General features: G+C 55.2%; 5 protein-coding genes and 2 long non-coding RNA genes across 22 annotated transcripts in view; 4 read left to right on the top strand and 3 right to left on the bottom strand.

The window, feature by feature from the left end:
• The window catches only part of LOC106022091, a 4861-nt gene extending 385 nt beyond the window's left edge, over positions 1 to 4476 (bottom strand). Inside the window, exons 1-5 of one of the 4 annotated variants that reach the window (XR_005873125.1) lie at positions 4084 to 4476; positions 2435 to 3452; positions 1399 to 1563; positions 668 to 1053; positions 1 to 94 (exon numbers count right to left, since the gene is read on the bottom strand). The exon at positions 1 to 94 is cut by the window's left edge and continues 385 nt beyond it. This is a non-coding gene — a long non-coding RNA (uncharacterized LOC106022091). Of the gene's footprint in view, positions 95 to 667; positions 1054 to 1398; positions 1564 to 2434; positions 3823 to 4083 lie in introns of those variants that run through there. The other 3 variants (XR_005873126.1, XR_005873123.1, XR_005873124.1) reach the window with 3 other exon arrangements.
• A 6800-nt stretch (positions 4477 to 11276) lies between these two features.
• On the bottom strand, positions 11277 to 14201 carry LOC106022090. 3 transcript variants are annotated; one of them, XR_005873120.1, is made up of 3 exons: positions 14045 to 14201; positions 13075 to 13834; positions 11277 to 12633 (listed from the first exon to the last, which is right to left on the bottom strand). It is a non-coding gene; the product is annotated as an uncharacterized LOC106022090 (long non-coding RNA). The 3 variants fall into 3 exon arrangements; XR_001197149.3 differs by having other exon boundaries at positions 11277 to 13231; positions 13718 to 13834; XR_005873119.1 differs by having other exon boundaries at positions 11277 to 13834.
• A 1590-nt stretch (positions 14202 to 15791) lies between these two features.
• Positions 15792 to 22760, top strand: Fxyd3 (FXYD domain containing ion transport regulator 3). Its single transcript, XM_013121820.3, has 8 exons — positions 15792 to 15897; positions 18869 to 18922; positions 20513 to 20545; positions 20637 to 20660; positions 21553 to 21627; positions 21712 to 21748; positions 22390 to 22427; positions 22561 to 22760. Exons 2-8 carry the CDS (start codon positions 18883 to 18885, stop codon positions 22578 to 22580), a joined length of 267 nt encoding a protein of 88 aa, XP_012977274.1. The 5' UTR covers positions 15792 to 15897; positions 18869 to 18882; the 3' UTR covers positions 22581 to 22760.
• A 420-nt stretch (positions 22761 to 23180) lies between these two features.
• On the bottom strand, positions 23181 to 39916 carry Lgi4 (leucine rich repeat LGI family member 4). Of its 2 annotated transcripts, XM_005081786.4 has the most exons (9): positions 35087 to 39916; positions 34605 to 34676; positions 34240 to 34311; positions 30022 to 30093; positions 29846 to 29917; positions 29507 to 29676; positions 26057 to 26221; positions 25465 to 25970; positions 23181 to 24422 (listed from the first exon to the last, which is right to left on the bottom strand). In XM_005081786.4, the coding sequence occupies exons 1-9, from the start codon at positions 35254 to 35256 to the stop codon at positions 24108 to 24110; spliced, it is 1614 nt and encodes a 537-aa protein (XP_005081843.1). In that variant the 5' UTR covers positions 35257 to 39916; the 3' UTR covers positions 23181 to 24107. The 2 variants fall into 2 exon arrangements, with proteins under 2 accessions (XP_005081843.1, XP_012977251.1); XM_013121797.3 differs by lacking the exon at positions 30022 to 30093.
• On the top strand, positions 39912 to 43954 carry Fxyd1 (FXYD domain containing ion transport regulator 1). Of its 2 annotated transcripts, none has more exons than XM_005081787.4 (8): positions 39912 to 40024; positions 41224 to 41288; positions 41729 to 41761; positions 42159 to 42233; positions 42605 to 42641; positions 43421 to 43470; positions 43640 to 43694; positions 43822 to 43954. In XM_005081787.4, the coding sequence occupies exons 1-7, from the start codon at positions 40020 to 40022 to the stop codon at positions 43660 to 43662; spliced, it is 288 nt and encodes a 95-aa protein (XP_005081844.1). In that variant the 5' UTR covers positions 39912 to 40019; the 3' UTR covers positions 43663 to 43694; positions 43822 to 43954. The 2 variants fall into 2 exon arrangements, with proteins under 2 accessions (XP_005081844.1, XP_012977270.1); XM_013121816.3 differs by lacking the exon at positions 39912 to 40024 and adding an exon at positions 40745 to 40926.
• A 167-nt stretch (positions 43955 to 44121) lies between these two features.
• Positions 44122 to 53396, top strand: Fxyd7 (FXYD domain containing ion transport regulator 7). 2 transcript variants are annotated; one of them, XM_013121822.2, is made up of 6 exons: positions 44122 to 44288; positions 48637 to 48666; positions 50699 to 50773; positions 50945 to 50978; positions 51083 to 51123; positions 53000 to 53396. In XM_013121822.2, exons 1-6 carry the CDS (start codon positions 44258 to 44260, stop codon positions 53020 to 53022), a joined length of 234 nt encoding a protein of 77 aa, XP_012977276.1. In that variant the 5' UTR covers positions 44122 to 44257; the 3' UTR covers positions 53023 to 53396. The 2 variants fall into 2 exon arrangements, with proteins under 2 accessions (XP_012977276.1, XP_005081848.1); XM_005081791.3 differs by having other exon boundaries at positions 44128 to 44288; positions 50945 to 50987.
• Positions 53397 to 53701: 305 nt separating this feature from the next.
• Fxyd5 (FXYD domain containing ion transport regulator 5) lies at positions 53702 to 63974 on the top strand. 8 transcript variants are annotated; one of them, XM_021233873.2, is made up of 10 exons: positions 53702 to 53790; positions 54412 to 54472; positions 55879 to 55947; positions 56800 to 56862; positions 57964 to 58071; positions 59781 to 59858; positions 60793 to 60822; positions 60938 to 61012; positions 61422 to 61498; positions 63691 to 63974. In XM_021233873.2, the coding sequence occupies exons 2-9, from the start codon at positions 54412 to 54414 to the stop codon at positions 61481 to 61483; spliced, it is 546 nt and encodes a 181-aa protein (XP_021089532.1). In that variant the 5' UTR covers positions 53702 to 53790; the 3' UTR covers positions 61484 to 61498; positions 63691 to 63974. The 8 variants fall into 8 exon arrangements, with proteins under 8 accessions (XP_021089532.1, XP_040591458.1, XP_021089534.1 ...); XM_021233875.2 differs by having other exon boundaries at positions 53731 to 53838; XM_040735523.1 differs by lacking the exon at positions 53702 to 53790 and adding an exon at positions 53814 to 53907.
• The last annotated feature ends 2869 nt before the right edge of the window (positions 63975 to 66843 follow it).

Raw genomic sequence — 66843 nt, 5'->3', positions numbered from 1 at the left:
TGTCTTTCTTTCTGAGTCTCGCTGCGTAGCACAGGCTGGTCTGGCGTGTGCCACTGCAGGCTTGGGCTTGTGATGCTAAGATGGGATCCAAGACCTTGCAAATAACGAGGCAAGCAAGTGCTTAGCCCATGAGCTTCGTTCCCAACCCCTCCCCCCATTTTCATGCTCCTCCTGCCTGACAGAATCAAGTAAAGCCAGTGCGGGGCATGGCATCCATCTAAAGAGGCAGGGTCACACCCCAAAGGTCCTAGGGGAGTGTAGTGGTTTGCATGAAATGCCCCCTCCTCCCCGATACTTGGGTGACTGAATGTTTGGTCCCCAGCTGATAGCAGTGTTTGGGTAGGTTTACGAGGCGTGGCATCGCTGAGGAAGCGTGTCGCTGGGGCAGGCTTTGAGGTCTCAGAAACCACACCCTGCTTCTGATCTGTGGCCTCTGCTTCCTCTTCACAGTGTGAGATCTCAGCTGCTGCTCAAGCCACAGTTCTGCCCCGCCCCTTGTCATGTTGTCCCCACCATTACACGGACCCTCACCCTTCAGAGCCCTGAGCCGCAAATGAACCCTTCTATAAATCGCCTTGGTCATGGCGTTTTATTTCAGCATGGAAAAGAAACTAGGACAGGGCGTCTCAGGTCCCGTCCTGGGAGTCTGGTAAGCACACAGACTCACCCCTACATGTGATTGGTGGCTTTATGATGTCCACCGCAGTGCCTTAAGGAGGCTGACGCTGGCTTCCTCGTCTCCTGGGACTAGTGTCACTTTGCATATCCGTCATGCTGCATGAGACCTATGCCTGTGTCCAAATGTGGGAGCAGAGGAACCCAGGAGGTGCCCTCTGCTCCCACACCGGCTGTCTCCACCACACAGCTGCAATACCCGTTTCCCCAGCCAGTTGCTCTCCCAGCCTAGTCCGCTGAGCCTTCATTGCCTGCCTTCCGCGGGGTGGGGCTACTCAGGCTTGCAACTGAGCTGGCAGGTGGCCTGGTCCACGTGGAGACCTGTCTCTGTGACCGCTGTGCTCCTCCCCCTTTGGGGGTGCTGTGCTGGCGGAGAGTCTGTACACAGCAGAGAGGAACTAACAAAGTAGGTCCAGGTGCAAGACCTCCGCATGAACCCTAGCAAAAGCCAGGCAGCGGGTGGCAAGGGGCACTCGCCCTGGATTTCACCACGCCCACTGCCCCTCCCACCTGACAGTCCACGCCCACTGCCTCGTCCACCTGACAGTCCACGCCCACTGCCTCCTCCCTACCGTCAGTCCACGCCCACTGCCCCTCCCACCTGACAGTCCACGCCCACTGCCTCCTCCCTACCGTCAGTCCACGCCCACTGCCCCTCCCACCTGACAGTCCACGCCCACTGCCCTTCCCACCTGACAGCCCACGCCCACCGCCTCCTCCCACCTGTCAGTTGGGATGGCTTCCCTCGTGAACGCTGGTGGGATTTCAGCTTTGGCTCCTTCAGGTACTCCAGCCGTGCCATTATCAGTGCCGCCTCGGTGACTCCCACCCTACTGGCTCCTCCCGCAGGCACAATCTTCCAGAACATACTTGGCAGTCCCTCGGGTTCTGCCCGGCAAGAGAAAGAGTCCCCAGGAAACCCAAACATCAGTTCATAGTGCCACGGCAGCTTTGATTGGCTCCTTCTTGAATGTGTCCTGTGGCTTGGGGACAGGGTTCTCCAATTGGTGTCTGCCTGACCCAGGCTTGGCCCCTGGGGAGATGGCCTGGCAGAGGCTGGGATGAGGTTAGTGGTGGCACTAGGTACTAGCCAGTGCCCAAAGGACAAATGTCTACTTCCCGTGTCCTTGCCTGGCTGCCAGGTCATCTTTGTCAAGAGAACTAAGCAATTTCAGCAGTCACAGTCATTGTGACCATGATTTCCAGTTCCAAGGATTAAAGCCAGGGCTTTGTGCATCTAAGACAAGACCTTTATCGGTGAGCCACACCCCAGCCCCTCACTGGGGGATTCTAGGCAGAGGCTCTATCACTGACGCACACCCTCAGCCCCTCACTGGGGGATTCTAGGCAGGGGCTCTATCACTGAGCCACACCCCCAGCCCCTCACTGGGGGATTCTAGGCAGGGGCTCTACCACTGAGCCATACCCCCAGCCCCTCACTGGGGGATTCTAGGTAGGGACTTTCTACTAAGCTGTATCCCTAACCCCTTTTTGTGTTTTCTATTTTGCTAAGCTGTCCCTGCTTGGTGTGAGCTTCCCATGCTCTATCCTCAACTCCGGTGTAGCTGAGGGTGCATGTCCACATTACCAGGACTGGCTCTGCTGCTGCCTTTTTTTTTTTTTTTTTTTTTTGGGCAGGGTCCCAAACTATGCAGCCCAGGCTTGCCTTGATCTTATATCCTCCTGCCTCAGCCTATCCCAAGTCCTGGGATTACAGATCATTCCATTCTCCTTCAAGGTAAGGAATGCCTCCACTCACCTCTGCAGCACTGAGGGAAATCCACATCCCAAAGCCAGGCTGCCTTGGTGAGAACCAGGCTCTGCCACTCTCTGTGTGCCCTTGGGAAAGTTACTTAGCACCTCGGTGCCTGTTTCCCTTAAAAAAAAAAAAACATCAAGGTCAAGAGTGAGGCCCCCACATCCACCTGTGCAGTCGTGAGAGATCCAGCATGTTAAAGGCTCGCTGTCGTGAAGAGCAGACGCCCCAGAGAAACAGGTTAAAAAAAAGCATCGCAAATGCTCCCCCTTCTGTTACCACTAGAAGGGGCACGGGAAACACACGGCGGCCCACAGTTTGATCCTGCCACATTCGATGCAGCTGCCAGCCTCAGTAACTCTGTAAACAGTGGATGAATCCTGGGTGGGGAGGAGGGGGGTGGGGAAGGCCTGTTAGCCTAGTGCTTGGAAGGTTGAAGCAGGAGGATCGTTCAGTCTAGTCTGGGCTATAGAGCAAAACCTTATCTCAAGGAAACAAACAAACACTGAGTGTCATAGCTTCAGGACACCTATGGTTTCTGAGCCCCTGAAGACACGGGGGCTGCCCTGGTTGCAGGGGGCTGGTGGCCACAGGGCAGGGTGACCCACCCTGGAAGAGCTGCCCAGGTGACAGAGCTGAAATTCGAAGCCCAACAAGCAAACTGCAGAACCTGTGATCTGATGGCTGCTCACACTGAGTCAGGACAAAAACCGATTAGGACTTTGGCCTGAGGTTCTTCACTGTTTCCAACAGGGCACCAAGAGCTGCAGAGGCTGGCAGCGAAGGCTGGCCAGGACAAGGCAGGAAAGCAGGCCTGGAGGTGGCCCTGCCGAGAGACCCTGTGATCTCCCTCCCAGCCGCTGGCAGGGACACGGGACGTGTGGAGTCTTCCAGGGACAGGGACAGGCCCCACGCAGCGGCAGCAGCGGCGGCGCCCGGCGGAGTTCCTGTTTGTTTCTTTTCCCTTAGTCGGGATTACAGGTCACATTTACTTTTGCAGCTCTGAGGACAGAATGCAGACCTGCATGAGAGGCAAGGGAGCCACAGCTGAGTCACACGCCAGCCCTGAAGAGCTGACAAATAGCTTCAGGCCCTTTCCAAGGCTCCTGGCACAAGAACCAACCCTGTGGCCATCATCACCGCTACCCCCACCACAACCATCACCACTACTCCAACCTCCGCTCTACCGCCACCGTCATCACCGTCAGCCACCATCACTGGCACCATAATCACCACCACCAGCATCACCTACACCATGGTGAGGATTCAGGCATTTTGCTGGCCCGCCCCTGTCACCTGGCAGAGTGCACTCAGGCGGTACCCTGGTCAGCCCAGGGTTCCATGACAACTAGTCTGCACGCAGGTGCAAAGGACCCTTTAAAAGACAGACCCCGCCCACTTACATACTCTCCCTCTCTTCCCGCTGTCCCCCTGGGGCAGACAGGACTTTTCCTGTCTCCCTCTCCTCTTCTGCCCTCTGTCTCTGTGTCTCTTCTCCTCTTTTCTCTTTCCTTCCCCCCACCCCTTCCCTTCCTAATAAAACTTCTCACCCAAGCTCTGTCTGCTTGGCGTGTGTGTCCCTAGCCTCGGTCACCCTCTCCGACCACGGAATCCGCGAAGGCTCACTGCGCTTTACCCACAACAACTATCACCTCCAATACTTCCTCTGTCAATCATCACCATCACCATGGCCACCGCATCTTCTTAGCGGTCCCTCGGCGGCCCTCCGCCCTTTCAATCACCCTCCGCTCCTGTGGTGGTGGCACTCTTCTGGTAGGGAATGCCTCCAGCCAAGCAACGCTCACGGAGCTGTCATGGAGCCCAGGATGTCTTCCTCTACCCCAGCCTGCTCTCCACACAGCCTCTGTCAGCTCTGAGGCTCGCACCCCAGCTCCTGAGCACACATGGCCTCTTGACACAGCCGCCTGGCACCCTATCAGGAGGGCTGTCTGTGACTTGTGCTTTGGGCTCAGTGGCCTGGTCCAGCATGGCTGTCCCATGTGAACAAATGCATAGGCCCGGAGACACCCCCTGGCAGGGTATGTGAGCCACCCTGCTGCTGTGGGCACTCTACCCCCTTCCCCAGAGGGCATTAAAAGCCCCCCATCCTCACGGTTCCCCTCTTGGTTTTCTCCCCTTCCCCTGGGACCACCCGGAGACACTGCGCTCACGTTAACCCTGGATTTATTAATTCGGCCTGGTCAGCAGAGAGACTTAATATCGGCTTATAGAAAGCTCTCAGGGGCAACCTCTCCCCAGATTCACGGCTGTGAAGAGAGGGACACAGTAAAGCCCAGGACACTACAGTGTCCTCCTCTTCCAAAAACCAGTATTTCTTGTTGCAGTCTTCAAAGAATGTGGAGGCCTTGGTAATCCTCTCTGAGACCTGGGACTTTTGTCCAGGACCCACAGGGCTGGCTATGTTTCCTCCCCCTGAGGGCCCCTGCCCACAAGGGTTCCTTTGTTGATGGTTGAAAGCTCCACAGCTCCACCCCTCCCGCCCCACCCCCTTCCAGGAAGGGAACCGGCTTCCAGGATTAGTCATGCTGTCTGTATCCCACACAACAGTCCTATTGAAGCCAAAAGGGCAGCCCCGCGGAGGACTGGCTATTATTATCCCAGTTGCCTCAAGGGAAACTGAGGACCCGCCTGAGGGCTGTGCGGGCCGTGCGGGCCCGGGGCCATATGAGGAGAAATGTCATCGCTGGGGTTGGATCCCAGGGGCCTGGCTGTGAGTTCCCGCCCTCTCCACCTGCACAGGCTTACTGTGTTCTCTGCAGTGGTGCCTGTCTTCAGAAAGATGGGGGCCTGAATCATGCTGTGGGGTGTGGGACACCAAAACTCACTCGGCTGCTCAGAAAACATTTCTGAGCTTTTGTCAGGTACCTGTGTGTTCCGTTTGGGGCAGGTGGCAGCTCGGGAGACAGCCAAGCCCCTTCCTCAGTCCCTTTCAGAAGGGAAAGAGACACAATTAATACCCAGATATTAAATTGTGTGCCAGGAAGTGATATCAGGCAGAAAGTGGACTTTGAGGGGCTGGGGGAGAGGGCTCAGTGGTTAAGAACGCTGACTATTCTTAATAGCTTTCCAGAGAACCCAGGTTCGATTCCCAGCACCCACATGGTGGCTCACAGCCATCTGCATGTAACTCCAGTTCCAGAGACTCTTATACCCTTTTCTGGTCTTCTTGGCACTGTACACACGTGGTACACAGACATATGTGCAAGCAAAATACACACACAAAGGAAAAAAGTCTCAAAAAATAAAACAGTGACAGCCACAAAACAAAATAAATCTCCAAAAAGAGAAAAAGCTAGACATGGTGCTGCTACGGTCTAGGAATCTCAGTTGGGTTTGTTTTCTCTGACAGTTAAAGAATGAAAAGGCACAAAAAACCTCAAGCGCTACAGACAGCCTCAGAGAAATCGTCAACGGTGCAGACAGCAGCAGACAGACTCGGCAGTTGAAGAAATATGGCCACAGCAGATACACAAAGAAAAGTCACACAGGCATGCACACACACACACACACACACACACACACACACACACACACACACACACAGTTTCTCCTTGAGGCCTGGGATTTCTAAGTCTGAAGGGTCTTCCTCCCCTAATTTAGGGTTAGTGGGTTTGGAGAAAGACAGGCTGGCTGATTGCTCACAGCTGCTCAAACGGTCCTGGTCTAGCCTTGACCTTGGTGAGTCAGTCCCTCTCTTGGGGACCCTACTGGCAGGAGAAAGGGACCCCCACCAGACCTTGGTTTAGCTGCCAGCCTTTGTCTCGGGTAGGAGAAGGGGAGAAGTCGGCCATCTTGGAAGTTCATCATGTAGCATATGAGGGGGGGGGTGGGGGGGTAGTGGTCAAGATCATGATGGGGAAAACCATGGAGACAGCTGACCCGAGCTAGTGGGAGCTCACAGACTCTGGACTCACCGCTGGGGAACCTTTACGGGACTGAACGCGGCCCTGGGCACGTGCGTCACAGTCCTGTGGCTTGATCTGTCGGGTGGGGGAAGGGGGGCTGTCAAAGGGACCAGGACTTATCCTGGGTGCTTGAACTGGCGTTTTGGATCCCATTCCCTATGGTGGGGATGCCTTGCTCAGCCTTGATCCAGGAGGGAGGGGCTTGGTCCTGCCTTCAACTTGGTATGCCAGACTTCGTTGACTCCCCAAGGGTTGTCCCCCTGTCTGTCTGTCTGTCTGTCTCCCAGGGAGCCTGTGTACCTCCTAACTCCCTCAGTGTGACTGCGGTCTGAGCTGGGGGGTGGGGAGACAAGAGGGGGTCCCTGGAGCTCACGGACCAGCCAGTCCAGCAGATCTCTGAGCTCCAAATGCAAAGTTAAGTGACAGAGGAAGACAGCCAGTGTTGACTTGAGACACACACACACACACACACACACACACACACACACACACACACACACAGTGATTTAAATGGGAAGGCAGTGCCGGAGTGGAGCCCAGCGAGGAGAATGAAGATGGGGGAGGGGGCAGAATGAATGCACCCTTAGGAAAGATGCTTGACCGACGCCCAAAGGCCAGGGGACCTGGGTGGCTGGCATACGGGAGGAGCAGCAGATGGGGGACTTACACACAGTGACACTGAGGCCTCAGCTTTTAGCCGGAATGAGATGCCTCTGGGCAGGGCCGTGGGACCCTATTCGGTGGGACAGGCTTCTTCTGCTTGTAGCTGACAGAACACAGGGACTGCGGACAGGGACAGGGGACCGGGCAGAGGCTGCTGTGACTCAGGTTGATGGGTAAGAAGCTGGGTGTGGGTGAGGACAGTGGAGTGAGGGATGGGAGCCTGCTTCTGGAACATTCTCTTGGGAAGAGGCTCTTCTCTGACTCTGTCTGTCCTGGGGGGTGGGGTGGGGTGGGCTCAATGGGACTCTGTTGTCCTTTGTCATCCCACTGAACGCACACAAGACCCGGATCTGACCCCGAGTCACAAGTCACTAAGCCAGTCACAGCCTGCCCGAGAGCCACAGGCACTGGGACAGTCCCTTGCAAACGCCAGGAGAATCAGCCACAGGGGCGGGTGTGCCTGGCTCAGGCATGCTCAGAGATCAGGGCAAGGAGGCTCAGAGTGGCTGAGGGTGCCAGGCTGCCAGCAGGCTGCAGAGATGCCAGCCCAGCACCGAGATCTGCACACTCACTGTCCCCACAGCCTCAGGCCCCGGCCACACATGCAAGGGGTTAAGTCAGGACAGGGCGTTGGTAGCCAGGGGTCACTGGCTGGAAACTGATCCTCGAGCAAAGACTATGAGGCAGTAGAACAAAAAAGCTTTTATCTAGGGCGAGATCAATACGTAAGGTGTTTAATATACAGAAATATACGTAATATATAGATCACGCATAAATATGATTTCTTGCCCTCAACTAAACTCTTTAACATTTTTCCTTTAATTTATTTTGGGGGGATGGTTTCTCTGTGGCTTTGGAGGCTGTCCTGGAACTCGCTCTGTATTCCAGGCTGGTCTCGAACTCACAGAGATCCGCCTGCCTCTGCCTCCCGAGTGCTGAGATTAAAGGCGTGCGCCACCACTGCCCAGCTAATTCTTTAACTTTTAGATGATTCTTCTTTTTTAAAAATGTAATCACATTTCGTGTGTGTGTGTGTGTGTGTGTGTGTGTGTGTGTGTGTCCTGTGGAGGTCAGAGGGCAGAGGGCAACTTTCAGTAGTCACCTCTCTCTTTCCACCATGGGTGGCCAGGGTTCAACGATGGATTCCGGGTTTGGCAGCAACTCCTTTCCCTGGGGGCCACCTCACTGGCCCAGGGTTAGTCCAGCCCAAATATCCTCATTCTCTCGACACAGTGTGTTGGTCTTGTGATTAATACTGTTTTGTGTTAAGGATGGGCATCCTCCCCCCTACTCTCCTCCTCTTCTTCCTCCTCCCCCCTTTCCTCCTCCTCCTCCTCCCCCTCCTCAAAAAGCCCAGTAATAAAGACTCCCCTGATGAGGACTCCGCCCTGTTCAGCAGAAAACAGCTAGGACAGCAGCTGAAGCCCCTTTTCTCCTACCCAACAGAAACGAGGGAAAACAGTTGGCTGGACCACACCAGTTCTGAAAGCCCTCCGCCCCCACGTGACATAAACAATGACAATACCCTCCCCCCAAAACTAAAGCAACTTGTTTTTATAAAGTCTTTTTTTTTTTCTTTTGAAACAGGCTCTCACTGTGTAGCCCTGGCTGTCCTGAAGACCCATCAGCCTTCACCTCCTGAGTGCTGGGATTGAAGGTGTGTATCTCCTTACCTGCCTTCATTTTTCTGAATTCTTGCCCTTCCTGCCCCGTGGGTCCTGGGTAATGGCTGGCCCTGAGGGGTGCTTATCTGTTAGCCCTGGATGTCCTGGACTCTGTAGACCAGGCTGGCCTCTGAAAATCCACCCACCTGTGCGGAGTGCTGGAATTAAAGGCGTGCACCACCATCGCCCAGCTAAATGAAGTTCTTTAATTCTTTTCTCTGCCTACCCCCAGCAGTGGCCAACCTAAGGCCTAAAATTTCTGGTTCTCCCCCCACAAAGCCTTTGCTATAGTCAAGGTACTCCTCCTTTTGTCTGTCTGTCCTCCCCGTTGGCTTTACAGGAAGACTTGATTGGTCCTGTGTTTATATATGTGTGGGGTGTGCCACAATGCACAGGCAGAGGCCAGAGGGCAGCTTGCAGGAATTTCTTCTCATCTTTTACCACGTGGGGCCTAGGACTTGAACTTGGGTCATCAGGCTTGGCTGCAATCACTTCTCCTCACAGAGCCTTCTTGTCTGAGCTGTTTGATTTTATTATTATTATTATTATTATTATTATTATTAAGACAGTGTTTGATATGTAGCACAGGCTGGCCTTGAACTCCCGATCTTCCTGTCTCAGCCTCCCCAGTACTGGGGTAACAGGCTCTACAGGTCATGTCCAGCCCCGAGGAATTTTTGTCAATTAACTTGCCAAAGCCTTTGGGAGTGGGGAGGAAGCCCATAATATTTCCTTCTTTCTCTTCACCGTGGGCAGGTATGCCCTGGTTTTCAATGCTCCAGTGACATCCTGGGGGGGGGGCTTGGCTGCACAGACATCCCCAAAAGATGCCCCTGTCTGGGGTCAGGAGCCAGTCTGGAACCAGAGCGAACCTCAATGAAAACCAAGGACGTGGAACCCGGTTGGGTCACCCTGGGGAGACAAACCTCACTCTTAACTGTTGCTGCCAGGTGATACTTGGTCCAGTTAGGCCAGACCTCCCTGGAGAAGCAGGGAATACAGCGCTCATTGTGTTGAAACAGCCTGGTCTTTATTTTTATTTTTATTATTTTTAAAGATTTATTTATTACTATGTATACAGCTTTCTGCCTGCATGAATCCATGTAAGCCAGAAGAGGGCACCAGATCTCATTACAGATGGTTGTGAGCCACCATGTGGTTGCTGGGAATTGAACTCAGGACCTCTGGAAGAGCAAGCAACCAGTGCTCCTAACCTCTGAGCCATCTCTCCGGCCCCCAGCCTGGTCTTTAAATGTTACCACCGGTCTTGCTCCATTTTCTGCTGTCCTAACAGAATACTTGGAGCGGGGTCTCTTAGAATCAACTGGTCCGTGTTTGGCTCATGGTTCTGGAGGCTGGGAAGCTCAGAGTGTGGTGCTAGCCTCTGGTGAGGGATTTCTGGTCTCATCACCCCAGGGCAGAGGATGGAAGAGCAAGAGAAGGGAGGAAGCAGCGAGAGGCTTTGCTTTTAGAACAGACCACGCCTGTGGATCTAAGGCCCCGCCTCTCAGCATCCTTCCACTGCGAATCAAACTCCCAACAGACCAACGCTGCCCCCGCAGCGGCAATTGTTCACTTTTTTGGTAACACTGTGAAAGTACAGGAAACTTAACAGTGGTTGGATTCAGACCAGGGGCCTCCAGGTTGCCGGAATCAAGGGTGAAGGAACGAGCTGGGCACTTAAAGGGGAAGAGATCCCAAGTGGATGGAATTGCGCCAAGCTCCTCCCCCGGATCATTCTGGAAACAGTAGCGACTCCCCTGGGGGTGATTGACAGCTGGGGTGGGCTGCGGCTCTCCTCAGTTTGACTGGCTGGAGAGCTCACACCGGCAGCCTCAGGACCACATTCAACCACGGGACACATTTGTCTGGTCTGCAGCCTGTATCAGCAGGCGAGGTGGTTGCGCACCTGTAGCCCCAGCAGAGGGCAAGAGGGTCATGAGTTCAAGACCAGTCTGGGTTACACTTTCAGCCCCATCTCAAAAACAAAACACAAATTAAAACACACACAAAAAAAGTTGAAAGTCGGCTTCTTGGAAAATCTGGAGAGGTCATCATAAAAAATACGCTTTTAAGTGGCTGGGGAAGTGACTCAGGAGTTAGGGGCACTGGCTGCTCTTCCAGGGACCCAGGTTCAATCCCCAGCACCCACACGGTGGCTCACAACCGTCTGTAACTCCAGTTCCAGGGGTCCAAGACCTCTTCTGACTTCTGTGGGCACTGCACACACATGACGCATATACATACATTCAGGCAAAACATCTATCCACAAAACACAAGTTAAAAACACACGTTTAGTGGGGCGTAGGTGGCGCACGCCTTTAATCCCAGCACTCGGGAGGCAGAGTCAGGCGGATCTCTGTGAGTTCGAGGCCAGCCTGGTCTCCACAGTGAGCTCCGGGACAGCCTCCAAAGGCACAGAGAAACCCTGTCTCGAAAAAACAAAACAACAACAAACAAACAAACAAAACACTTTTAGGGTGCAGAGATGGCTCCAACGGTAAGCATACTCACACAGCAGGAGGACCTGAGCCCTCCATTCCTGGCGTTCTTCCACTCAAAAATAAAAGAGTTTTAAAACAGACTCAGGTGGAAACGTCATATTAGGGTTTTATTGCTGTGAAGAGACAGCATTTTCTTGGGGCTGGCTTACAGTTCGGAGGTTTGGTCCATCGTCATCATGGCGGCACGCAATTAGTCATGATGCGGGACAGGAGGCTGAGGATTCTACATCGGCATCAGCAGGCAGCAGGAAGTGAACCGGCTTGAGCATCTGAGACCTCAAAGACACACCCCCTCCAGCAAGGCCACACCCCTCCAGCAAGACCACACCCACTCCTACAAGACCACACCTCCTAGTAGTGCCACTCCCTATGAGTCTAAGGGGGTGGGGGGCATTTTTATTTTCAAGTCACCCTAGGAAGTTCGAGGGCAGTTTTAGTAGAGGCTAGGCAACAAACATCAGGTCAGGCAAGCCGTTGATCTCCCGCAGCCGCCGGAGGAAGGGGATGGGGAAGAGGGCCCGAGAGAGCCACCTCTTTGGCAATGGAGGTCTGTGAGCATCTGCATGGGAGAAGAGGCAGGGGCGCTTCAGAGAAAGGGCGGAAGAAGCCCGGAGTGCCAGCATGCTTGGGATTTTCGGCAAGCACGTGAACGGAAAAGATTTTGAGGAAAGGACAAAGCGCGCTTTTGAGGGAGGGCGACTCAGAAAAACTGTTAGGCTGCAGGACTACAAAGACGAAAGCCTTTCGAGCGTCTTATCCTCAGCGAAGGATAAGCACACTACCGCATTAAGGGGATAATTATTCCTCCCCATCTCCTCAGCATGGCTTTAGCGGATCGCCTTTTTGAGGGATGATCCGGCCGGGTGATTGACAGGCCCAGCCGGATTAACCCTTGAGGGAACTGTGCCAGTTAGCCTTAACTGTCAACTCGACTGCAGCCTGGAACCTGAGAATGGAATCCCAGCTGAGGTCGGACTGTGGGCGTGTCTGTGGAGAACTGTCCTGGCTGCTTAATGGTGCCAGGGAGCTCAGTGCGTTTGTGGGTGACCCCGTTCCCTGGGCAGGTGACCCCTGTTTGCACAGGGAGGCAGCTGAGAACGAGACTGAACGAGTCAGGCAAGCAGTGTCCTTCCATGGTTTCTGCTTCAGCTTCCTGCTTTGACTTCCTTCAGTGCTGAACTGAAAGCTGGAATAACCCGTCTCCTCCCCTAAGTCACTTTTGGTCAGAGTGACAGCGGCAAAAGCAACCCAGATAGACAATGGTATGTATGCCAAGTTCTAATCTTTGGAGCAGATCAGAATGTCTTGTCTCCACCCAAGGCCAGAGGTAGATTCCATTCTTTTGACCAGGAGGACACAGCTTTTCAGTCACCGGCTCGGACCCTTTGACCCATCCTCCTTGCTTCGCTAAATCCCATGGCTCCGACTCTGCTCTCATTGCATTCCTGAAAATGTTGGGATACTCAGGGACCACACGGAGGGTTGATTTTTCCGCATTAAGTAAGAACACCCACAGTGCTGAGAAACCACAGCCCATCCCAGGTGGCTCTGGGTCACCCTGGGTCAAACGACCCACAAAAAGCAACATGAGGGCGCTGGACAGGTGATGCAGAGGCTAAGGACTCCTCCTGCTCTGCAGAGGGACCGAGTTCCGCCCCCATCACCGATGGTGAGCGGTTCACAAAGGCCTGAAACTTCAGTTCCAGGGGACCCAATGTCCTCTTCTGACCTCCGAAGGCACTACAGGTGCAAGTGCGTGTGTGTGCACACACACACACACACACATAACCAAAAATAAAATAAAGCAATAGGAAGGAGAGATACTGCCAATAGCCTTATCATCTATATTAATATAAATATATGCTGTTATAAAAGATATTGCATACACAGTCATCCCTCTGCACCTGCTGGCTCCGTGTAGGAGGAGAGTTCATCCACTTCACAGAAGTTAGGGAGGGCGCAATCTCCTGAAGCTGTCTGACCTCTGAAGCTTGCAACGTGACGACGTCTTCTACAAATGTATTGGGCAGGATTCATGGCTCTCTGGGTGGACACAATTGCCAGGATAGCTGTACAGAATAATGACTATTTATCTGACATTTCCACTGTATTGAATATTACTGGTACTCTGAGGGTGATTTTAAATCTACAGCAGACATAGCTAGATTCTGGGCAAATACTACAGCCTTGTAAATAAGGGACTTGAACAGCCAAGCATTTGGCATAAGGGCATCCTGGCAATACGTGTAGACACTGAACAATGTATGTTTTAGTTTATTACTTAATTTTGCTTAATACTTCTAACAACTGTGACAGGATCTTATAACACATTTGGACTAACCTAGGACTTGCGGTGTAGCCTAGGGCTGGTCTCATACTCAAATTCTTCTGACCTAACCCTTCCAGATGTTAGGATTACAGATATGTACCAGACTGCCTTTCCCTTAACAGTTTCAATCAGCCTAAAACATACTTAGTTTACTTTTAACTATGTGTCTTTGTGTGGGTATATGCATGTGTGCTCAGTACCCTCGGAGGCCAGAGGCATCGGATCTCCGTGGGCCATGGGTTCCTCGAACAGAATTCAGGCCATCTTCAAGAGCACTCTTAACCGCTGAGCCATCTCTTCAGCCCCCTCCGTTAACCCTTTAAAAAAGATAGTATATTTTTAGGATGTAAAATTCCAACATATGCAGTGGAAGTCCAATCTCCACCTTCTTCCAGGTCCCCCCCGCACCCACGGGTGTGACTCTCCAGAGATATTACACACACACACACACACACACACACACACACACACACACACACTCACACCTAGCCTTGGTCCCTTTGTAAGACCCCTGGAGGTCCACTTACATCTGACCACAGGGCGCCAGCGATCTTAGTCAAGACGGCCATTCTCTCTGTGCTGGATGATCTCATAGTCTTCTGCCTCACAACTTACTCACGATTTTCCACTTGTTCCCTGTAGCATCTGGCCTTGCACCCAGGAAGGGCAGAGAGACCCAAGCCCCCCCCCTTACTCCGTACCGCTCTCTCCGGTGCTTGTAGTTCCTACAGTGTCCAGCAGAGGGAGGCACCATCCTACACTCGCGACCACCAAGAGTTTTGGAGGTTTCGGTTGTTTTCCCGAGGGGCAGTCAAGTTCCTGGCTTGGGGAAGGATGTTAACGTAGCTAGGTACAAAGATTCCCCTAAGCAGATCTGGGATCCTCTGTCTGCGCTCCATCCCCGGCCAGACCTCAGCCAGGCGTCTCTGTTTCTATCTCTGCGGCTGCCTCCTACCCTCGGGGAGAATTTTGTTCCTATACGGGAGGCAGGAAACCTTGTCCTGGCTAGGACTTGGAGCTCAGGAGTTGCCCCCAGGGAACACAGGCCAACGCAGCTAACTGAGCTACACCAAGGAGGGAGGCCATGGTGGGAAGGGGGGTGTCTGGGGTCCTTTTCCTTGCCCCCCAGACCTTTGACCCTAAGTCCCCTTTAGTCCTCTCCATGCCCACAACAGCGGCTTCTCCCTAGCCTGGTGCCTCTGGGGCTCCGCCCCACCGCCCCCACCGTGGTGTTGGGGGTCGTCTGGAGTCCAGCTGGTAACCGAATAGAAGCGGCCCCTTTCCTGGCCCTGCCCCTCCCGGTGACCCCAATCCTCTGCCAGCCACTCAATGGTGCCTTGTTCTCCATCCAGGCCCCCAGACAACAGTCCTTCTGTGTAAGGAGGTGGAATTTGGGGGGAGGGGGCACCCCCAACAGGGACCATGTGGGGGCTTGTACAGACCCTAGGCGGAAGCTGGGGAGGCAGGAGAGGGAGGAGGGCAGGGCGGGGGCTTGCTGCGTGCAGGGGAGGAAGGCTGTTTTGACAGCCACACCACACCCACTGGGCAGCATCCTCAGCTCCGGGGAAACACGGCTCGGCTCGGGGACTACAGGCTGGGGCCCCAAAGCCCGTTCCATTCTCAGTCTTCAAGGGCCTGGTCTACGAGCCCGCCCCAAGAACCACAACCCCCACATCTGCCCACCGAGCAAGCGTCTCCTTCACATGACAACCTCGGCCACCACGACAGTGTCTTTCAGCCTTGCCGACAAAGGATCCAGGAGGGACAAAGGGCTTTAATGCCTACAAGTGCCAACAACCCCACCCCACCCCAAACAAAACCACAGCTGGCGCTGCACACCTTTAATCCCAGCACTTGGGAGACAGAGACAGGTGGATCCTGGTGACACCAAAGCCAGCCTGGTCTGTAATGTGAGTTCCGGGCCAGCCAGGGCTACATAGTGAGACCCTGTCTCAAACAAACAAAAAGTCACCCCCAAACCTGAATCCGAGAAGGATCACATAGATGTTCTGCTTTAACCGTGTCCCTCCAAAAAGATAAGGATTGTCACTAAGGAGCCCTGGAAGCGACCCAGTGCTGGGTGTCCCCTGGAGCTCAGGACACTGGGCAAGGCATCTCCCCTGCTCCTAAGACGCCAATCCCCAGCCCACCCTGACCCCCTTCCACTTCACCCGAGGCTACTGTGACGAGAGACCAGGGAGAGCTGTCTCTTTAAGGGAGGAATGAGATGGGGGCGTCCCTGGCCCCAGGGAGACCTGACTTGTGCCTGCCTGCCCAGGTTTGCCTAGGGCGTGGCAGCTGTGGATAAAGGCTGCCCAGGCTTGGCAGTCCGCATTCTGCCTTCTCCCGGAACCACCTCTCAGCCTGTGGAGCTACTCAGGTGAGCGGCCCCGGGGTGTGGGGGCGGCCTTCCCCCAAGCGCCTCTGTCCCCCCCTCAACCCCCAGCTCTCCTCTGACCGTCCCTGCTACTAGACACTGGGGTTGAAGACTCCAACACCAACAACCTTCCCGCTTCAAGGTTTCTTTTCTGGGGGCAGGAGACAGCCCTCTCCTGCCTCAGCTGGCTGTTCCTCACAGCTCCCTACTCTGTGGGACGGCCGGGGTAACCCACCCGGTGTCCACAGTGGCAATCAGGGAGGACTGCGTGGGGGAGGGGGGCCTGAGCAGATGAGAAGCCCGGGCTTGCCGGTGGGGGTGTCAGGGTGGACAGGAAGTGATTACACTTACGGTATCACGATTGGGGCTTCTCAGTGGGTGAGGCGTGGAGGGGTGTCTAGGGGTGACTGAGTAGACAAGGAATCGTTGAAATGTGTGGAGGGGTGAAGCAGCTGGGGGGCTGTGTCGGGGTGAACGGGTTTTGGGGCACATGGGTGCGTAGCGTCCCAGGCAAAGGGCTCGCCCTCTGTGCCGTGTTCACTCAGAAGCAGGCAGGCCCTCCTCAGGGAACAGCACTTGCAGGGCGGGACAGCGAGGGTGGACAGCCGCGGTTTCTGGTTCCCCGCAGCCCTGCAAGCACCAGGGTAGAGCCCGCAGCACCGGGGCTGCAGATGGAACACCTGTCTTCCCCACCCTGTCCAGGCTCTCAGGTTTTGTGTGTCTTGTGGGAACGGGAGACTGTGGGTCTGTAGGGAGAGGTGAGACCCGGCAGCCATGATGGCAGCGTACCACGTTAAGGTGAATTCAGAGGCGACAGCTGTGGCTGCCGGGAGCAGTAACGACAGTTGTGAAGAGAATGTGAGGGAGTCAGGGTCACACTGAGAAAAAAGTCTGCATGGGCGCTCAGTAGGAGCCAGCTGCCACAGCTAGCGTTTTTATACACACTGAGCCACGCCCCCAGCCCCTCACTGGGGGATTCTAGGCAGGGGCTCTACCACTGAGCCACACCCCAGCCCCTCACTGGGGGATTCTAGGCAGGGGCTCTACCACTGAGCCACACCCCAGCCCCTCACTGGGGGATTCTAGGCAGGGGCTCTACCACTGAGCCACACCCCAGCCCCTCACTGGGGGATTCTAGGCAGGGGCTCTACCACTGAGCCACACCCCAGCCCCTCACTGGGGGATTCTAGGCAGGGGCTCTACCACTGAGCCACACCCCAGCCCCTCACTGGGGGATTCTAGGCAGGGGCTCTACCCTTGAGCTGCACCTCCCTCCCTTTCTTACTTTTTATTTTGGGACACCTCACTAAATTGTTCAGACTGGCCTTGTACTCTGTATTCTAGCTTGGCTGTGAATTCGCGTATCTTCTGCCTCAGCCTCCCTGGTAGCTTGCACGACAAGCCTGAACCGATTTAGATGAGTTAGAGAAACTGAAGGACTTCCCAGGCCTCTGGGGTGGGGTGAGCCTAGGGAAATGGAGACGTCTGTGTGAGCATATGAGACACCCCTGCACCATCAGGGGCTGGCTCCATTCCTTGCAAGTGTGGGCTTCCGTGTGGGTAGAAAGGGTTAGCTCTCAAGGATGACGCTGGGGCTGCTGCTAGGGGTTAAAAAGGAACCTGCAAGGTCACTGGACAGTGTCCAGTATGCGGGGAATGGGGACAAGTGTTAACACTCACTATCTTAGTGTGTGTGTGTGTGTGTGTGTGTGTGTGTGTGTGTGTGGACACGCACATGAGCTCCTGACAGGTGAGCAGGACAAGAAGGGGAGTTAGCCGGGCGTTGGTGGCGCACGCCTTTAATCCCAGCACTCGGGAGGCAGAGGCAGGCGGATCTCTGTGAGTTCGAGGCCAGCCTGGTCTACAAGAGCAAGTTCCAGGACAGCCTCCAACACAATACAGAGAAACCCTGTCTGGAAAAAAAAAAAAAAAACCTTAAAAAAAAAAAGAGGTGAGGGGTTGCACAGAGAGAAGGAGCTGATTGCAGGTCTCCAGGGTAGCGGAAAGCAGACTGTTAGGTCAGTATGGAAGGGGCCCTGTGCTGAGTGAGTCTCACTGGGGAACCACGCAGTGTTTGCGGCTGAGAGAAGCCCAACAGGGCCGGCGGCTGGGACAAGGAGCCAGCGCAGAGGCCTGGTCAAGGGTGAGGGCCAGGGTAGCAGGCAGAGACCGGACTTGAGCTGGGCCCCGGGAGAACGCTCCGTGGGGTCTGAAGGGACAGGCCTAAGGGTGGGGCAGAAGATGGGGGTTAGACTAAACCCAGGGTCCCCTCTGCACACGCCACCAACTTGGCGTCATTCCTGCCGAACACCCACCCAGGGGCCCAGGGAGCCAGCGCGGGCCCCAGCGAGAAGCCTGCAGCGTGTGGGCAGAGCAGGGCAGGCTCCAGGCTGTCTGTGGGAGCCACTCCCGGAACCCGGGCCTCTTGCCACCTGGCTCCTGACGCTCCGCTCCCCCAAAACACCCGAGGCTCTCCCAGTTCTAGTTCCGAACAGCTATCGGGGAACGAGGCGGGTTTGAAGCCCTGCCTCCTGGACCAGGTGAGCGTGGGCGTCAGCTTTACCCCTCAGAGCCTCAGTTTCCCCCATCACACAGATAGGGACCACACGCCGGATGTGGAGGTGCGCGCCTCCAATCCTAGCACTTGGATCGCTGGGGCAGGAGAATGGCAAATTCAAGCAAAACACCCCTCCACCTCTTCCCTCCGAGAACAGACTCATTACCGTAAAACCTAAGGTTGCTGTCGCGGGAATGACAATGGCTGTTCCTACGTGGAGCCTGAGCGCTCACCCAGCCCCCGGTTGACTTTGGGGCTCCTTATCTCCTGGCCCGGTGAGCTTCAGTCACTACCAGCCTTCCTGTGTGTACCTTGGGCTGTGCTCCTGGCGAGCAACAGGTGCGAGATAGACAAGCTAAGTTGCCAGGCCCTGCGCCCTGGCCGCTCTGCTAAAGCCTGTTCTCTGGACTCCTCTAGACACGCGCTACAACATGCACGAGGTGGCTCTGAGCCTGCTGGCCCTCCTAGCAGGTGAGTGTCAGGCCGCCAAGCTGCCCTTTCCCTTGGACCTCTCAGCTGTGTGTGTGTGTGTGTGTGTGTGTACACGTGTGTGTGTGTGTGCGCGCGCACACGCACGCACGTTCATGCATGTATTTCCCCTGGGGCGATGCCATTTAATTTTCGATGACAGCAAGCCCGGTACGCTTGTGTGTCACGGTCTCCCTTCCTACACCTAGGACCCTGGGTGCAGCGATGTAGTAGGTGGCTGGAATACCTCGTGCCTCAGTTTCCCCCTCCTCTGAAAACACAGAGAACAGCACTTCGTCACAGGGGTTTTTGTGAGGCTTCAACGCGTTAATGTTTGGACGTCAGTATGACAGGCTCTGGGTGGAGTGGGCCCCAGGCGTCCGTGCCTCCAATATAATTAAGCATTGTTTTATTTTGTTTGTTTTTTTCTCCCGTTAGCAGAGCTCAGGCCCGGATGAAGCTAAACAAGCCTCAGGGAGAATTTTCTCCTTTCCTCCCTCTGCCTCTTTTGTGCATGCGTGGCTGTGCGTGCTCGCTATATGTGTGGCAGCCAGGGGACAACTTTGGGCACCTTTTCCGAGGAGTCAGCCACTTTAAACAAAAACTTACTTTAGGCATATGGGTGTTTTGCCGTTTGGGTGCTCGGTGACTACGGAAGCCAGGAGAGGACATCAGATCCCCTGGAACTGGAGTTACAGATGTTTGGGAGTCACGTGGGTGCTGGGAGCTGAACTTGGGTCTTCTGCAAGAGCAATCAGCGTCCCTAACCACTGGACCGTCTATCCACTCCCCTCCAGCCCTTTCTGTTTTTTACTTAACCATTCTTTGGGCATGGGTTGCGTTCTATTTGGGAAAGGGATGTAAGAACGAATTGAAGTTGCCAACTGTGAGTTATTTCAAAGACCTCAGCCCCACCCTGCTGACTGTGGGGTGTAGCTGTGAGGACTGCGGGCACTGCTGGGGTGGAGGAAACTGTCCTGGGAACAGAAACCATCTGCTAACGGGAAGGGCACAGCCTCTCCACAGCAGGAGGCGTGGCCCAGTCGAGCATCTGGAAGCATTCAGACAGTGCCAAAACCTACCCGGAATCGGATCTGTTTCCGGCGGCAAAATGCTGGCATGACTTGCAGGTGGGGGGTGGGCGGGTGAGCCCACATCTCCATGAAGGCGTGTCCAGGTGGGGGTGGGCAGGTGAGCCCACATCTCCATGAAGGCGTGTCCAGGTGGGGGGTGGGCAGGTGAGCCCACATTTTTTTTTTTTTTTTGGTTTTTTGAGACAGGGTTTCTCTGTGGCTTTGGAGGCTATCCTGGAACTCGCTCTGTAGACCAGGCTGGCCTCGAACTCACAGAGATCCGCCTGCCTCTACCTCCCGAGTGCTGGGATTAAAGGTGTGCGCCACCAACGCCCGGCTGAGCCCACATCTCCATGAAGGCGTGTCCATGTGGGACTAACTAGCGGCTAAACCGTGTGCACTTTGGAGGTGGGGCTGTTCCCCGTGGAACGTTTTCCTCAGGCAACAAACCTCCATGGATCCTGCTGAGGGCTCTTCTAAGGCCACCATAGTCATCACTTGTCCTTACCTGTCCCCACAGGCCTGCCTTCTCTGGATGCCAATGACCCCGAAGGTGAGTCAGAGTCCACCCCTCCCTCCCCCTTACCCCACACCCCTGCTATTGTCTCAGATTGATTCGGTGTGTGTCCCGTCTCTCTTTGCAGATAAGGACAGCCCTTTCTACTATGGTAAGAACCGCCCCCCCTTCTTCCCAGTCCTACACATTATTTTATGCCAAGCGTCCCACACAAGGGGGGCTGACAGTTCACAGTGACCCAGGGGCCAGGATAGGAGAGGCTTGTTGAGCATCCAGATAGGTTAAAGGAATCAGCCGTAAGGGGGAATTCAAGCAGACACAGGACTGAATCCAGTCTACAAGAGGTATTCGGTTTAGATCAACCACCAGAATGCTGGCCATGGAAATCTTCCCAGAGAAGGCGGGGGATCCTTTTTTTTTTTTTTTTTTTTTTGGTTTTACGAGACAGGGTTTCTCTGTGTTGTTTTGGAGGCTGTCGGACCAGCCCGGCCTCGAACTCACAGAGATCCGCCTGCCTCTGCCTCCCGAGTGCTGGGATTAAAGGTGTGCGCCACCAATGCCCAGCGGTAGGGGATTCTAACCCCACTCTTCTCCACTTCCAGCTCCAACCAGGACCTGTCGCTTGCCCCCCCCCGCGCCCTCTCGTTCTCCACTGACCCCTCCCCCCTCCAGCTATCATCCTCAGATACAGAAGGCAACTGCCAATCTCATGACCTGTGTGCACCTGCTGGTCCCTCTGCCTGGACCACTGGCTTCCGGGCCACCTGTCTCTCTGCAGATCTGCGTTCCAGTGGGACCTTCTCAGAGAGCCCGAGCTCGACCCCTCTTTCTAAAGACCCACATCTTGACGTCCTGTCCTCCTTCAGATGGCTTCTCTGTCCCTGGACGGACATGGGATATCTTGTTTGCTTGGATCTGAGCTGCAATGTGTGCACTCCTGGGCTGGGGTTTTGCTTTTCCCTTTAACTGCCAGCAAGCGAGTGAGGAGATAGATGGGGGGTGGGGACCTGGGCTAGCTTCGACATTTCCTGTTTCCCTCTCAGATTGGTACAGCCTCCGAGTCGGCGGGCTCATCTGTGCAGGGATTCTCTGTGCTGTGGGCATCATTGTCCTTATGAGTGAGTACCGGAAGGGCCGTGGGGGGGGGTTGAACAGGGAAGGGACTGTGTGTTCCTTTCTCTGACTACACCCGTCTCCAACAGGTGGAAAGTGTAAATGCAAGTTCAGCCAGAAGCCCAGGTGAGACGGGTTCTAGGTGAGGTGGGTTCTGGGTAGGAAGGGTTCTAGGAGAGCACGGGTTCTAGGTGGGATGGATTCTGGGTAGGGTGGGTTCTGGGTAGGGTGGGTTCTAGGTGGGATGGGTTCTGGGTAGGGTGGGTTCTAGGAGAGACAGGTTCTGGGTGGGATGGGTTCTGGGTGGGACAGGTTCTAGGAGAGATGGGTTCTAGGAGAGACAGGTTCTGGGTGGGATGGGTTCTGGGTAGGGTGGGTTCTGGGTAGGACAGGTTCTAGGAGAGACGGGTTCTGGGTGGGATGGGTTCTGGGTAGGACAGGTTCTAACAGAGACGGGTTCTGGGTGGGATGGGTTCTGGGTGGGACAGGTTCTAGGAGAGATGGGTTCTAGGCAAGACGAGGTTCTGGGCATGCCCATAAAGGCTAAGCCTTGTGCAAAGAGGGCAGGCCTTGTGCTCTGTCCTGAGGTCTCCCGGGTTTTGCTTCATGCAAACCATCCTAAGAAGGCTTTGGCCCCTAGCTCTGTACAGCCCACAGTGGGAAACCAGCCAAGACACTGTCTAGCTAGGCAAGCTGAGACTCCCTTAGCCCTGAGGGCGAGGACAAATGGGTGATTCATTTGTATGTTGCCATTTCTATTTCCCTAGTCACCGTCCAGGGGAGGGGCCACCTCTCATCACACCAGGTAAGATACTTAGCATGACTGGAGGTTGGGGATGGGGGCAAGGGTCACAAGTGGGGTCTGGGGCGGGGGTATGCCTGCACTGGGGAGAAGGGACCGGATAGACCCTTGCAAACTGACCCCGACCCTTTACCAGGCTCTGCTCACAATTGCTGAAGATGAACAGAATGCCTTTGAGCCCAGGTCCTGGCTCTGGAAGTGGGCCTGAACTCCAAGATGGCCGTACTGTCGGTTCCTGACTCTGCCTTGCCCAGCGCCTCGTCTTACCTCTCTCATGGTAGCAGGCTCTTTGTTCAGCTTTTAATCTAAAATAATTTTTACATCGTGCTCAGGTGAGCTAGAGACTGTGCGTGCATTCTGGAATGTGGCTGTGGGCATCAAGCAGGTGGGCAGATGTTGGAGTGCGCCCGGGGGTCCTTGATGAGGTGGGCACTTGTGTGCAGAATCCTGTGACCCTGTCTCGATTAGACCCGAGTGTCGTGGCCTGATGGTGGGCATGAGACTTCCCTCTCTGTCTGTGGGCAGCCTCCTTCGTCGCTTAAGATGTTCTAGTGGTAAACTAGGGACACCTCTAGGCGTGGAAAGGAGCCCTAATCGCACGCACTGTGGGTATTCTGGTTGACACTGATAATAACTATATAACAGGGTCATCCTACCGTGTCGGGGCCACACAGTTTAGCCCCACCCCCACTCCCGCAGTGGCCTTCTTGTTCATTCTGAGACCTCACTTTATCATGAGGTCTTTCCACACACCAATTGTCCCTGTGAAGCCTTTAATTCCCCAGGACACCCCTAACAATATACAGTGGTCACACAGAGTGAGACCCTCCGCTAACCCCAGACTCGAGACTGCCAGCACCCTGATATCAGGGCGTCCAGCATGATGCCATGCGACACCCCGGAGAATGCCCAAGACCTTTCAAAGCAAAGTTCTGGCCCAGGGTTCCCATCCAGGGCCATCGTCGCCTGCCACTCAGCAGCATTCACAAGACCTTCCTGCCATGATCCCACAGACCGGGCAGGTCGGGAGCGCAGGGCATTTATTGAACGGATACACTTTCTGTTCTTGCCCCTGTCACATTCTGGGGTGCCCAGGGCTTTCTTCGGCACCTCCAGACTCATCTTTACCGCTTTCGCTTTTTCTGCGCACACATAAAAGCAACAAAACGCCAGCCGATCAACCTTTGGCAGCAGACATGCGCACAAGCAGCGAAGTGCCAGCCAGGCCCGGGAAACTGCCCGGCGACTGTGACGTCACAGAGATGCGTAGTCCTCCATGAAAGCCAATGAATGGCCAGATTGGGTTTGAGTGGGAAAGAAAGCTCTCTCTCGGTACTTTATATGGAGCAGGACCAAGGCGCCGCCGAGGGTGGGATACTCTTGGAGTTCAGAAGATTGCCCTTTTGATTTCTGTAATCCCAGCTCCAGGCTGCGCTCCCGAGTCGTTGCTTATGGGAGGAGCATCCGTCCTCAGCCAAAATGTGGCTTCAGACGTCAGGGCCCCAAACGTTGGGAGCAGAGAGAGACCTCCTCCCATTTGCCCCGTCCTCCAGACGGTCGGATAGCGATCTGTGTCACACAGGGCCGGCTGCGATGGCCAGGAGACCAGGCCCGAGAAGGGTACCCAGATGTCGTAGGGAGCCCTGGCCAGCCCCGAAACCACTTCCAGGGCCCTGCCCAGCCTCAGGCACTGAGGTCCAACTCGTGGTGCTGGTAGATCTGTGTGGGGCCCTTGAAGCACGCTGCGAACAGGAAGCGCCTTCCCGCCACGGTGACTTGGGCAAAGGCTCTAGGGGCCACCAAGGCCGGGGGTCCCAGCTCCTGTAGCGGTTCCAGGATCCCTTTATCTGGCTCAAGGCGGAAGACCTGGCTGAAGGCAAAGTCGCTGCCGAGGATGGCGAGCTGGTCTCTGGCGATCAGCAGCGGCTGGAAGACATGGGCACCTCGAGATGGGAGCTGCTGGAGCAGGCGGAACATGGAGCCATCCCAGCGCATGACCTGCGGGGCGTGGAAGCTAGTTAGACCCTGGGTCAAGGGGCACTGGGCCTGCCTGTCAGCCTCAAGTCCGAACACCAGCCCGTAGGTCCTCAGTGACACCGTAGAAGATTTTTGTTTTGATTTTTGTTTTGTCTTTTTTGAGAGTCTTGGTGCTGTCTGTCTCAAAGTCACGGTCTCTGCACCTCAGCCTCCCTGGTACTGAGATGACAGGCCTGTGACACCAACCCTATGCCCAGCAGCTTTCTTGATGTGTAGATAACATTATCTGCTCAGAGCAGATCGTTGTTCTAGACCTTCCTCTCTCCCTCACATGCCACACGGAGTGCCCAGCAATGGTCTGTTGATCTTACTACTACTGTGTGTTACATTTATCCCATCTGCTCCGGACACACCCCGACCCAGCTCCTGCCTGATCCCTGACACCCATTCTTATCTCCACTGTCCTCCCCCCAAGACCCTCAAATAACCGAGTTTGGGGGCTCTGCCCCTGACTGTGCCTCGTTCTGAAAAGAGAGCCCCAGAGGTGCTGAGTAGGGTCTAACACCAGCTCACTCTCAAAGGTGTAGTATCCTGATGGGAAGGGTGTGGTTGGAGTTAACTACCATCCTGGAATGTTCTAGAGTTACAGAGACAAGCTTAGCAGAGTAAGTTTAGTGGAGCATGTCATGTTGGCACATTCCTATTACGTGGGCACCGGGAGGAATCAGGGATGGAGGCCAGACTGGACTACGTATTAAGACCCTCTGAGTCTCTGCCTCGGGCTATGGTTCAGGAGGCAAGCTCTCACTTAGAATTCACCAGTTGAAGGTTGGGAATATAGCTCAGCTGTAGAGCTTATGCCTGGAATTCTCTTAGGGACTGGGGGTGTGGCTTAGGGGGGTCTCGCTCGCCTGGAATTCATGAGGGATTGGCTGTGGGGTAGACTCAGTGATAGAAACCATGCCTGGAATTCGCCAGTGAGAGGCCGTGCTGAAACAGCCGTCCAGCCCCCTGTCAAGTAAGAGTCAGCCGGTGTGATCATGCTGACCGCCCCCAGCCTCACCATGGAGTCCCCGATGTATCGAGTCAGGCACAGGAACACGTCTCCACCGGCCTGAAAGTGTCTGGTGGCGTAGACGTCCTCGGCCTCTGGGATGTCTGTGCGCCTCACAAAGCGGCCGCCAGTCCAGTGGAAGAGCACCGGCCTCTGGGAAGCGGAAGCGAGCAGCAGATGCGGTCGGCTGTCCAGCTCCAGGGCCTCGGCGTCGGTGTCACGGTGCCAGGCGTGCAGGCTCTGGCGTGGGTAGAAGCCAGGCCCGTCGCGGCACAGCAGCGTGGTGCTGCCAGCCTTGGAGGCGTCAGCCACCACGAAGCAGGGCTGCCCATCCAACCACAGGAGCTCGGCGTCATTGGGTCGCAGCAGTCGTTGAGGGGCCAGGACCTGCACTGGGGCCAGACGCAGATCGGGGCTGACCCGAGACCACAGATGCGAGCCTCCCCACAGGCGGGCAGCCAATATGAAGAGGCGTGGGCCCAGCACCAGCGGTTTGCAGGACACCACGGAGGGCGCTGGAGGGAGAGCGGGAGGGGCACAGTCAGGCTCAGTGGCAGTCTGGGGACAGGCGGGAAGGGGTGAGGACCGGAGGGGAGCTCACCGGACAGCTCTTCCTCAGGCCGGAAGCGCTGCAGGCTGTAGTCCCAGACCAGGATCAGGCAGCGGCCAGCGAAGGGCTGAGCCAGGATCATGTGAGGTTCCCCCTGGTAGGAGAAGGACTCCACGCTCAGTGCCGCCTCCCCAACAGTCTGGAGCCAGGACAGTTCTAGAGGCAGCAAGAGAGTCAGGTGCCTGGGGGTGGGCAGGGGACCTCATTGCTGAGCCTTGGTTGACACATCTTTGAAATGAGAGAGAATTCACAGCGTTCACTGCATCGGGACCTATAGAATGGAACCTTTCTGTCCACACATGGGTTCGCTCTCAGAAACAGGAGCATCTTTCTTTTCAAAGCTGTGTGTCATCAGATAGTCCCTTGGAAACTGTCTCAGACAGATGTTGTGGCACACAGTTGGGATGGCAGCCTTGGGGAAGCTGAGGCAGGAGGATCTCTGGTTGTTGGTCAGCCTGGGCTACAAGTGTTGATCCTGCCCCCAAAACACAAAACAAATCAAACATCGTGTTTAGTGGCTCAGTTAAACTTTACGGCAGCATTCCTGTGAGCTGCACTCTGTTACCAAGAGCACCCGAGGATAAGTGGCCAGCTGGCCAGACACACTCATCCTCCCCATCTGGAGCTGGGGCGCAGAAGACAAGCCTGTCAATCTAGCTACTACGGAGAAGGAGCCGTAAAAGTTCAAGGCCTGCCTGTGGGATACAGGAGTTCGGGAGTGCAACTTAATAGCAGACCCTATCTCAAAAAAAAAAAAAAAAAAGCAATGTAGGTAGCTCAGCGGTAGAGCCCCTGCCTAGAATCCCCCAGTGAGGGGCTGGGGTGTGGCTCAGTGGTGGAATAGCATGTAGAATGCACAGAGTTTAATCCCTAGTCTCTCTCTCTCTCTCTCTCTCTCTCTCTCTCTCTCTCTCTCTCTCTCTCTCTCTCTCTCTCTCACACACACACACACACACACACACACAGCAGGGAGGCAACCATCAGCCCATCCAGGATGTCCCAGCACCCCTACTCACTCACTCCCCAGATACCATGATCAAGCTCACAACAGACAAGAAGAGGGGTGCTCACTCCACCGTGTGAACATGACCTGTCCAAACCTGGCCTCTTTCACCTCCTTTTTGCCCAGCCCAGAAGCACGTGGAGATGTCACAACCTGACTTAACCATAACAAACAAGAGCAGCAGCAAGGGGCTACCCCACCCACGCAGAAGACAGGCCATCTGCTCTCATCTGTGTTTACGTGTGAGGTTGCACGACCCACGTGTGGGGGTCAGAGGGCAAGTGTGAGAGCCAATCTCTCCTTTACTCGGGCTCCGGGAATTGAACCCAGGTCCTTACTCACTGAGTCATCTCACCAGCCCAGGAAGTCCTTTTCTTTTTAATTATTTTTTAAAAATATTTATTTATTTATTATATATACAGTGCTCTGCCTGCATGCATCCCTGCAGGCCAGAAGAGGGCACCAGATCTCATTACAGATGGTTGTGAGCCACCATGTGGTTGCTGGGAATTGAACCCAGGTCCTCTGGAAGAGCAGTCAGTGTTTTTAACCTCCGAGCCATCTCTCCAGTCTCCCCCAGGAAGTTCTTTAATTCACTCTCCAGGTTGTTAGTGAGAGACCCAGGCTATGACTATGTATTATGCCACCCTATATACCAGACTCTGTTCCTGGTGGCAAGGTTGAGACAATAAACTAAAACAGGGGACAGTCCCACAAAGAGAATCTCCTCTTGTTTTTTGAGGTAGGGCTTCACCATTTAGCCTACGATGCCCTCAGGTTCACAGTCCTCCAGACCCAGCCGTTCCAGGGCTGGGATTGCAAGGCAAGTGTGTACTACAATGCCCTGCAGAATCTTAAAAAAAAAAAAAAAGTCCTTTAAATCAGTCCTTCCTGGACTGGAGGGCGAGGGGGGTGGGCGGCAGGGGAGTGGGGATGACTCAGGGGATAAGGGCGGTTGCCACCAAGTCTGATGGAGCTGAATTCAGTCCCAGAACCCAAGGAGAGAATGGATTCCCACTGGTCCTCTGACCTCTGCGTGTGTGTGTGTGTGTGTGTGTGTGTGTGTGTGTGTGTGTGTGAGAGAGAGAGAGAGAGAGAGAGAGAGAGAGAGAGAAAGAGAGAGAGAGAGAAAGAGAGAGAGAGAGACATGTAGCCACCACTACCCCACACCCATATTTTAAAATGTAAATGAAGCTGGGCGTTGGTGGCGCACGCCTTTAATCCCAGCACTCAGGAGACAGAGGCAGGCGGATCTCTGTGAGTTCGAGGCCAGCCTGGTCTAGAGAGTGACTTCCAAGACAGCCAGAGCTACATAGAGAAACCCTGTCTCAAAAGCAAAAACAAACCAACTTAAACGAAAACCAAGTTACTTGCTGTCTGTAGCCTTCCTTGGCTTCCCTGGTGGCTCTGGGCTTCCTCAGATGCTAATGCCTACTCCAGTCCTACCCCAGACTCAACAGTAGCCTTGGGGTGGGGGTGAAACCCAGGTCCAGCCTGCGGGAGTCACTGCTGTCCTCTGTCCTCCTGTATGGCCCAGGAAATGTCACGATATGTTCTCAGTATTTGTGGAGAAGCCGAAAGAAGACAAGCTCCAAGGAGGAGGGAGGGGCCCAAAGCTTCCAACACAAAACGGGTGCGGAGGAGGAGGGCTATCTAAACGTTAACCGTACCAGTGAACGCCGACCAAATCCTCTAGGAAGCCCTGCACAGAGCTACCCGTGGGCATCGGCACTAGGGAGGCTGAGGCCAAGGGACTGCCTCAAGTCTGAGGTCAGCTTGTGCTACACAGTGAGACTTTGTCTCAGGAAACAAAGCAAAAACAAGGTCTGGAGAGACTGCTCAGGGCCGCAAGGGAGCGGGGTTTTTGCTGCTCCGGCAGAGAACTGGAGTTCTGGTTCCCAGCACCCCATGTAGGACGGTTTACAACGGCCTAGAATTCTAATTCCAGAGGATCTAACATCTGCACCTGAATGTACATACCCATACACAGACACGCACACACATGCATGTAACAATAACAATACCCATACACACACACATGCGTGTAACAATAACTATAACAATACCCATACACAGACACACACACACATGCGTGTAACAACAACAATATAAAAGCCTCTCGCCCCACAACTGGTATTGAGAGCTGTGCAGAGACCAAGTTGTGATCCATGCTTGCAACCCCAGCGCACAGAAGGCGGAGGAGGCATGAGGGTCACAAGTTCAACGCCAGCCTCGTCTGTGGATTGAGACCCTGTCAAAAGGAAAAATACTGCCCAGCGTTTAATCCTCACAGAGGTCTGCCATCACCGTTTACATCCCGCTTTACAAATGAGGAAACTGAGGCTCAGGGACAGCATCTCGGAAGCCCTGTGGATGCCGGCCCCCCCCCGTGGTCCCTCCCACCTCCGGGGAGTGGGGGAGGGGGAGGGAGTGCTCACCTGTGGTTCTGCACTTGAACTTCGTAGGGTCAAGGTGATCGAGTTGCATCCGGGCCAGGGCAGAGGGGCCTGCACAGGCTCCCAGGCCCACACTGGCATTCACCGTAGGCATCCACTGAAGCAGCCAGAGGACTCGGCAGTCACACTGGAAGGGGTTCCCGCGGAGGTCCCTAGGTGAGAAACCGGGAAGAAGCTGTGTCCCGGTTTCCACGGCTCAGGGGCAGGATGGCAGCCTCCAGTGATGGAAGTGTAAGCAAAGCAAGGGAGCCCAAGGGGCCCAGCTCTCCCTCCCTGGAAGCATTCCCAAGTCCCCCTCAGCCGCTCCCAGCCTGAGCTCACACATGCGTCAGGGTCTCCAGGCCTCGAAACAGGAATCTGGGGAGAGCCTCGAGGTGGTTGTTGGCCAGGCTCCTGGTGGGGTGGGAGAAGAAAGATGTCAGCCGTGGTGGGAGATGCTATGGCCTTGAGGGATGGGAAGGGTGCCTGTGGTGGAGGCCTGGGCTGGAAATACACACAGGTGGGTGAGGGAGCGGAGTCCTCTCAGGGCGTTCTTGGAGATGGAGCCAATCTTGTTGTCCTCAATGAAGCTGTGGGGAGAGGGCGGAGTGAGGGGCCACAGTGCTGGAGAAATCGGCCCTAGGAAGTCACCGGGAGAGGGAGGGCTTCTCTTTCCTGTCTCTCCTTGAAAGACCACAAGGAATCCATTCTTTACCAGAGCCACTGTCACAGAGGCCAAGGTCTTGGCTCTATGGTCATTGTCAAGCTTATCATAAACACAGCCACCGCCACCACCACCATCACCACCATCACCATCACCACCATCACCATCACCACCACCATCATCACCATCACCATCACCACCACCATCACCACCACCACCACCACCATCACCATCACCACCATCACCACCACCATCACCACCATCACCATCATCACCACCACCATCATCACCATCACCACCATCACCATCACCATCACCACCACCATCATCACCATCATCACCATCACCACCACCATCACCACCATCATCACCATCACCACCATCACCACCACCATCATCACCACCATCACCACCATCACCATCACCACCATCACCACCACCATCATCACCATCACCACCATCACCACCACCATCATCACCATCACCACCATCACCACCACCACTATCATCACCATTACCACCATCACCATCATCACCACCATCACCAACATCACCACCACCATCATCACCATCACTACCATCACCACCACCATCATCACCATCACCACCATCACCATCATCACCACCATCACCATCACTACCATCATCACCATCACCACCATCACCACCATCACCATCACCACCATCACCACCACCATCATCACCACCACCATCATCACCATCACCACCATCATCACCATCATCACCATCACCATCACCACTATCAGCACCATCACCACCACCACTATCACCACCATCACCATCACCACCATCACCACCACCACCATCACCACCATCACCACCACCATCACCATCACCACCATCACCACCACCATCATCACCATCACCACCATCACCACCATCACCACCACCACCATCACCACCATCACCATCACCATCACCACCACCATCATCACCATCACCATCACCACCACCATCACCACCATCACCACCACCATCACCACCATCACCATCATCATCACCACCATCACCACCATCACCATCACCATCACCACCACCATCATCACCATCATCACCATCACCACCACCATCACCACCATCATCACCATCACCACCATCACCACCACCACCATCACCACCATCACCACCATCACCATCACCACCATCACCACCACCATCATCACCATCACCACCATCACCACCATCACCACCACCACCATCACCACCATCACCATCACCACCATCACCATCACCACCACCATCATCACCATCACCATCACCACCACCATCACCACCATCACCACCACCATCACCACCATCACCATCATCATCACCACCATCACCACCATCACCATCACCATCACCACCACCATCATCACCATCATCACCATCACCACCACCATCACCACCATCATCACCATCACCACCATCACCACCACCACCATCACCACCATCACCACCATCACCATCACCACCATCACCACCACCATCATCACCATCACCACCATCACCACCACCATCATCACCATCACCACCATCACCACCACCATCATCACCATCACCACCATCACCACCACCACTATCATCACCATTACCACCATCACCATCATCACCACCATCACCAACATCACCACCACCATCATCACCATCACTACCATCACCACCACCATCATCACCATCACCACCATCACCATCATCACCACCATCACCATCACTACCATCATCACCATCACCACCATCACCACCACCATCATCACCACCACCATCATCACCATCACCACCATCATCACCATCACCATCACCACTATCAGCACCATCACCACCACCACTATCACCACCATCACCATCACCACCATCACCACCACCACCATCACCACCATCACCACCACCATCACCATCACCACCATCACCACCACCATCATCACCATCACCACCATCACCACCATCACCACCACCACCATCACCACCATCACCATCACCACCACCATCATCACCATCACCACCATCACCACCACCACCATCACCACCATCACCACCATCACCATCACCACCATCACCACCATCACCACCATCACCACCACCATCATCACCATCACCACTATCATCACCATTACCACCATCACCATCATCACCACCATCACCACCATCACCATCATCACCACCACCATCATCACCATCACCACCACCATCATCACCATCACCACCATCATCACCATCACCACCATCACCATCATCACCACCACCATCATCACCATCACCACCATCATCACCATCACCACCATCATCACCATTACCACCATCACCATCACCACTATCATCACCATCACCACCATCACCACCATCACCATCACCACCATCATCACCACCATCACCACCATCACCACCATCACCATCACCACCATCCTGGCACCAGTGGCACCAGCATCATCACTGAGCTCAGTACCAAAATCTGCCATTATCCCTAGCACCGTGCTGTCATCTCCACCCACTTCTATCAACAGCCATCGCCAGACCCCACACCAACAACACAGACAGTGTCACCAATATCACACATTCATGACGGGAACCAAGACTGCTGCATGGCACCAACACTGCCATCATCGGTACAACCTCATCTGGTACCTACAGCATCACCGTCACCACCAACAGTATGGTATTTTCATCATCGTTGGTAAACCCAGATCCAACAGCACCCAGCTAATAACAGGGCTGGAGCATGGCTCAGCCGTAAAGGCAGTCACCGTCATGCCTGATAACCCAAGCTTGGTCCCCAGAACCCATGTGGTGGAAGGAGAGGATCTGCTCCCACAAACTGGCCTCTGACTTCTAATGTGGACCATGGCGCATGTGCTGTCCCCCCAAAATAAATGCAGCATTTTAAAACACCATGACGGCTGGACTGAGTGAGGTGTGCCTTAGAGATAGAGCCCCTGCCTAGAATCCCCCAGTGAGGGGTTGTGGGTGTAACCATGGTAGAGCCCCTGCCTAGAATCCCCCAGTGAGGGGTTGTGGGTGTGACCATGGTAGAGACCCTGCCTAGAATCCCCCAGTGAGGAGTTTGCAACTTTCCTGGCATGCCCAAAACCCCACCTAATAGATATCCAAAACACCTAGTAGATATCCCCCAATAACACCGACTACTATTGTGGCAGCCATTTTGGCCAGCGACCCTCAAACTCCGTCAGCAGTAATCCAACCATCACTGAGAGAAAGGGTAAGGCCACGTGGCAGAATGTAGGTTATCAGAAACGGGTTAATTGAAGTTGTAAGAGCCAGTTAGTAATAAGCCAGAGCTACCAGCCACGCACTTCTAATTCATGCTAAGTCTCTGTGTTGGTTACCTAGGAACTGGCGGGCAGGAAATGGACTCCTACCTACACGCCACTATCCACAGCAGTGTCACCACAGCCCTGTCACACAGCAGTGCCCTGCAGCACTCTGCAAACCCCACATTGGCACTGACACCACACATGGCCACTGCGTAGCTCCAGTGGTTTCCAGGTCATTTTAAGTGTCCCTGCCACTGACCTCTTTGTACACCCTTTCCTGGAGTCCCCCTGCATCAGGACGACTGAGTCTGCCTGGCTAGGCCCCTTGCTGATTCTTGGTCTCTAGGGCGGCTGGGACCGAAACCCGGGGTCTCACCCATGCTAAGCGTCTACTCCCGACATGCATCTCTGGTCTTTCCTTTTAACTATTTCTTACTCTGAGACAGAGTCCCACTGAGCCGCTCTGGCTAGCCTTGAACTCACTCTTTAGCCCGGGTAGGCCCTGAATTAGCCAATCCCCTGCTTCAACCTCCCGAATAGCTGGGATTACTACAGGCCTAAGCTACCAGGGCCAGCTTCCTCTGTGACTCGTGAAATACGCAGAGGGGAGGCTCATTTCCGACCAGCTGAAGGCCAGGATGGAGCCCCTGAGCTGTCCACACTGCCGTCTGCCCCTAGGGGCCTGCCGGCAGCCAGATGCCCCCTTCCCCAGGCCATCCCCCTTTGTCTTCTTACACTGGGGGTCACAGAGAAGCTTGCCCTCCCCTCCACATCCACGTCCCCCAGCCTCTGGCTGTACTTACAGGTACTGCAGGTAGGACAGGCCACTGAAGGCATCGTCCTCGATCACGGAGAAGGTATTGGACGTGAAGAGCCTGGCCAGGGGGAGAGGCAGACGTTTTCAGGGTTGCAGACCAGTGTCTCTGGCTGTGCTCCTGGCCCCACCCAACCCAAAGACACGCACGCAAGCGTGGGCGTACGCGAACAGACACGTGGATGCTTCCATGGACACATACAAGGTACATGTATCCGAATACCCCGGTGCATGTGCGTGTGCATGTGTGCACTCGGAGACACACACACACACACACACACACACACACGCACATACACGAACACCCATTCCCTTGAGCAGTGGGGGTCGTGGGCTCAGCCAGGCTGTACTCACAGCAGGCGCAACGATGGCATCTTCGTGAAGCTGCCAGCCTTCAGCTGGGAGACCCCCATCCTCACGAGGGAGCTGGGGACATGGGGGGAGAGAGATCAGTGCACAGAAGACCATTCCAATTTTCCTCTCTTAACTCAGAGCCCGTGGCTGCTCTGGAGGGCCTGGCCTTCCATGTTGAGCCTGGGGTACCTCCAACTGCCCTTTATCCTGCCCTCCGCTAGGGCCCCCTCTCCCCCCCCCACATACAAGGTCCCTGGCAGCACTCAGGCCCCGGATGCTGCACTTCCAGTATCCCAATTGTCCCCCCTGCCCTTTGGGTCCCCCCAAGTGGGCGCCTTTCCAAATCTCAGCAGCCCTCTTTCAGACATCCCAGAGTTCTTTGGTGTCCAAGATTCTGACAGAGACCCCAGCACCCCACCCCAAGCCCTGGAGTCCCAAGGTCTCCTCCCTCCCGTTAGGCCCACACGGGGCCGGGCACTCACAGTGACAGCAGCGTGGTAGAGAAGGTGTCGGGCAGCTCGGTGGGGCCCTCACACAGGGTGCTCTCCTTGGAGCATGAGCAGCGTGGAGGACACTTGCCCTTGGGGGGACTCCAGGCCACCGCTGCCCCAGCCCCGGCCAACAGCAGCAGCAGAATGCCTGCCCCTCCCATGCCCCCTGCCCCTGCCCAGGCTCCCACTGGACCCTACCCGCCAGACCCCGACCACTACATCTTTGTGGGGCGCCCCTGCATCCCGCTGCTGGCCACGCTTGTCCTGTGGCTGGCTCGATTCCTCGTTCTCTCTCTCAGCCTGCCCCCCCTCCTCTGTATCTGGAGTGTGCGTGCGTGTGTGGGGTTCCTGTCAATCTCTCTCCCTATCTTTCTGTTTTCCCGTTCCCCCAACCCTTGCAATCTCTGGCCTATCTCTGCCTTTGTCTATCTGTGTGTCTCTGGTTTGGCTTCTAGATCTCTCTCTCTCTCTCTCTCTCTCTCTCTCTCTCTCTCTCTCTCTCTCTCTCTCTCGTGTGTGTTTGTGTGTGTGTGTCTGTCTGTCTGTCTGTGTCTACGTGTCTGTCCTTGTCCTCCCTGCCTGACGTCTGTAATTCTCACCTCCCTGCCCTGCTCAAGTTTCCAGTACCTTCTTTCTGTGCGTCCTCCTGCTACACTCCTGTCCCACTTGCTGTGGCCTGGGGTGCGCCCAGCAGAAGGGTAGGAAGGAGGGGGTCAGAGGCCATAGGAGGAAAGGGGCTGAATGGCCTTTGAGGGGGCGGGGCTGCCAAGGGCCTGAGCCACCCTAGGCTCTTCCAACCGACCCTGTCATCAATCAGAGTCCCCACTCCACCCCAGCTGGGGGAGAGTGGGAAGGATGTCCCCAGGGTGGGGAGCAGATGGCCTCTTCAGACTGCTGATGGGAGGGGCTGGAGGAGAAGTCAGTGGGGGGTGGGGGTATCCTAACTCTTCTTGCCAGCCCCTTCTCTTAAAGGGTGTGGTCCACCCTGTCTCCAAGGCGCCATCAGGCCAGTACCGGTCCAGCTGCTCCCCCTGGTGGCTACGCTTGGCAGGGCAACCACCCTGCCCCAAAGCCAGAACTCCTTCCAGATCCCTGTAATTAACCCCGTGAAAGCCAAGGTCCGATGCTGAATACTAGAACTAAGGGTGATGACGCTGCCTCTCTCTTCCACACCAGATCTACAGACCTTTGTCCTCATCACTACCAGTGGTCTAATCTTCCCTGACCCTCAGGCCAGTGTCTAATTTGCATGACTAATTTACAGTTGAAGGGAGGCCGGGCCCCAGTAGAGGAAGAGCCAGGATCCAAACCCAGGAAGCCGGCTCCAGGTTCTCTCCATATCATTCTGCATCCTTTCTTTGGAGGATGGAATTTGTGGACATGTGCACAACTTAGGTGCTTCCAACTGGACTAAGCATCTAGAGACTCAGATTGTCTCCATTAAATGAGAAAAGTTCGTAAATCACACATAACCCAACCTAAGGCCCCAGTGGGGTGTCCCTCAAGCTGTGTGATAGTCTTTTATATTTGTTTGCTTGCTTGTTTTGTAGTCCAGGCTGCCCTCAAATGCAAGACTCTTCCGGCTTAGCCTGCCAAGTGCTGGGATGACAGATGGGCGCCGCCACACTGGACCGTATGCCCGGTTCTACATGTGTTAGCTCTCTGACGTCCCAGCAGCCTTGTGAGATGTGGGGCGGGGCACTGCTGCTCCTGCTTTACAACTCCTTCTCCAAAAATGGGGAAACCGAGGCCCGAGACTCTGAAATGATTAGCTTCACGGGGCCAGAAAGCCGAGAAACACACAGCCTCTGGTCACGGAGATGACATTGGAGGACAGGATCCAAATAGGTCCTGGGTCCAGCCCAGTCCCGTGTTGCCTCAGTCAAGGTACTTGACCTCTCTGTTCCTCGGTTTCCTCATTTGTCAGTGGGATCATACATACTGTCCACTCCCAAACTGAGGCTCAGTGAGCTAAGGCATCAGCTCCCCTCTTTGTGGTTCAGTCAGGCTTGGGGGGGCAATCCTTTTTTTTTTTTTGTTTTTGTTTTTGTTTTTCGAGACAGGGTTTCTCTGTATTGTAGGGGCAATCCTTTTATACAGAGGGTCTCACATAACTCAGCCTGGCCTTGAGCTCACTGTACAGCCAAGGATGACCTTGATCTCCCAGCGCTCCGGGAATGAGCATGTGACGTCACTCCAGGTTCTGCGGTGCTGGGGACTGAGCCCAGGGCCCCATGAATGCTGAGTAAGCACTCTGCTGATGGAGCCGCATTCCCAGCCCTCCACGGGAACATGCTGGTGGAGGTTCAGAGCGGTGATGGCACCTGTAATCCCAGCACTCAGAAGGTGGAGGCTAGTCTAGGCTACACGGGGAGTTTGAGGCCAGCCTGGGGTTGTGGAATAAGAGCCCGTCTCAAAACAAACAAACAAAAGAGAGCAATTGGAAAAGGCTTCTGCTAGGGATGCAAAGGGCACAGTGACAGGTCTGAACCCTTCCAGCAGGGTCTCACTCCCGTTTATCACGAGAAAGATGGCTTTTTACAGAGAAGGCTGGGGCAACTTGGCACAAACAAACAAAACATTCACCCTGCACCAGCCAGTTTTCACTGCTTTGCCCAGACGGTTCTAGATAATCACACCACCTCCCTCCATTAGGGGACTATGGCTATTCTTTCCATTTTACAGATGGGACAACTGAGCCCCGGACAGGCTGTCACACGGTGGGAAAGGATCAAGCTGTTCCACCCTGGGGCAGTGAGCACTTCAGAGGCTCTCTGTGAGCAAAGGAGGCTGGACAGGCTGGCTGCCCCCACCCCGTGGTGCTGTGCAAACATCAGGGTTATCTGTAACCAGGGACGCTGGGACAGCGAGGGTAAAGAGGGGTGTGGGGACACAGGGATATCTGAGGCTAGGTTTGTGTCGGTGACAGGGCTAAGCTCCTGTTTGCCGAGCATAGGGTCTGGGCTGCTGTTTGCTTGAGGCTGGGGGACACTTCTACCAGCAGGGAGACTTAAGGAAAAATCAGTTATCCCAGACCTCAGTTTATCAGTCTCTAAAGATGGAGATGGCAACTTTACGTTTGTGAACCTCTGAGCCTGGCCAGGAGTTGCCGATGTAATATCAGTGGTTTCTCCATTTTGTAGCCCAGGAAGGCTGAGGGACAGTGAGGTCTCATTAGCTGCTCAAAGGTCACATAGCAAGGAGTCTTGAACCCATGCCTGCCCCCCTGGTTTCTCTGTCTGGGGGGCTTGTGGAGCTGGCTGGTCTGTGAGAATGTCAAAAGTGTTCTCCCCAGGACGACATGAGCTAAGGGGACAGGAAGTTCAAGACAGTGCCTCTCTGTGGCTTTGGAGCATGTGGCCCTGCGTGCCCATGGCTGTATGGACCATGACGAGCCTGTTGGTCTGCACACGGGGTGCTCACACAGCGGGTGGGTTTGAGGTGGCCGTGTGGAAGCCCCCACCGTGAACTCGCTGGTGTGCCCCCATTCCTGCGGGTTGAGCTGTGTGTGCACCTCCTTGTGGCACGGGAAAGGGAGGGCCGGGTGTGAGTCTGTCTTTGACTGTGTTCCCGTGGGCTGTGTGTGATAGTGTGTAACTGTGTGTGAGAGTAGACAGAGGTACACCAATGTCTTTTTTTTTAATGAGAAGGGTCATGTGTCTTGATCTCTATGGAGCTCACTCTGCGGGCCAGTCTGACCTGGAAACCCCAATCCTCCTGCTTCTGCTTCCTGAGTGACTCATCCAGTGGTTACATCCTGGCTGTATCTCTGCACAGATACCCGAGTGTGCATGGGTGTGCGCGCACGCGCGCCGTGTGTGTGTGTGTGTGTGTGTGTGTGTGTGTACAAATACACCAGTCATGCTTTGTGTCTGAAGTTAGAGAACTAGCTGGGTGTCTGTGATTCCTGTGATTCCTCGTGTGTGTGTGAGTGTGTGTGTGAGTGTGTGTGTGTGTGTGTGTGTACAAATACACCAGTCATGCTTTGTGTCTGAAGTTAGAGAACTAGCTGGGTGTCTGTGATTCCTCGTGTGTGTGTGTGTGTGTGTGAGTGTGTGTGTGAGTGTGTGTGTGTGTGTGTGTACAAATACACCAGTCATGCTTTGTGTCTGAAGTTAGAGAACTAGCTGGGTGTCTGTGATTCCTCGTGTGTGTGTGTGTGTGTGTGTGTGAGTGTGTGTGTGAGTGTGTGTGTGTGTGTGTGTGTACAAATACACCAGTCATGCTTTGTGTCTGAAGTTAGAGAACTAGCTGGGTGTCTGTGATTCCTCGTGTGTGTGTGTGTGTGTGTGTGTGTGTGAGTGTGTGAGTGTGTGTGTGTGAGTGTGTGTGTGAGTGTGTGTGTGAGTGTGTGTGTGAGTGTGTGTGTGAGTGTGTGTGTGTGTGTGTGTTACTCCTGGTAAAACTGAGGCAGCAACACACCACCATACATGCAAAATCAAGGCACCGTACGTTTAAAATAAAATGTAAGAAAACTGGTTATCAAAGGCTGTCAGAACACTGTGTCAGAGGTCAGTAACCTCGTAAGCACTTAGGTTGCGTGACCTTAGGCCCCGGCTGGGCCAATTCCCAGGAATCCTAGCAGAAAACATTCTCTGACCCTGGTCTAGAGGCAGGCCTGTGTCATCTCACAACCTAGTGCACACGCGGGCCCCACGATGGCCCCATGTTACTCCTGGGGCTGTGCTGAGAGAGTTAATCTAGCGGGCCAGGGCGGTCTGGGCTGGGGGCCGCCCCCTGGCCCCCCTCCAGCCTGGGCTCCAGTTTCAGTTGCTTGATGGGGAGGGCAAGAATAGGGTGGGGCCAGGAGGGGAGCCTGCAGGGGGGTGGAGCGTCCAGTTCTGGGCCAGGGGGTCCAAAGTACTTAGCTCCCAGGGTGCACAGCTGGACACTTGGGGGTCTTCTGTCAGCAGGGACAGCGTGAATGGGGTGAGCGTTCCCCAGCCCTCCCTCCAGGCCTCTCTGCTCCCTGAGCTGGGAGGCCTATTTTGGGAACGAGAGTGGCCAGCCTGTGGCTTCTCAGGCAGGCCTGACCCAAGAGGGAGGAGAGTGTGGGCCCAGGAGTTGCACGGGGGAGGGCGAGCTGGTGACTCCTCCCTTTTTCAGTGTCGGCTGTGTGAGACCCCTGGCTGGGGGTGAGGCTTGGGTGTTCATTTGCCTAGGTCTGTCGCCGTCACTGTTTGGAGATACAGAAGGCCCCGGAGGAGTGTGTGTTTATGTCTATACTCTGTGTTCCTCCAACCAGCGGTTTGGGGAGAGGGCGTTGTCTGTCCCCATTCCAGTCACACCCGTTCTTGGGGTCTGTGTGTGTGTGTGTGTGTGTGTGTGTGTGTGTACCCACGTATTAAGTGTGCCTGTGCTCTTATGTGTGTCCCGGAACCAAGTACCTAACTCCCCTCAGGCATGGACTTCTTGCTGCTCACTTGCCTAATGCTGTCTTGTTATGAAAGATGTCCACCAAGGGAGGGCAAAGGGAGCAGCGTGTCCCCCTTTCCTCCGGAGGTGGGGTGGCCTGGGGGGATGTGGCTTCTGGCTGAGCTTCACCCCAGCAGAGTTACACAGGACCCCCCCTGCCGAGTCGTCAGAGGGGGGGAGGCGGCTGTTGCCATGGTGGCCTGTGTGCAGCGAATTCCTCCGGGGTGAAGCGGGAGATATTTATACCCAGGGTCAGGGAGAGCGCAGGCAGGCAGCCCAGGCTGGGAGAGCCGGGACTGCCGGGGGTAGAGAGACCACTGCCTGAGGCGTGTAGGGGCAGGTGGGGCTGGGCGTGTCCTGATGTCTGTCTCAGCATCTCCACCTGTGTCCAGGGGCAGCTGGCTTCCCTTACAAGGGTAGGTGTTGGGACTCTGGGACCAGCTGTTGGTAGGGGGTGGCCAGTGGGAAGTCTCCCCCCCCCCGGGGGGGCTGTGTGCCCCTCCCCACCCTGCCTTACTGTGGCGTTTGCTGTGTAGTCTCCTGATGTATGTTATGCGGTTGTTTTGGTGACACGGGTCCTGTAAAGCACGGGGAGCCCCTGTTTCTCAGGCAACTAAGTCCTTAGGCTGCCCTTGACTTGACCCCGTGGGTCTAGGCCCTTAGGGGAGGGGAACAGGGGAGAAGATATTTCTTGACCCTGGCTGACTCCTTAGGGCAATGGTATCTCCGGGCCACATCCTGACTCTCTGCCTGTGTCTCCTCACCATGGCCAGTGCGGGTGAGTCCGAAGGAGGGGCCCTCTATCTCAACCCGGTGGGTGCCAGAGGGAGGAGAAAGCCCCTCCCCCAGAAAACCAGGTGGGAGGCCCCACTCGAGAGGAATCCGTGTAACAGGAAGCCAGGCATCACTGCACGGGCTGCGGCATGGCTGACTTTTGGGGGAGAGAGGAGGATGCCTGAGTTAGGCAGAAGTTCGTGTGGATAGAAACTGGCTCCCTGGTTGATGGCAACAGGAACAACCTGTAAGATATCAGGGTACTGGGTCACCACAGGAGGTTGCTAGGATACAGAATAGGTTGGCAGCCTATCTATGGCTCCGTAGCACCCAAACTCCCAGCCCAAGAAGGTAGGTAGAGCCCCCCAGAGGGGTCTTCTAATGTGGGTCTCTGTCACACACCCCGAGAGATACGCAAACACTGACTTTTGCTTTTCCTTCTAGAAGGACCACAGGAACCTGATCCATTCACCTACGGTGAGGGCAGCTACTGTGGGGGCTTGGAGAGAGGGCCTGGGTGTTTATGTTCTTCCTGTGTGTCTCTGCGTGTGTCTGTGGGCGTCTCCCCATCCTCCATGCTCTCCTGCTCTGCTTGTCTTAGAGCCTGTCGGTTCGAGCCTCCCCCTCCCTGCCCCCCCCCGTCTCATTTGGGCTGCTTTCTCAGTACCAGGTGCCCCTTCCCTACTGCCTTCACTTCCTGCGGCACCCTCCTCCCAGCCTCCCCCTCTTCCCACCCTCCTCTCTTCTCTCCCTCTTTCCTCTGCCCTGCCCTCGGCTCGCCCCCTCCCCTGCGTCTCCTCTCCTCCTCTCTTCCCCTTTGCCCTGCGGTACTCTTCCCCATTGGACTCCTCTTCCCCTCCGGGGCCGCCCACAGATTACCACACCCTGAGGGTCGGTGGCCTCATCATCGCTGGGATCCTCTTCATCCTGGGCATCCTCATCATCCTCAGTGAGTGTCTGCACCTGCCTTCTCGGCCCCGCCTCCAGCCTTCCCCGCCCAAGCCCGGCTCCTAACAGCCCACACAGCTAGCCCTACCCACGCTCAGCACAGGCTCAGCCTCCAACCGCATCCCTCCTCACATCCTACCCTGACTCCAGCCTCGCCCCCTCACCGCAAGACCACACCCACCCCAAACCCCGCCCCTCAGTCCCACCCCCACTCCCAGGCCACGCCCCCACACTCCACCACGCCCCCCCGTTCCCCACCCTTCCTCCAGTCCCGCCTCCCGCCCCACCCCCGCCGCCTCCCCGGTTTGGAGGAGAGCCTTGGGGATGCGGGAGCACGAGGAAAGCTCAGCCTGTCACCCTCCCACTCCACAGGCAAGCGATGTCGGTGCAAATTCAACCAACAGCAGAGGTGAGCGCTCCCTCCGGGCCTCCCTCGCTCCCCCCCGCAGTGGAGAGGCTGCAAGCGCACGCATCCCGCAGTCCAACACACGCGTGTTAAGCGCTTAGCGTGTGTGCCCAAGCCGAGCTCTTGACCGCGAGCGACGGACGGTCCAGCTCCCGCTTTGCCTGGCCCGGCTCCCAGCCAGTGGGGGCGCTGGGCTCCCACCAGCCCCGCAGAAGCTGGGGAGCAGCTGCGGCGCTGAAATGAGATCACCTCACGGGGCGGCCCAGTTTAGCTCCAGTCCCCATCCTCGCGCAGGATCCCTCTCGAAATAAACCTTTAAAGCGCAGGCAACGTAGGCATGCCTTCTGCGTGCCGACCCTCTGGAGCGCGTGAGCGCGCACCACGCGCCGGGCGCCGTTCCCTTCCCGGTTATGTGCCCCTCACCCCACCTGGGGTGGCTGCCGTCATCAATTCCGTTTTGCAGATAAGGAAACTGAGGCACGGGGAGGGGGTAGGGTGACTTAGGGTCACTCATCGGACCCAAGTACCCAACACCCTGTGACTGTCACTCTCCCCAACACTATCAAGTCCCTTCCCCAACATCACGGGGGCCCTCACTGGGAGCACCTCCCTCTCGCGCCGCACCCCGAAATAGCAGCAGGGCGCGCCTCGTTTTGGATGGACCGTGCCTGTATCCAAGTCCCCGGCGCCGTTCGGGAAATAAGACCTGCACTAGGGGGCTTCTCAGAAGCGGCTCCCTCTCCTCCTCGCTCACCCGAATCCCTCTGTTTGTCCCTTCCCAGAACTGGGGAACCTGATGAAGAGGAGGGAACTTTCCGCAGCTCCATCCGCCGTGAGTTCGTGGACACTGCGGGAGGGTTTTGGGGAGGGGGGGCTGCTGTTTCCTTAAGCCCCTCTTCCTGGGCGCGCAGCACGATGGGTTTGGCGAGGGGTTACCCGGGTTGCTGATACTCCCCCCGCCCCACCCATCCCCGCCCCTGAACTCTCTGTGTCCCCCTCAGGTCTGTCCACCCGCAGGCGGTAGAACCTCCACCTGGCTCCAGGAAACTCAGCCAGGTCCTGCCGCTGATGGGCTGAAGTTGGGAGGAAGGGAGGCGGAGGGGCACAGTCCCAGGGTGGGAGTGTGGCGAGGAGAGCTTGGGTGGGGGTCTCTGCTTGCCACTCACCCCCTTCACCTCCACAGGACCCCCTTGACACCTGCCGCCCCTCCTCACCCAGCTGCCTGTGGCCACCTCCAGCGTCCCTTGCCTCAGCCCTGCCTCTCGGACACCCCTTACTGCTAAAGACCTCCAATAAAACTCGGTTTTCCCTCTTGACAGCGCCTGGTTGATCTCAGTGCCTCTTGTGCGAAAACCCGGGAGCCCCCCCCTTGGCCCCGGCAGGGGGCGCCCCCACCCTTGGGGAAGGGGCGGGGACATCAGCAGTGGGCGGGGGCGGGGGCGGGGAGGGATGGCCTGGACGAGGGCGGGCTCTCCGGGCCCCCATTGGCTACAGGCCCCCCCCGCCCTACCAGGGCTCCCCCACCTTACCCCCCCACATCAGTCTGTCCTGCTTCCAGCTGCTGCTGCAGCCGCACCTTCGCTGCATCAGCATTCAGCAGCCCCCTGCTCCGGCTCAGCATGGCCACCCCAACCCAGAGCCCCACAAACGGTGAGCGTCACCTGGGGGAATGGGTGCTGGCATCGGGGTGGGGGGGGACCCTGGATCTAAGAGCTTAGGGGACAGGATGCGGGGAGAATCCCATACTGAGAGGAAGAGGAAGGGGAAATGTCTATCCCTATCGTGGGCGGAAAACCCAGGAGCACATTCCCTGACGCCTCTTGGGGTTTCTTGGGCACCCCCGTACTGGACCTATGATTAGAGTGACAGTCCCAAGAGAAAGGATGCTCGGACAGGTTGCTATGGCAACCGGGTGCCTGGTCCAGCACAGCAGTGGAAGCTAACGGGAAGAGATGGGGGGGGGACTAAGGATGGGAGCTGATGGATCTGCAGCCACAGAGGTTCTGGAAGACTTCAGCAGCCTGAGGTGGGCCAGTGAAAGGGGTCATTATTCCCATGACTGCCTAGTATAGTGTGGGTATTTACTGAACTCCCTGACAGGCAGATGCTAAAGGACCAGAGGGACTGTTGAAGGGAGAAGAGGGTGGTGGTGGTGGCGTCACAAGAGATGGACTAAGAAAGCCCGGAAGAGACAGAGACCGAGAGAAACGGGAGAGCCGGAGGCACGAAAAACCCAGGTGACAGTCTCTGGGAGATGCAATGAGGAGAGAGAGAGCCAGAGATGGAAGGAAGAGAGCCGATCCTCAGACGGATAGACGCTGAGATAGAGGAACACAGACAATTACGGAGGAAGGGGGAACGGGTGGGGCTGCGGCACTGCAGTGAACCCGCGTGGTGGTGATGGAATGTCGGGGACCACTCTTCCCAGTCCGCACGTACTTATGGCTTCATCTCGGAGACACGCTTGCCTCCCCGCATCCAGATGCACTGGGTTTATACTAGCACCCATTAACCCAGATCTGCGCGCACCCGCTTAAACACTCTCTGGCTCCGTGGCTTCCTGGACCTCGGTTACCTGGTCCTCTGCAGAGGAGCTAGGGGTAGGATGCTTGAAAGGGGAGGGGGCAAGGCAGAGGACTTGGGGGGTTCTGCGGAGCCCCTAGCGGTGGAGGGAACCCCAATTTCCACTCTCAGGGCACCTTCCCTTTCCTCTTTCCCTGCAGGCGCGGCGGGGGGGGGGGGGCTGCTGTGCTGAGCCCTAGCTGCAGAATCCCAGGCAGGGCGGGGGTGGGGTGGGGGGTGAGGGGCTGCAGAGGCTGGGAGCCACCCCAGGGAGAGGGGGCAGGGCTGAACCAGCAGATCTGGCGGGAGCCCAGGGCTTCTTCTTCGCAGAGGTGGCGGTTAGCAGGATCGATGGCAGCAGACGGGTAGAGGTGGGAGGGCAGATGCCTCGCCAATCCCCTTTTCCCTGTCACAGGGGACCGCAGGACTTGGGAAACCCCGGGAGAGGAAAAGCTCCTGTGCATTCGTCGCAGCCGCTTACGGAAACAAATTAATGAATTGTGGGAGAGAAGGGAGATGCGGTTCTTGCCAGAGAACCAGGGGCGGGGGGGGGGGAGAATCAGGGGTGAGAAGGACGGGGATGTGGGCATACCTAGGTCTAGGTCCCTATTTTGGGGAGCGAAGACATTCAGCTTGGCCAGAAGCCAGGTCTGCAGGGAGCAAAGAGGGGAGATAAGATTGGCCCAACCCCCAAACCTCACATAGGACCCCACCCAACCTGGGGTGCCAGGACCCCAATCACCTCGAAAGATGCCCTGGTTACCATAGCAACCACCTCCTTCCTGATCTCTCCCTGGCAACTGGCCAAGAGTGGAGTACATTGCTTCTCCTGCCTCCTGGCTCCACCCTTAACCCAGCCACACCCTGAAAGCGGGGACTGCGGTGGTCAGGGACCTGCAGGGATCTTTGGAGGAGTCCGAGAAGATGCTGGAACAGGCAATCAGGAGAAGGGATGTATGGGGAAACCAGGGCCAGTGCCTCTGCCTCTGATACAATCACCTGCAAACTCGACTCGGAGGCTCTCTCGTTCATTCATTCATTCATTCATTCATTCACTCATTCATTCCAGAAAACTTCTTGAAAACCAGAGTGAACTGCAGAGACCAATTTGCCCACCTTCTGCTGGTGAAGCTAAAATGCAGGCCAGGTGACTCTCAGACACGGGGTCTTAGCCGTATGCGGCTGAGTGTTGCCCTATTAGAATGTTCCTTTTATTGCTGTTTATTTTTTTTCTTCAGAGGATTAACCTCTTTTAAAAAAAATAGTGGGCTTTATCTCTTTTTATCACCACCACAAACAGAAAATTAGTATCTTTTTCCTTCTCTTGCCCTACAAGACAGAAGGCAGGTGCGGTGGTGCATGATAGAAATCTCAGCACTCTGAAGGTGGAGAGGCAGGAGGGATATGAGCGTAAGACCAGCCTGGGCTACATATTGAGAGCCTTTCCAAAAAGCAAAACTAACTCACATTCCCCCAAACAACAATTCCATTGACCCAGGATTTGTTTAGGATCTGGACAGAGACCTGGAAAGGACACACCAGATAAACGCACACCGTGTATGGCCTTGCCTCAAAGCCAGCTGCATCAGTCAGTTTAGGCTCCAGGTAGTGTTGGTAACAAATGGTACCAAAAGTCTCAGTGGAGGAAGACCACTAGAACGCATTGCTAACCTGGGGATATGTGGATGGAGGCAGGAGGTCCCCACAGCCCAAAGACAACAGAGGCACAATCCGGAGTACTTAGCAGTCAGCTCTAAGGACACAGCCCCACCCAGTTCCCGTGAAACCCAGAAACATTAATGTCATCACCCACCCCCCCTCTTCCTATTGGCACAAGATGCAGAATTCTGCTGTAGACAGGGCAGAATGTTGACAGCTACAGGGTACACATCTTTGTTTTGTTTTGGTTTTGGTTTTTCGAGACAGGGTTTCTTGTGGCTTCAGAGGCTGTCCTGGAACTCGCTCTTGTAGACCAGGCTGGTCTCGAACTCACAGAAACCCTCCTGCCTCTGCCCTCCGAGTGCTGGGATTAAAGGTGTGCGTCACCATTGCCTGGCTCGACATCTTTTAATTTAATTTAATTTTTAAAGACAGGGTCTCACTATGTGGTCCTAGCTGGTCTGGAACTCACTCTGTTGACCAGGCTGGCCTCAAATTTTCAGAGATCCACCTTTCTCTGCCTCCCTAGTACTAGGATTAAAGGCATATGCTACCATGACTGGCCAGGGTGGACATCTTACACTGGAAGGATGTTCTGAGCTCCCTCTCTACCTGGGCCAAAGGGGGGGGGTCTCCTTGTAGCCCAGGCTGTCCTTGATGTCTCTATCCTGTCTCATTCTTCCAAGTGCTAGGGTATAGGTATGGGCCACTATGTCTACCTCTCCTAGACTGCCGGAAGGGGTTTAGGGCAAAGGTGAGAGACAGGAAAAGGCTGCACACATGCATACATGCACAGGCACACGTGCACACACACGCATGCATGCACACACGCACAGGCACACGCATGCATGCATGCGCACACACACGCACATGTACTTTCTGAGGTTGGAGGGACCCGACCTCAGGAACCTAAGGGCCCCCTGTTTCACATGGAAGAGAAGATTCATTGACAGAGGAGAACAGAGTTGCCACAAGACTGATCCCAGCTCTCAAAACTGCTGGTGTCTTAGGTGACAAGAATATGAGTCAGCGCAGGTTGCCCATACTGAATTTGGTGACAGCCTAAGCGGATGGGAGAACCCCTGCAGGGGACAGCCTTGAGACCTCAGGGGCCCTAGGATGACTGGGGGGGTTGAAGGAGTCTTCAAGGGAAGTCAATGCATCCATCTGGTGGTCCTCTTGTGAGACTGGACTCTGATAGGTCCAGCGTGTGTGTGTGCGTGTGTTCATGTGTGTGTGCATGTGTTCATGTGTGTGCATGCATGGGCATGTGATCATGTGTGTGCATGCATGTGTTCATGTGTATGCATGCATGTGTGCATGCATGTGCATGTGTGCATGCATGTGCATGTGTTCATGTGTGTGCACGCACGGGCATGTGTTCATGTGTGTGCATGCATGTGCATGTGTTCATGTGTGTGCATGCATGTGCATATGTTCATGTGTGTGCATGCATGTGCATGTGTTCATGTGTGTGCATGTGTTCATGTGTGTGTGTGCGTGCACATGCGTGTGTTCCATAGAATGATTCCGAGGGTGTAGGACCAGGACTGCCTTTACAGCTGGGTGGGTCGCACACGACATGGCGCTGACAGCTGAGTGAACAGGTCTGCAGAGCATCCCGTGTGCTCTTCTGAGAGGCAGTATCCGCCACCATCGAGGGGCTTCCTACTCCAAGTTCCCTAAAGAAGCGCTTGGACCATCCTGGTCCTCGAAGATGCCCACAAAGCCAGTGTTGAAACATGTTTTTCCCTCTTCTCTGTCTTCTTTCCCACAGTTCCTGAAGAAACAGACCCATTTTACTATGGTGAGTGTTGGATCTTGTGCCGGGATGCCCTAGGGCTAGAACGGAAGGGTAGTTTCACCTGGGACTGCAGGACAGGAGCCACTGGCCCTGTGACCATGTGGCTATGGCTCGCTGAAGGGGTCTGCGGAGGGCAGAGCCAAACTGGGGAAGGGAGGTGGCCTTTTACCTCCTCCAGTCCCTGATGGGGACTGAGCGCCTTGTAAAGCCTGCTTTCTCTTGGGTCAGGGTAGAGATTAACTGGGACTGGCAAACACTAACCTAAGGCTTCCTCTTTGGAGACCAGGAAGAGAGCTGGGAAGGGCAAATACATTCATTATATCAGTGCTGGAGGAACTACACCAGCCAGGTGAGGCTGCTGTCTGCCTCGATAATGAATAATACTCAAGGCCTCCAAGGGTTATGGCTAGGACTATGGTCTGGTGCACTGGAGCAATTGTGCTCTGAAGCTTGGGAGGAGTTGTAAAATGACTCAGAGGTTTGAATCATAATTTATCCACTCCCTAGCTGTGTGGCCTCTCCAGAGCCTCTTCTAAATAGGGGGCTGTAATGGTTCCCACCTATGAGGACTATGGAAAGAGTTACCGTAACAATGCCTTTCTCTCATCCCTAAAACACTGGAGCCCTAGGCCTGGCAGATCTGAGATCTAGCCTGACTTCCCTCTACTTTCTGTCTCCTGGCGCCCTCCATTTTACTCACGAATGCAGACCCTCTCATAGGCCAAGGTCCTCACTACCTCAGGGCCTTTGGACTTCCTGTTCCTTCTGCCGGAAACATGATCCCTCCCTCCGCTCTCTGCACAGTGAGCTAAGGCTCCCCCTCCTCCTGGTCTCAGATCAGATATTGACTGCTGGCTAGGAGGCTGTCCCTGAGTGCCCAGCAGGAACAGCCACACCGCACCCTGCTGGGACTTGGGGATTTGTGTGTGGCCTTGTTTCTGGTAGGGACTTTGATGAATGCTTGATCACAGCCTCAGAGCCAGGTGTTGAAGGGCAGATGTGGGGTGGACATCTACCCCACCTGGCTCTGGGGACACCATGGGGAGGTTTCTAGGCCAGACTTTCCGTCAGCCTCATATTCTCCTATTGGTCACACATGTATAGCACACAAGAATAATTCTTCCCCACATTCAGGAGGCTGAGGCAGGGGGATTGTGAGTTTGAGACCAGTCTGCGTTATGCAGGGAGATCCTGTGTCGAAGCAATAAGTTCTTATGAAGGAAACTTCAGAGGAGGGAATGGGGTTAGAGGGAGATCTGGGACCGAGAGACTTTTAAACAGGACATCTCAGTTAAACCCACAGGTTGGTGAGGAAGTCAAATGCATGGAGCCTTTGGGTAGAGGAGGTGACTGGCACAAATGTCCCGGGGCAGGATGGCTGGCATGCTCTAGAATTAGGGGCGTTACATAGCTAAGCAGAGAACCGAGGAGAAGGAAGGGCTGTGTGAAGCCTGGGTAGGATCAGGACTAGGTCATCCACTGGAGGACTTTCCTTCATTGTATCAGCGCTAGATGGACTGTATCAGTCAGGCGAGGCTGCTGCCTGACTCAGTAACAAATAGCACTCAATGCCTCCGAGGGTTATGGCTAGGACTTATGGGCTTGTGCGCTGAAATAATCAGAGAAGCACCCTGGGATGAGTCGTGAAACAACTCTGAGGTGCGAATCTTGGTTTACCTTGGTTTTTGCTTGGAGGCCATTTGGGAGGCTGAGGCCCCTGATCTGACTGGGTTCTGGTGGCTTGGGAGGGAGAATGGGGGCTGGGCATCGAGACCATAGAGAGGCCTGCTGGGGTAGTCGAGGGCTGATCATGGAGGACAGGACCAAGAGGAGGCCCCGAGATGGGGCAATCGATGGGACTTCGTGTCTAAGGGCGGCATTGGGAAGGAGGGTGAAGGGTCGAGAGGCACAGAGGTCTCGGGCTGGCCCAGGCAATTTGCCCTCCCCCCCCAGGCTCTTCTGGAGCTGGGGGCTCAGCTCTCCGCTTTCCTGTCCCCGTTGGGCCGCTGACCCGAGGGTCCCCTGTCTCCCGTAGACTATGCCACCGTGCAGACTGTGGGGATGACCCTGGCCACTATCATGTTCGTGCTGGGAATCATCATCATCCTCAGTAAGTGCCCTCCCCACTCGCGGGTCCCCAAACTAAGCGTCCCCCCACCGTAGAGGGTCTCCTGCTGGCCCCACCCACCCCATGCTTACCGGTGAAGGCTCCCCCCCACTAAACCTGCCCTGTCTCTCCCTACCCACCTGCATCGCTCCCTGCTGTCTCTTTTCCTAACAGGCAAGAAAGTGAAGTGCAGGAAGGCGGACTCCAGGTCTGAGAGGTGGGGCAGCCTGGGGGACTGGGGTGGAGACCCCTAACATAGGGCCCAGGGAGCCCAGCCACCCTGCTAAGCTTCTCCCCTCTTTCTCTCCACAGCCCAACATGCAAATCCTGTAAGTCGGAACTGCCCTCTTCAGGTGAGCATGGCTTTGCCAGGGAGGGTGGGGGACCGGATGGGGTGGGGGTAGGGACGGGGGGGGACATGACCCACCAGGCTGCAGCAGATTCAAGGTCCTTTGGGATTGAAGCTGCGGGGCGGGGGGGGGGGTTCCAGCAATATCTCAGGGAGGAGGTCCCAAAGAAATGCAAGTGTCAGAAAGCTTGGTGGGTGGGGTGTGGCTGGGGAAGTCTTTGAGGATGGAAGTAGCCTGCTAGCACTTGGGAAACCCACACAGGCTTCCCCTCTTCCTTCCAGTGAGCCCGCAGGGAAGAGAAAGCAAGAGGGAGAGAGGAGAGGCTGGGCTTCTGAGTAAGGGCACTCGGGAGAAGTGTGGAATACAGCCCTAAAGACGGAGGGAAGGCTCGGAGGGTGATGTGTACCTTTAATGCTGGCACTTGGGAATTGGAGTGGGGTGGAGAGACTGCATCTCCGTAAATTCCAGGCCAGCCAGCCAGGGCTGCAAAGTGAGACATGGTCTCAAAAACAAACAAACAAACAAACAAACACTTAACAACGAAGCAAAACAAAAGATGAGGTTTGGGGGAACATGCTACTGGGGATGAAGCCCTGGATCTAATCCCAAGCATGGCCTAAACTGGGCATGGTGCCTGTCCAGCATCTCAGCACTCTGGAGGTGGAGGCAGGAGAAACCAGGAGTGTGAGGCCATTCCTAGCTATAGAGAGAGTTAGGGGGTAGCCTGGGCTACACAAGACTGTGTCTCAAAAACAAAAGGGTTCCAGCAGGAAGGAAGCCGGGAATGGGAAGCTGGTGTAGGAGAGAGAGAATGGAGGGTCAGCTCAGAGGGACAGGAAGGTGATAAAGACAGGCGGGGAGGTAATGGGGTGGGGTGGGGGGAGGGAGGGAGGATGAAAATTGAGAGGAGAGGTTGTACATGGTAAACTTCCGGGTGACTATTAGCAGAATTACCTCCCTCCTAGGGATTTTATTTTATTTTTTTATTTTTAAATTTATTTATTTATCATGAATACAACATCCTGACTCTATGTATGCCTGCATTCCAGAAGAAGGCACCAGATCTCATTACAGATGGTTGTGAGCCACCATGTGGTTGCTGGGAATTGAACTCAGGACCTCTGGAAGAGCAGTCAGTGCTCTTAACCTCTGAGCCATCTCTCCAGCCCCTCTCCTAGGGAATTTAGTGGGGCAAAAAGATTCAGAGGTGGGATTCTCTTCCTCTTATGCCATCTCTCTTTAGTCTTGGCTGTCCAGGAACTCACCGTGTAGCCCAGGGCAACCTCAAACTCACAGCCAAACCCCTGCCTCAGACGTCCAAGTGCTAGGGTTACAGGTGTAAGCCAGTTTCCCTTTAAACTCTCACAACAAAGGGTGGTGCTCTGAGGAGTTAGGTTATATGAGGGAAGGCCGGGTGAGAAATTATGTCTTGCTCCATGCCTTCCTAATGAGAGTTAAAAACATCAGAGGTGTCTGTGGTGCCGGGGAAGGTGTTTGGCCCAACTTTAGCTGGGGCATGAGAAAGAGGTGGCCTGCCCTAGAAGGGAAGTCGAGGCCCGGAGGATGCCCGCTGGATGCCCGGGTTGTCCAGAGCATATCTAGGAAAGGAGCGAGTGGGGGGTGTAGCATCAGGTGGGGGACTCTTTCTGCCAAGGAGACTTTGAGCACGCAGGAACACCCAGGTCATCCTTAAGTGTTCACCACAGCTAGATTCCCTTACTCCGTGGCCCGAGATGGAGCAGACAGCAGCCGAGAAGATGCCCCTGTGCATGGTGACCAGGCATCGGGGTTGGGAAGACATGAGGAATCCCCAGAGCTAGCCAGAGGGAGACCACCCCTGGATTCTGGGTCACTGACACGGGTTCTCTTCTGTTCCCAGCACCTGGAGGTGGTGGCGTGTAGGACCCTCTGCAGATCTCCACTGCTGTCCCTGGCCAGAGCGCAGGAGCCCGAGGACCGGGTGAAGGCGGTGGGGACCCAGCCTGGCGCCGGGGAGTGTGCCCCCAATGAGCCGCCACACCCACCCCAAGGCCGGAGCCATGGCATCCCGCTCTCCCTCCCCAGGCCTTGGCAACGACGATTCCCCAAAGAGTCCATTCGCACCCCAGACCCAGAGACTCAGGCCTCCAGCTCCTGGGATCCAGGAGTCCATCTCCAGTTCCCTGGGACCCTCGTGTCCCTCCTTCCTGCATCTCCTGGTCTCCTCCAGGACCCTCCTGGCTGTCCCCACAGGGTCCACGTCTTGAGCTTAATAAATGTGCATTCATTTTCCCCCCGTTCTGTCTGTGTGTTGTCGTCTGTGGGTACCCAAGGACCGGGTGGGAGGCTGAGGCGGCTGTCCTGTCCCTTCCTCCTCCTCCTTCAGGGCCTTCTCCGCTCACCACATCCTTCCCTCCAACCCTCCCCAAGGGGCCTTCCGGTCTCTGTACCCTCGTCCCCATCTGTGTCCCCAGACCCTCGAGTGGAGGCCGCAGCCCTGGTGCCCCATCATCCTCCACCGCTCCTGCTCCCACCCCTGCCTGTGGGGCCTGGAAGCTGGAGAGGAAATGACTGAGCCGCTCTGGTCCCCGCCCGCCCGCCCGAGCCCGCGCCCCTGGCCACACCCTCCGCCCCCGAGGCAGCTCCCACGCGGTACTCTCACACTCCAGGCTAGAGACCCTGGGCTCGGATGTAAGTCCCTGCTTTGCTCTACCCTCTGACTGAGGACCACGCGTGCAGGTGGGAAGCAGCTTGGGAGGGAGACCTCGGTGCCTCTCTGCCTCGCCTCGCGTTCATCCTGGTTCCTCTGTGGGTATACCTCCTGCCTCAGCCTCCCCAGAGCGGAGCGTCTCCATCCCGGGCAGACTGTCCCTCTAAGATAGTCCCAGTATGGGCGCGGTGCCTGCAGGGCAGCCGGACACCAGCTCAGTTTTTCCTCTGAGTGCAGCTCCGCATTAGTCACCCTTCCTCTTCCCCTCCGGGCCCCACTGCTCTGGGCTCCTCCAGTCCCGGAGGGAGCAGACACCGCGGGGAGCCCCTGGCTTCCTCTGCCAGGGAACCACCACCGAGAGGCAGGGTCAGCTCCAGCTTCAGGAGCAGGGGTCAGCTTCTCTGCCTCAGGGCTCAGCTCACGGGTCTGGCTTTCTTTGGGGACCAGAGGGGATGGTGGCTTGAGACTCTGGTCTCTAAAAAGTATCCCTTCCCGGAGGCAGGTACCAGGGGGGTCCTTGACGCTGGGGACCTGCTCCAGGGAGGGCGTGGGGCTGCCGAGGCGCCGAGCCTCACTCACCTTTCCCTCCACTCGTCCCACAGATGTCACCGTCCTGGTGCCTGTGTCTCCTCATCTTTGTCGCCCTGATTCTGCTCAGCAGAGGTAAGAAGATGCCCTCCCCCGCCCCCTCCCGCCAGCCCAGTGGGCGGCTAGGTGGCTTCCTGAAAACTGAGTGCTCTGTTCTATCTTCTCACGCCCCTTCCCTGCTGTGAGCCGGCACCAGGAAGTGGGGACGGAGGGGCAGGCCCCGGGTTGCACCCTCTTCGGACACTTCAGACTCCTTCGGGTGGCTGTTTCCAGAGGGTCTGGCTGGAGCCTGTCCTGCTGGGCACCCTCCCTTTTACCTCTGAGAAGGACTCGTTGGAGTTTGACTTGGCTGGGAGGTTGGTGTCGGGTTTTCTGCTCGACAGCCAAGAAACCCCAGGCTCCCATCGAAGCAGAACTGTTGGCGTTTTCTGAGAATCCAGTCAGGCAAAGGGGTCCAGGTGGGGCTAGTGGACACAGCAGGAGACATCCCCCCCCCTAATCTGGAAAACATGTCTCAGAAGGGACAGGCCAGGTGGCACTTGCCAGTGAGTCTTGCGTATTAGCTCACTTAGTTCCCTTCTAGGTGGTGTGGAAACTGATGCTGGTGGGCAAATGTGGGGGCACAGGGAAAGGGAGGAGCTGCCTGTGTGGATCAGAGACGCTGTGGAAGGCTGGGTTGGGGTGAGATCGTTGACGTGAGGTGGGAGGTGGTGATGGGACCGGAGGCAGGGGAACTTGGGGACCAGGTGAACATTTTGGTTTTCCCTGGAGTCAGGTGCAGATGCCCCGGGGCTCTGAGTTTCAGGGTCTGCCCTGACTTGGGTGTCCTCACGGGTACCTTCTGACTGCAGGAGGCCAGAGAGAGGCTGGTGGACACCCCAGTGGGAGGAGACCCGGGTCTAGCCCAGGAAGCAATGAGGAGCTGCCTACAGGTTAGGGAGCTGCAGTGGGTTATTATTATTTTTGTTTTGTTTTGTTTTTTTCGAGACAAGGTTTCTCTGTAGCTTTGGAGGCTGTCCTGGAACTCACTTTGTAGACCAGGCTGGCCTTGAACTCACAGAGATCCGCCTGCCTCTGCCTCCCGAGTGCTGGGATTAAAGGCGTGCACCACCAATGCCCGGCTTGCAGTGGGTTATTAACCCCCCACTTTTCAGACGAGGCAAAGAAGACGCAGAGGGGTGTCAGTGTTCAGGACACACAGTAAGGAGGAAGCGGCTGGGAGTAGGATATGAAGCCATGCCCCTGGCTGACCCTAGCACCTGGCCTCTCTCGAGGCCTCTCTCGAGGCACGTCCTGTGCGAGGATGTGCAAAGGTCCTGGGGCAGGCTAAATCGTCTTCAGGACCATGGAGTACCAGCGGAAGCTGGTTCCCCTGGGAGTCGGGGCCTTCAGAACTGCCAGGAGCCTTCAGAAGGTGGGGCACATACCCCCCCCCCGATTGTCGAGAGGCTCCTTCTAACGGCTCTGCTTTGGTTCCCCAGGGCAAACAGCAGAAAAGGCCACACCCAGTTCTGCAGTGGACCAGACCTCTGGGAATGCTCACGTCCCAGGTAAGGAAAGCAGTGCTCACTGCGGGTAACACCACCACACTTGGACTGAACAGCGAAGTGTTTGCTGTGTGTAACTGCAAAAAAAGACCAGGGGGTGAGCTTGGCTTGATCCAGGCGTTTAAATGCTACTGTCAGGGACCTAACTCTGACTCTGGGTCCTCGGTGCTGGATTCATCCATAGTCATTTTCTCATGGCGAAGAATCTGAAGCCCGGGGAAGGGAAATCTTCCCAAATCATCGGTTGTCCCATCTGATGTCCGGGGAGGAGGATGCGCCAAGGACTGTCCACCTCCTGAGTGCCTAGTCAGGGGACCTAATTAGAGCAGGTGACGCTGGTCGGCGGTAGGGAGGTTTGGGAAACTGAGTCAAACCCCCTTTTTCAGGGAGGGCTTCTGAGTCTTGCTAATGTCGGTCTGGAGGTAGGGGAGACCGGGACATCATGTTTGAGTGCTATCAAAGGGTCTGAATGCCTCTCATCACCTCAAAATGGAGCCAAAGGTGTCCGGTAAAGGACTTGCCTCACAAGCCATCAGGACCCAAGTTCAAGCCTCAGAATGCACAGACAAAGCCAGGCATGGTGGTTGCAAATCCCGAGGTGGGGAGGCAGAGGCAGATGAGCCCCTCGGGCTTGCCAGCCAAGCTTCCTGGAGGGTTCCGAGCCGATGAGAGAGCCTGTCTCAAAGAAGGTGGGGGCTTTAAAGGAAAGACAGTGGAGACCGCCTCGGCCACCTTGCCCTCTTACAGGCACTGGAGAAAAGGATGCAGTTGCTATGGAAACTCCCCAGTCTCCACCTGCGGAAATTCTCGGCTGCTCCCTTCTCACTTCTCTCTCTGACCCTGTTTTTACCCCAGTTCCAGACGAAACCAACCCAGAAGTCCATCCAACCACTCCCATCCCGATCTGGGAAACCTACGGTGAGTGGGATGGGTCAGAGTTAGGGGGGACCCACCCATGCACCTCCTCCTCTGACGGCCTCACTCACGTCAGCCCACCGCAGCTCTGGACCCTCTATTTATTTTGTCCAGACACCACTGCTTTGTAGCCCAGGGTGGCCTTGAACTTAGGGCAATCCTCCTGTCTCAGCCTCTGGCGTGCTGGCATTACAAGCTGCCTGCGCCTATCTGGCATCCAATTCCATTGACTTAAAAACAAAATGATCTTTTTAAATTGACACACTTCCAAAAGTTGAACGCCCGATCTTTACAGACACTCCCTGTACCTGCTCAGCTGCAGCTCAGGTCCGTATCTCCTTACAATTGTTTTTCAAGTAGTTATTGTACTTTTTCTTGGAGTATAACATAGAGTGTTCCTTAATCATTTCTTTAGTTAATGATTAATGATACTGGAGACATGGCTCATTGGTGGAGACCCTGCCTAGAATCCCCCAGTGAGGGGCTGGGGTGTGGCTCAGTAGTAGAGCCCCTGCCTAGAATCCCCCAGTGAGGGGCTGGGAGTGTGACTCAGTGGTAGAGCCCCTGCCTAGAATCCCCCAGTGAGAGGCTGGGGACTCAGTGATTGCATGCCTATCATGTACAATGCTCTGAGTGCAATCCTTAGTAGTTCCCCAAATTAAGTATAAATTGTTTTATGCCAGCACGCAGGAAGCCACAGCAAGAGGGTGAAAAACTTAAGGTCAGCCTGGGCTACCTGGCAAGAGCCTGTGTTATTTTGTTTTTAGAGAAAAATTGTCCTAGCAGCGGACATGGACACACATATCATTCCCCTGCAGGGTTCAAAGAGACCCCACCCCTTGCCAGGCAGTGGTGGTGCAGAGGCAGAGAGAGAGGCAGGTGGATTTCTGTGAGTTCAAGGCCAGCCTGGTCTACAGAGAGAGTTCCAGAACAGCCTCCAAGAGAATACAGAGAAACCCTGTTTCGAAAAACCAAGAATCCTCACCCCATCCTAACAAAGTGACACCTGGTGTTTTAGACCGTGTACCACCATGAGGAGGGAGCTCTGCGGGCGAACGCGTCTCATCCCGTCACCCTCCCCTCCTTTCTTCCTGACTGGAATAGGGACCATGCAAAGCCAGACAGCAACCAAAACTGAGATCCAGCCACTGACAGGCATGGGCACCAGGAAGCCGGTGACAGATCCAGGAACACCGGAGACCAGCGAGGAAGGTAGAGCCTTGGCTGACAGCAGCAGCCTCTAGTTTTTGTTTAACGTCCTCCGTTCTGGGTCAGCATTCCCAAAGTGCTTTTCTTAAAGCACTTGCCTAGGGAATTGCTAATAAGCGTTCAGTGTGTGTGTGTGTGTGTGTGTGTGTGTGTGTGTGTGTGTGTGTGTGTATGTGTGTGTGTGAGAGAGAGAGTCTGTATGTGTGTGTCTCTGTATGTGAGTTTGTCTGTGTGTCTCTGAGTTTGTCTGTGTGAGAGCGTATATGAGTGTGTCTGTGTGAGTGTGTGTGAGAAAAAGTGTGTGTGTATGTGTGTCTCTGTATATGAATTTGTGTGTGAGAGTGTGTATGAGTGTGTCTGTGTGTGTGATAAAGAGTGTGTGTGTGTGTATCTGTGTGAGAGTATTATGAGTGTGCCTGTATGTGTGAGAAAGTGTGTATGTGTGTCTCTGTGTGAGTTTGTCTGTGTAAGAGAGTGTATGAGTGTGCCTGTATGTGTGAGCGTGTCTCTGTATGTGAGTTTGTCTGTGTGTGTGTGTGTGTGTGTGTGTGAAGTTATTTCGAGGATTCTGAGTTAAAATACAATGTCTCTTTATGGAAGATCTTCTCAGATCCTTGATGAAGCCACTTCAGAGCAAGCAACTCCATGCTGGAACATTCTAGCATGTCTAACCCTAATGCAACAGACAAGCTGAATGGCTGTTTCCCTATTTCTGGGCTGGCTGGCGCTGAGAAACGGAGTTGTGGGTTTCCTTTGTGTCTTTTTTTTTTCCGTTACAGCAGAAGCTTTTCAGTTGCAGAATAGATGTATTGGCTCAATTCTGTAAAATCTGAAGAGAAGGTGTCAAGCATAGCTGGACCGAGGAAGTTAGGAATTGTCCGTGTGTCTGAATTCTCCCTCATGCCTCTGCTGTCTTCATTCTCTTTCCTTCTTGGTGGCAAAGATGTCCCATACTTGAGCAGCTAGGAGACACATAACTCTTTCCCATAAGCCTGAAATGGACTTTCATTGGCCGGGTTGAGGTGGCATGTCCTTGTCTGACCCAATGGAAACCTGAAAAGTGGGTGGTCCTGATTGATCAGTGGAGCCTTGTCCCCACCTCACAGCCCAGAATCAGGGAGGAAGTAGTTTCCTCCAGACTGACAGGTTGATGGCGACCGCAGGTGAGAGGAAAGGGCCTGAGCTGAGACTAAGACAGTAGATGACCCTGATCCTCGTGTGGCATCAGAACTGATGACCCTGACCCTCACGTGGAATCAGAACTGATGACCCTGATCCTCGTGTGGCATCAGAACTGATGACCCCTGATCCTCACGTGGCATCAGAACTCTGGAGGCATGAGGCCAATGTGGGTTACGTGGCAGACCCTGTCTCCAATTTTTTAAATTAAACTAAAATGTAAAATACCCTGCTATTTTTAGTTCCAAAGCAGAGGGGATGCTCACAATATCTTCATTAAATATCTCCAGGCAGGTGGGGACCAAGTCAGTGAGATCCTGGCTTCTGCGCTTGGGTTATGGATGGAGTTCCTAGGAGAGGTGCCTGCCTGGGGGGGGGGGGATGCAGGCAGGTGCTTGCTGCCAGAGTGTTGGTGCTGCCCCCTGGATGCACAGATGTAGCCCCGTTATTACATCCACATGCCCACGTCTGCCCCTGTGGCCCCTCCTGCCAGCCACGGTCTTCCGATTACTTTTTCTGCCTGTCACCTAAAGGTACCACGGCGCTTGCTGGGATCAGGTCTCGAAGCCCAACCACAGCCTGGAAACAGCTCCACGTCCCTGAGTCACAAGGTTAGTTCCTCCTTTTCCTGACCAGAAACAGGCACTCGGTAGTTTCTGCTTGATGCGAAAAGTCTTCAGGGCCCGTGCCACGGAGGAAGGTAGGGGCGCCATGACGTCTGACCGGATAGATGGCGGCATGTACCTAAGCAGCCTAACAAGCCAGGTCTCCATGCATCGTGTCTAGGTGGCTGCTTTCCGAGCCCTGAATTCCGCTCGGCTGGGTGGCTCTATGATCCCTTGTGGACCAGCAGGGCCTCCATTTGGTCACCTTGACTCTTCCCCTCCGGATCCCATCCACCTGTCACCTACTCAGTCCCCGCTGAAGACGCGGGGGCCGTGTGCACAAGTCACCCATTCATCTATGAACTCAGCCCAGACTCATGTGTGTGCCAGGCGGCCACGAGCAGGGCAGACAAGTATCTTCTGCTGCTAACGGGCATGGAGGTGCATCTCTGCAATCCTTCTCCCGGGGAAGCAGAGCAGGAAGGCGGTTGCAAGTTTGAGGCCGGCCTGGGTTACATAGCAAGCTCCACGACAGCCCGGGCTATGCAGTGAGACCCTCTGAAGCTGCCACGTTAGTAGGGGGGGGTAATAATTGGAGTACTTATATATAGGGTGATTTTTTTCTTTAATTCGTTATCAAGAAAAACTGGGGATTACAGAACAGTCAGGGAGTGTTGCATGCACAGAACCAGGAAAGGGGCTCCGGTGAACCAAGTGCCAGAGGGGCCCTGCGGGTGTCTAGGAAAAGGCTGTTTACACGAAGGACCTAAGGGGAGTGGGTGTCCGGTTGGACTTGGGAACGGGAAGGCCAGTGGGTGCCAAGGTGACACAGATTGCACGGAGAAGGTTGCCGGCGGGCATGTCACAGTGTCCTCCGTCCCTTGTTCTGCCCTTCACTCATTCACTCCATCTCTGACTCACATCTCTCTGTCCCCTCTAGACTCGAATGAGCACAACCCCTTCTACTACGGTAAGTCACCGCCCCTCGGCTCCTCCTAACTCCCCACCGCTGGAGTAAGCGGGGAGGAGGGACAAGGACACCCCTCCCCCCCCCCTGCCTAGCTCCTCCATCTCTGTCCCCACAGATGATTTCACTCTGCGGAAACGGGGGCTGCTGGTGGCAGCGGTTCTGTTCATCACCGGCATCGTCATCCTCACCAGTGAGAGCCGGGCTTGGGCAGGAAGGGCGCCGAGACTCGGGGTGGGGCGGGTTGGGCTGCCTGGTGACTGAGGGTCAAGGTCTTGAACGCCCTGGGCTGGGCTGTGCAAATGCAGGTCGGTCCCCGTCGTCCCCCACCACGGGAAAGAGGTGACAGCCCCCGGCTGGGCGGCTCTTCGGGTTGCAGCGGTTCTGAGTCAGCAGGGGGCGCTGTTCCCAGGGCGCTGGCCGCTTCCCCGTTGTCTTCCGGGTTTGTTCACCTAGTGGTACCCAGATAAGAGAGGACGCCCAGGCGCAGACGGCTGCTAATGTGCCCACCACGCTCTGCTTTATTGCAAGCCAAGGGCCAGTTTCATTTGTGAGATGAGAAAACAGACTTCATGGTTTTGTTTTTCTTCCTTTTGAGACAGGGTCTCACCGTGCAGCCCAGGCTGGCCTTGAACTCACAACTCTTCTGTGTCAACCTCCCTGAGGGTTGAGATTATAGGTGCGTGCCACACCACTTGGAAGTTTTTGTTTGTTTTTTTGAGAAAGGGTCTCATGTAGCCCAGGCTGGCTTTGGACTTTCTATGTAACCAAAGATGGTCTTGAACGTCTTTTTTTTTTTTTAAGATTTATTTCTATTTTTAAATTTATGTGCATGGTCGTGTGTCTGTGTGGGTGTGTGCATGTGAGTACAGATGCCCATGGCAGTTGGAAGAGTGTGTTGGACCCCCCTGGAGCTGGAGTTGCAGGACATGTAAGCCTCCCTACATGAGTATGGATGCCGGGGGGGGGAACAAACCTGGATCCTCTCCAAAGGTAGGAAGTGACTAACCTCTAAGCCACCGCAACCCTGAACTTCCGACCCCCCTGCCTTTACCTCCCAAGTGCTTAGATTGTAACACTTGGTTAACGGCGCCCTGGGAATCAAACCCATCGCTTGGTGCGAGCTGGGCAAGCATTGTACCACCACATCCCCCCGCCATGCTGGGAGGTTTTTCCGTTGCTGTTACCAAATACTCGGCAAGGAGCAGCTTCAGGCAGTGGTTGTCCTGGTTTAGAGCTTAAGAAGGGATCCACGGGGCTTGGCAAAGTGTTTGCGTGAGGATCCGAGTTCAGATGCCCAGGCCCGGGGGTCAGCATGTGTCTGGGGCATCCCACCCCGTGCTGAAGAGAGAGAGCCAACCTGTGCCAACCAGTGTTGCTGAATCGGTGCTTGCCAGGTTCGGGGCGGGGGGGTGGGGGTGGGGAGCCTCTGTCTTCAAAGAAAATAGAGTGGAGGGTGATGGAGGAACACACTCCGTGCGCACCTCTGGTGGGGGAGGGCTGTAGCGGAAGGGGTCACGTGACAAGACAAGAAGTAAGAGAGCAGGGAGGAGACTGGCTGGTCTCTCTAGGACAACTCCTTCTGCTGAGGGTTAACTGACAGAGGACAGACTTCCTGGGTGCCCCAGACCCTGCCTCCCAAAGTTCCCGGGTCCCAGCACTGATGATGCATCTCTAAGATGGGCGTTTGGAGGGACACACCCAAGCCACATGACACTCCCGCTACGAGGCCCTGACGAGGCTGGCTTGCTCTGGGGGCTTCCGAGCGAGGCCCAGACGGTGAGGGCAAGTCCTCGCCAGCAAAGCAAGAGGTGGGGGTGAAATCAGAATGTCCTAAGGACCAGGTGACTAAAAGCTTCCCGGCTGGAGGGAGCAGCATCTTGGGAGGCCCAGGGGCAGAACACAGCTGGGCACTGATAGTGGCCGTGAGGAGAGGCTGGGCAGGGAGGGTCGGACAGGAGGCCGGAGAGGCAGCTGGGCTGCCGTGCCCTCCCATCCCCGGGGCGTCTTAAAATCTCTACCCACACCCAGTTAACCGATCCAGGCCTTGCCTCTCCTGTTCTCTGAACTCATCTCTGCCCTTTTATTCCAGGCTTTCCCACAGGCTGTTCTGTGCCCACTGCATTTATGTGTGTGTGTGTGAATGTGTGAGTGTGTGCACGTGTGTGTGAGAGTTAGTGTGTGTAAGAGTGTGTGTGTGTGCATGCATGTAGTACACATGTAGAGATCAGAGGACAACTTTCATGAGTTCTCTCTGTCTCTCTGTCACTGTCTCTGTCTCTGTCTCTCTCCCAATTAAGATTAGCCAGGTGGTGGTGCACACCTTTAATCCCAGCACTCGGGAGGCAGATCCAGGCGGATCTCTGTGAGTTCGAGGCCAGTCTGGTCTACAAATCGAGTTCCAGGACAGCCAGGGCTACACAGAGAAACCCTGTCTAAAACAAACAAACAAACAAAAAACTACAAAGCTTTATTTATGCTGTGTGTATGGGTGTTTTGCCTGTACTGTGTCTGCACACCAGAAGAGGGCATCGGATCCCACGGGACTACAGTTGTGAGCCATCATGCAGTTGCTAGGAATTCAAAACAGGACCAGTGGGAGAGCTCTTAGCCGTCGAGCCATCTCTTCAGCCCCTGGTTTTCTCTTGCAACCGCGTAGGTTCCAGGAATAGAACTCGGGTTGTCGGGCTCAGCCCCAAGCACCTTCAGTGACTGAGCCAACTCACTGACCCTATGCACACGTTTATGAAGTGGCCCGGGAGCTTCGCGAGGGCCTGCACTGGCCTGCCTGTCCCCTAGTCGGTCCCCGGAGTGCCTGTGATAATCAGTACTGTTCCCAACTCATGGGGGGACTGGCCCCTTTTCTTCCAGGTGGGAAGTGTAGACACTTGTCCCGCATGTGCCTGAGTCGCCACAGGTGAGTGGGGGCCGATGACACCCCGGCTGGAGCCTCCCTAGCACACCAGCTCACTCACCGCCCTCAGCCTCGTCCCTCCCAAGAGCCTGCAGAGTGGTCAGCACAAAAGGACTCTCCAAGGAAGAGGCCGCTGGAGGAAGCCAGGCTGCTCCCCACCCCGAGGGTGCCTGGCTCCCCAGGCACTGCCCGGCCCCGTATCTAACCTATTAAGATAAATCCACGTGGTCTTTCTCCCATGGCCTCTGTCTCCCGTGAGTTTGAGTCAGGGCTGGGCTTGGGGACCTTGGGAGCAGGCAAGGGTGCCACACGCTCCATAGTGGGGGACAAAAACAGAGTGAATGAGGAGGGGAGGCCTGCTGTGTGCCAGGAAGGAGGATGAGACCAGGGTCCTTGGGGGCAAGAGACGGGACCCCGGTCCAGCCCACTTCCAGAACTTGGGTTAGCACAGGCACACCTAGGTAACAGAGCACGAGTAAGGATAAAGTGGGGGCCCCTGTGTAGAGTGAAGCCTTTTCCTTGCCAGCCGCTTTAGTTTTTCCCCACCAGTCACCTGGGCTCTGCCGCGTTGTAGTCCCCAAATAACACACAAGACGCTGTATTAATTATGAAGCTGTTGGCCTTGCTTGTTTCTTACTGGCTAGCTCTGACTTAAGTATTTACCCCATAACCGCCAATCTAAGTATTTCTCTTACCAGAGAAGTTTCTGGGCTTCCTACCCCTATGGTGGTTACATCTTGGCTCCCTGTGTTTCTCCTACCCAGAGTCCTCCTGGACTCCTAGTCCCACCTATCTTGCTTCCCACATATACACAGGACTTCCCCATCACCCCTGTCCACAGTCACCCCCTTATCTTCACACTGCCTGTCCCTCTGCCCCTCGGGATACCTCATGCATAGGTGTACATATGCAGCCTGCACCCCCAAGCTTTGTCTCCCACCAACCCACAGGCGGGGCCTCAGGATACGGCTTAGGCCATGTCAGCCAGGGAGGCTGTGGGGCTGTGGGATGGGTTCTGAGCTGAGGGCAGACACTTCCTGGGGACCCTTGGACTCTACCTTATGGGTAGGGCTCAGCCAAATCTGGCCATTTCAGGCTCAGGGCCATGCGGGGAGGTGGGGATAAGTGGCTTCTCCAGGGTTTTAGTCAGGGTCACACTACAGTCAAGAGACCAGGTCCCAGGCAGGGGTTTGCACAACGCTGCTGTGGACACTTCAAGTGGGTTATGAAATCGTTCCAGCAGGCCCTGGCCACGTGAAAATAGGAAGAAATGAAAGCCTAAGGAAAGGGAAACCTTAGGCTGGGTGTGCAAATGAGCTGAGTGTATGCCCAGTAATGGCCAAAAGTTCCAGTTTGAACCCCAACACCCCAGAAAGCCAGTCATGGGATGTCCGCACTTCCAAGGGCCAGAACTTCAATGTCCTTGGCTGCATATCTCAAGTTCAAGTCTAGCCTGGGCTACATGTCTTAAAAAAAAAACTAGGCTGGGTGTAGTGGTGCACACCTGTAATCCTAGAGCTGGGGGGAGGGGGCAGAGGCAAGAGAATCTCTGTGAGTTCAAGTTCAGCCTGGTCTACACAGCAAGTTCTAGGCTAGCTGGAACTACACAGTGAGACCCTGTCTCAAAAAACAAGCAAAAAAAAAAAAAAAAGAAAACAAAGAAACAAAACTAAGTAAATGTAAGAAAGAAAACGTCAGTGTTTCATATAATAAATAAATCGTTCCAAGCAGATGGCCCAGTAGGGAGCGTGTACTCACAGGAAGGCCTGTGTTCGGATCCCCAGCACTCACGTGAGAAGCTGTGTGTGAGCCAGCAGTGGTGGCGCACGCCTTTAATCCCAGCATTGGGAGGCAGAGACAGGCGGGTCTATGTGAGTTCAAGGCCAGCCTGGTCTACAGAGAGAGTTCCAGGACAGCCAGGGCTACACAGAGGAACCCTGTCTCAAAAAACTAACAAAAGAGCCAGTTGTGGCAGCTTGGGGAGGAGGTACAAAAGCAAGCTAGTCTACTGGAAAAGCAGGCCAGGAGCAGTGAGAGATCCTGGCTGAAAAAACAAGGCCATGGGGCTAGGAAGCCGGCTTAGCTGCTAAGAGGCGTGCTGACTTCTGGCGCCAATGTCTGCTGGCTCATGACTCCAGCCCCTGGAGCATTTGGTGCCCTCTTCTGCCATCTGTAGTCACTGCACCCAAGTCACCCAACCATGAGCTCATGTGTGTGAAAATAACAAAAGGTTTGGAGAGCGTGTACTGCTCTTGCAGAGGGCTCCAGTTGGATTCCCAGTGCCCATGTTGGGTGACTCCATCTCTTACTCGAACTCCAGAAGGATCTGATGCCTCTGGCCTCCATGGACACCTACCTAGAGATGCTCTAGGCATGTGGAGGGGGTATGTGCAGACACTACATCATTTATGTAAGAGACCGGAACACCCATGGGTTTCGGTGTCCTAGGGGATCCCTGAAGACAGAGGGAGATGGTATCTGTCTTAGGAGAGGGGACTTGCAAACTTGCATTACGGATACCAACCACCTAGTCAGAGCAGGGGCAACTGCTGGGAGCTGTTTCCTTACAGCTGAAGCACTCCCTTGGCAGACTCAGGGAGTGACTTAGTGTAAACAGATCTTTCTCACAACCCAGGAAAAAATCAAAATCTATCAATCAGAAATAATCACCTCTCTCACACACACACACATGATCATTCACATACATGTGCAGTGTCTCTCACACATGCAGTCTCTCTCACACAAGTGCACACATACAAACACAGTCTCTCACACACGCAATCAGATCATTTAAAATGTCACTATTCTATTTTTTAAGGAGTCTCTCTCTCTCTCTCTCTCTCTCTCTCTCTCTCTCTCTCTCTCTCTCTCTCTCTCTCTCTCTCTCTCTCTCTCGCCCAGCCTGACCATTTGTGTCAGCTCCTGTTTCTACCTCCTGAGTGATTACAGACATGCACTTACCACACTGAACTTTATATGGTGCCAGGGACTGAACCCAGACTCTCCCACATGAGGGACAAGCACTTTACCAACTGAGCCCTACTCATTGTTGTTTTTATTACTGTTACCTTTTTTGAAGTTCTGAGACAGACTCATTACGTAGCCCAGGC

The sequence above is a fragment of the Mesocricetus auratus genome, unplaced genomic scaffold (genome assembly GCF_017639785.1).
Source record: "Mesocricetus auratus isolate SY011 unplaced genomic scaffold, BCM_Maur_2.0 Super-Scaffold_100046, whole genome shotgun sequence".
NCBI lineage: Eukaryota > Metazoa > Chordata > Mammalia > Rodentia > Cricetidae > Mesocricetus > Mesocricetus auratus.
This window is presented reverse-complemented; position numbering and strand designations above follow the sequence as displayed.

What these genes read in the sequence shown, in the direction of transcription:
- Fxyd3 (XM_013121820.3), top strand. Translation starts at nt 18,883, where the DNA reads ATGCACGAGGTGGCTCTGAGCCTGCTGGCCCTCCTAGCAG. An exon ending in GGACAGCCCTTTCTACTATG is followed by an intron (nt 20,661 to 21,552) that starts GTAAGAACCGCC and finishes TTTCCCTCTCAG; the next exon opens with ATTGGTACAGCCTCCGAGTC. An exon ending in GGGCATCATTGTCCTTATGA is followed by an intron (nt 21,628 to 21,711) that starts GTGAGTACCGGA and finishes CGTCTCCAACAG; the next exon opens with GTGGAAAGTGTAAATGCAAG.
- Fxyd1 (XM_013121816.3), top strand. Translation starts at nt 40,871, where the DNA reads ATGTCTGTCTCAGCATCTCCACCTGTGTCCAGGGGCAGCTGGCTTCCC. An exon ending in ACCTGATCCATTCACCTACG is followed by an intron (nt 41,762 to 42,158) that starts GTGAGGGCAGCT and finishes GGCCGCCCACAG; the next exon opens with ATTACCACACCCTGAGGGTC. An exon ending in GGGCATCCTCATCATCCTCA is followed by an intron (nt 42,234 to 42,604) that starts GTGAGTGTCTGC and finishes CCCACTCCACAG; the next exon opens with GCAAGCGATGTCGGTGCAAA.
- Fxyd5 (XM_021233873.2), top strand. Translation starts at nt 54,412, where the DNA reads ATGTCACCGTCCTGGTGCCTGTGTCTCCTCATCTTTGTCGCCCTGATT. An exon ending in CCCGATCTGGGAAACCTACG is followed by an intron (nt 56,863 to 57,963) that starts GTGAGTGGGATG and finishes TGACTGGAATAG; the next exon opens with GGACCATGCAAAGCCAGACA. An exon ending in CCACGTCCCTGAGTCACAAG is followed by an intron (nt 59,859 to 60,792) that starts GTTAGTTCCTCC and finishes TGTCCCCTCTAG; the next exon opens with ACTCGAATGAGCACAACCCC.
- Lgi4 (XM_005081786.4), bottom strand. Translation starts at nt 35,256, where the DNA reads ATGGGAGGGGCAGGCATTCTGCTGCTGCTGTTGGCCGGGGCTGGGGCA. An exon ending in TCTACCACGCTGCTGTCACT is followed by an intron (nt 34,677 to 35,086) that starts GTGAGTGCCCGG and finishes CCATGTCCCCAG; the next exon opens with CTCCCTCGTGAGGATGGGGG. An exon ending in GATACATCGGGGACTCCATG is followed by an intron (nt 24,423 to 25,464) that starts GTGAGGCTGGGG and finishes CACGCCCCGCAG; the next exon opens with GTCATGCGCTGGGATGGCTC.
- Fxyd7 (XM_005081791.3), top strand. Translation starts at nt 44,258, where the DNA reads ATGGCCACCCCAACCCAGAGCCCCACAAACG. An exon ending in AACAGACCCATTTTACTATG is followed by an intron (nt 48,667 to 50,698) that starts GTGAGTGTTGGA and finishes TGTCTCCCGTAG; the next exon opens with ACTATGCCACCGTGCAGACT. An exon ending in GGGAATCATCATCATCCTCA is followed by an intron (nt 50,774 to 50,944) that starts GTAAGTGCCCTC and finishes TTTTCCTAACAG; the next exon opens with GCAAGAAAGTGAAGTGCAGG.